The 70,069-nt window shown below is 50.2% G+C and overlaps 2 protein-coding genes across 4 annotated transcripts in view; both read right to left on the bottom strand.

Annotated features, from left to right (window-relative positions):
• SASH3 (SAM and SH3 domain containing 3) overlaps positions 1-12,928 on the bottom strand; it is a 16,041-nt gene extending 3,113 nt beyond the window's left edge. Inside the window, exons 1-4 of the mRNA XM_082446134.1 lie at positions 10,591-12,928; positions 3,023-3,118; positions 2,470-2,616; positions 907-1,048 (exon numbers count right to left, since the gene is read on the bottom strand). Of these exons, the coding sequence (XP_082302260.1) occupies positions 907-1,048; positions 2,470-2,616; positions 3,023-3,118; positions 10,591-10,647 (442 nt within the window). The 5' untranslated portion in view covers positions 10,648-12,928. The remainder of the gene's footprint in view (positions 1-906; positions 1,049-2,469; positions 2,617-3,022; positions 3,119-10,590) is intronic.
• Positions 12,929-18,624: 5,696 nt separating this feature from the next.
• XPNPEP2 (X-prolyl aminopeptidase 2) lies at positions 18,625-48,206 on the bottom strand. Of its 3 annotated transcripts, XR_014258689.1 has the most exons (22): positions 44,641-48,205; positions 42,296-42,366; positions 40,704-40,814; positions 39,702-39,765; positions 38,593-38,697; positions 38,264-38,350; positions 37,105-37,251; positions 33,918-34,019; positions 33,162-33,243; positions 32,683-32,878; positions 31,836-31,925; positions 30,588-30,697; positions 29,843-29,920; positions 28,648-28,719; positions 26,636-26,696; positions 25,258-25,327; positions 24,659-24,763; positions 24,180-24,239; positions 23,621-23,697; positions 21,099-21,188; positions 19,948-20,784; positions 18,625-18,817 (listed from the first exon to the last, which is right to left on the bottom strand). XR_014258689.1 is itself a non-coding variant. In XM_082446114.1 (21 exons), exons 1-21 carry the CDS (start codon positions 44,687-44,689, stop codon positions 20,590-20,592), a joined length of 2,022 nt encoding a protein of 673 aa, XP_082302240.1. In that variant the 5' UTR covers positions 44,690-48,205; the 3' UTR covers positions 18,625-20,589. The 3 variants fall into 3 exon arrangements, 2 of the variants coding, with proteins under 2 accessions (XP_082302240.1, XP_082302241.1); XM_082446114.1 differs by having other exon boundaries at positions 18,625-20,784; XM_082446115.1 differs by lacking the exon at positions 40,704-40,814 and having other exon boundaries at positions 18,625-20,784; positions 44,641-48,206.
• Positions 48,207-70,069: the final 21,863 nt, after the last annotated feature.

The raw sequence follows: 70,069 nt of genomic DNA, 5'->3' as shown, positions 1-70,069 counted from the left end.
CTGAGGCCAGACAGGCCAAGTGACCTGCCCAAGGCCTCTCACCTTATAATTGGCAGCACTGACTCCAGGCTTCCTGACTCCCACTCCAGTGCTCCTGGAAGCCACCTTCCACCCAGGAAGCCACATCGTGCATCAATATTTTACTTTCTCTACTTAATAAGACTCTGTGTCGGGTTACAACATCACACGGAAACTCAAGACTTTCTCTCTGGGAAGGGCAGGATGAGGGCCTAAGAGGCTTTCAGTGGGGGTAGGGAGGTGTCTTTGGAGCCAGAGAAAGATCAGAGAACTTGGAACTAATCCGAAGGGCGAGGAAGGCAGTGCCTCTGTAGGTCCGCAGCGCAAAGCCTGCAGCCCCTTGTCCAGGCAGGGCTGCTGGAAGCTCCTGTCCAGCCCCACGGACATCTAGAAGATGCCAAGTGGCGTCCTGAGCCCAGCAAACCGAAGACTGGTGTCCATGAGGCTGAGTCTTCACAGCTGGAGACCCTATACCCCCACCCGAGCCTCGGATGTCAGAGGCCCAGGGAGCCGTAGCCTCTAGCTCCCCTTGGAAGGTGGGGGAGGGCTGGTGCAAGAGGGCAATGGGGCTCTTCCTGTGCCCTTGGGCCCCTCCAGCAAGTGGAGGCTCCTCTAGGGCAGAACTAAGTTCAAGCCTGGGTCACCTTGGGCAAGTCACTTAACCTCCCTGAGCCTCAGTTTTCACATCAATAAAGTGGGGATAATAATAGTACTGGCCCCATGAGATTGTTGTGAAGATTTAATGTTTAGAGGGCTGGGAAAGGTCCCAGCAGGCTAACAGTAAAGGTTCATTTCTCTGTACCACCCTCTCCCAGACAGCCACGTGTATGGCCTTAACCCCGTCCTTTCCTCCAGACTCAGCAGGTGTGCCCCTCCTCCCCTACTCACCTGTGGATGCCTGGCGGCTGAGTGCTGGGAGCTCCCGCTCCTCCTGCTCAGAAAAGGCCAGCGCCATCTTCTCAGGGCCGGGGCTGTCCAGGCTGCAGTCTGGAGACGTCGGGGAGGCTGAGCCCTCCTCCAGAGTATCTCCCTGGAGGGCAGGAGAGGCAGCAAGCCCTGAGCAGCCTCGGCTGAGGTGCACATGGGGCAGCCCCGGGTGCAGAGGAAATGGGCCTGGGCTCCAGGGAGAACTGGGGCCTGGCTGGAGCCCCAGCTGTGCCTCTCGCGGGCTGCATGGCGCCCTCTGGGCCCTAGTTTCCTCTTCCGTGAAGTGGGACTGACAGTCCTTGCCCTGCCCACGTCATGGAATGAGGCTCAACGGGGGTGCCGTGTGAATGCACTTTGTCAGCTCAAAGTGCCAACTTACACACAGAAAAGGCCCCAGTGCCAGAATTGAAACTCAGAGCTGTTACTAGGGTGTAGCCAGGCAGGCCACAGCGCTGGAGAGTCCCTACTTTTGACTGTGCTCCTATGTGCCAGACAGAGGATTTCATTTAATCCTCACTTGAGGATATGTGCTCGATCGTCCCAAGTTTACAGATGAGAAGTAATGGAGAAACGTTCCCGAGGCCACGCGGGAGCCCACAGACAAGTCGGTCTGACTCTAGAGCTCCTGGGCCTCCCCACATCTCTGTGCGGTGGTAACTTTCACAAATGACTCAATGGCAATAAAGGCCTTGATTTGTAGAAGTTGCCAACTCCTGTATTGTAAATACTCCCCACCGTGGGCAACAGAGAAATACCACTCTGGTGTCACTGAATGAGTACCCTCATCGGCTATTTCCCCCCGCAAAGACTGTGGATGCCAGTAACCTCAAGGGCACAGAGAACAGCGAAAGGTAGTACAAGAATTAGGAAATGAGTTTTGAAGACTGACTTTAGTCTTTTTATTTTTAAAATAATAGATTTAATTCTAAGTTGGCAGAAGCTAATTTTCAGTAATGGTTGTATCTTACACCTGGCTCACAAAATCCCTGAAAATTTGACCAACTGCTATCCAGAGCTGGCATGAGCCAGTTAGCACACTGCTGCCAGGGCACCTCCTCCAAGAACCAGGAGCAAACCGGACTCGCTGTGTGACTTTAGCTACTTGGATGTGCCTGCCCCACAGCTGTGTGTTCTGCCCTCCCTCCCTGGGCCAAAGCCAGCCTTGTCGATTTTCTTTCATAGGGCCTCTTGGAATCAAGCCTTCCCAATCACAGGGGCTAGTTCCAAGCAAAAGTTTGCGGTGGATGAATTTGCCCTGTGTGATCTCATCTCCTCAGACCCGCCTGCCCAGGAAGCTTCTGCTACCCACAACTTCATCTCTCCTCAGACCCCACTCCTGCTCCCTCAGGACCACGCCTTCCTGCCATGTCCATGGCCGAGGGAGCTCCCTTCCCAAGGTGCCCCTTCCTGCTTGTATGGGGCCAGGCATCGTTACCTGAGCGTGGCTGTCACAGTGGCCATGCTCAAACCCTACCAGAGCGGTGCCTGTCCTCCCTGCCCCCCCCCATGGGTCCCAGGCCTCACCATCTCCTCCGACAGTGCCTTCACCATCATCTTGCCCATCTTCCTGTTCATGGTTCGGGAAATCACGGCCCTCCACTTCTTCCCCAGCTTTTTGCTGCTCTTTCCAGCATCCTCTGGGGTCGGAACACCTGAGTCATCTTCTGGAATCTGTGACAATAAATGTGGAGGTCCAGGAACCCTGGTGACCATGTCTGGGTCCAGGACTTGGGAGCTGAAGGTGGCTTTTGGGTCCTGGCAGATGCTGGAAGGGTGCGAAGCAGAGTTCCCCATCCCTTCCCTTTCAGCCCCAGACCTGTCCTAGGCCCTATTCATTTGTATTTAAATTGGCCCTATTCATTTGTATTTAAATCGACAATTAATTTGCAATCGAAAAGAATGCAGGTGAGGTTTTAGGGCCCAGAATTTTAGTGGGTGAGAGACTTGGACCCATTGTATTTAAAAAGACTTTGCCTCAACAATCCTAAAAGGGTCTTTCCCCCACCCCCACCCCCACCCCGCCATTCCCCCGCCCAGGGCCGGCAGCCAGATCCCCCAAGGAGGCTCTGAAACTCACATTATCATCCAGATTAAATTCCTTCTCGCTCACCACTGGGGAGCTGGGTTTGGACTTGGCAAAATCTTTGAAGCTGCTGGATCGCTGAAGCGAGAGCTGGAAGAAGCAGAGGTGTTGCCATCAGTGGCACTAAAAATGGTGGCCGAGTAAGGAGCAAAAAGCTGTCCCCGCTCCCAACACACCGCATGCACCCCAGGGCTGGACAGGGCCACGGGGCTAAGGAGGTGAAGCTACAAGACGTCCTTCTGGCTACCGGGCTTCGTCCTGTTCTTTAGCTGTGAGCGGCCCCTAAAGCAGGCCGCAGAGTAAGCTCCTCGCCTCAGGATCCTCCGCCCGGGTCAGGCCTCAGACTAAGCCCAGCTTTCCACCACTACCTGAAGTCTGGTCCCCAGAACCCTGTAGTGAAAGACTAAATGAGTCTGAGTAAACGCGTATCTCCTACTGGAGACATATCTCAGCACGAACCGCCGCGTCACCTTTATTTATATAACAGGGCAAACCCTCCCAAACCCCGCAGCCCGGCCTCCAGGCTCTGTCTTCCCCAAGCACGGTTTCCTGTGACGGTGATCGCGGCAAACACACTGGGGCCTCCAGGCTGATGCATCTGTGTCCCAAGAAGAGGAAGGCAATCCCCCCAGGGGCCAGTAAGACCTGGCATTATGCGTTCTGGAAAGCCACAGTAGAGACTGATTCAGAGAAGGTGCCCACAGATTTGAGACACAAATGATTGGGTTGAATATGGTAAAAGAAAGCTGCCATTTTGTCTGTCTTCATCTCTGCTTTTAACTTAACTTAGCTGCTAATGCGACGAGCTGTCTACACTAGACGTGTGCCAGTGTTCAGACTTGCAGGCCCGACCTATTGTTTGTGCTGTGAATGAAAAACGTTGCCGGCCGTATCAGCAAACAAAGGATGCTGCGGCCAGCAAGCCATCGGCCACTACCGCTGCCCCGATGGTGAGCCCCGAGGGAACTCAGGATGGAGACAAACAGGCTGCCCACTGCCAAGCCCTCTGCCGGTGCAGCCACCCCCAGCGGTGCCCCCTGAGGGGACACAGGATGGGAAAGGACAGGATACTAGCCCTTATCTTTGCATAGCAAAGGAATGATTTCAATAAGCCCCGACTCTTGCATCTTCCCATACACAGAAAAGCGCTAAATTCAACTACTTGGGATATCTGGTTTCCTTTAACTAACAGTGATCTTTTGATGTTCCCACTACCTGGCCTTTGCTGCAAAAACCCCTGTATAGCCTGGCTTCTCCCTTACCTCTTGGGAGCAGTCCCTCAGAGTTCTCTGAGAGGCTGCCTCCCGGGCTTGAAGTCCTCAGAAAGTCTGCCGAATAAACCATAATTCTCAACTTTTAGGTTATGCATTTTTTTTCAGTCGACAGTGCTGATAAGCCTGTTTTCAGGAAATGAGCTTTCTTAACTGTACATGCAACGCACGTGGCAAGATAGCAGGAGAAACCCGGGCCAGGTAAGGAGGGCCGACTTTAGACACAAGAGGTGTAGGCTGAGCCCGAATCAAGATCAACAGTCAAGACCAGAGATACACACAGGAACCAGAGTTCACAGATGGCCAGACAGATAGAGCGGGGTCGGCGGCAGACACCAGAGATAAGGGCTTGAGGAACCGAAGCCCCAAACCCGCTCAAAGCTGAAAGTTTCACATCCTCTTTCCTACAAAAGGGGGGTCCAGTGACAATCCCCCAGGGCAGGGGCAGTATCACCTGCCCCCTCAGCATACACACAACTGGCCCCAGCTCCTGGGGACTGCAGTGGAACACTTCAGTTCTCTTGGTGGGTCTTGACCAAAAGCAAGTCAGCAGTCAGGGACAGCGGCCACACCTTCCTAGAGGGCATGGCAAGCTAGCTGACCAGAAACTAGGTCAGTGGTCAGGCCAAGCAGACACCACCGCCATGAAGGCCTCCTGGGTGAGGCACCTGCAGCCTCAGGGAGAAAGCCTCTTCCGCAGGATGCCGGGGAGCTGGGAAAGGGGGCTGAGGGGTTACAGGGAGGGGAACGCATGGCTGTGGGGTGACCGCTCCTGTTCCCATGCATCTCCTCCATCCTCCTTCCCTGGTTTTCCCTGCCCGCTATTCTTTCCGCTTTTTCTTCCTTGCTTTCCCCTTCTCTCCTCCACCTTCCATTCATTTCCTCCTCTTGTATGGCTAAGATGCAGCTGCCTGGATAACTTCCTCCTTTTATTGCCTGGAAAAGAGGGAACAGAGAGAGGATGGGCACCAGGCTGGCCTGGGCCCAAGAAGGGCAGGCTGGGGTGCTGTTTTTAGGCCGATGGGGCCTATTGTGGCCTCCCCTCCATCAATCCCAATCCCAAGAGTCGCCCCTGAAGCCCCAGGGACCAGTGATCCTGGAAAGCCAGCAGGAGGGCAGGCGTGGGGCTGGAAGTGGGCTTTGCTGAGGAAGAGTAAACTCACTGCCAGGCTGCCCTCTAATTGCAGTTCTTTCCTTTTTCTGTCATTAAGCTGCAGTCGGGGTTGGGGGGTGGCTGGGAAGGTGCCTTTTGGCTCCTGAGACCTTGTGTCAGGGCCCCTCTGTCCCAGCTTTAGCTCAAAATGGGAGAAAACAATCTAAAAGGGCCACGTGGGTGGCGCTGGGACGTGGGCCTGGCCGGCCACTCCTTAGCCCAGGGACGTGGAAAGAACTAGGCAAGTTCTTTGGGTGACTAAGGGTGAGGGCCGTTTGCCCTGGGGGCCTCTTGCCCCGCCCACCTCTAAACTCAGGAGCGGCTCCAAATACCCTGAATGCCTTTCGGTGAGCCTGAAGTGACCCCCCCTCACCCAGGTGTGAGTGGACATCCTTGGGCCCTTTTGGATTTTCTGCCTGGCCTCCCTTTAGGGTGAGACCTTCCTGGGGGTCCTGGGTGGGAGGTAGTACCGTACACTGTCGGCCACTTTTTCACGTCTAAGGGGAGTATATGGGCCTCTTGGAAAGAACTACTTTTTTGGCATCACACATTGCTGAGCTCAACTCTGGGATGTGTGACCTTCGGTGAGTTATTTAACCTCCCCAAACCTCAGTCTCTTTACTTGGTGTTGGCTAGCGAGAGTTCACATCTTGGTTCTGCCATTGACCAGCTGTGTAAAGCTGGATCAATTCCTCAACTTCTCTGGGCTTCCGTTTCCTCATGGGTGAAATGAAGACCGGAGCACACACCTCGCTGGGTTGTTGTGCGGATGAGAGGGGTGACCGTGTGACACAGCAGCCCCTCGAGGCATGTTCGGGGAGGCTTACTTAGCCTTTCCAACAACCCACCTCCAGGCTCTTACCCCTTGCGTTCCCCACCTGGAACACTCTGCCCTTCTCTCTGTCAACCATAGTTTCTCCCGTCCTTCAGAATCCAGTTTAACTGGAAGCAACTCAAATGCTCATCAGCTGTAGAGGGATTCGTGAATTGTGGCCGAGTCACATGAGGCAAGAGCACATGGCAATGAGCTTCGTGCAACTCTCCCCAACAATACGGTGACTCTCAGGGCTACACCGTTGGGCAGGAGGGACCCACCACCAGAGTATATTATATGGTTCCCCGTACAGAAAGTTCAAAACCCGGCAAAACTAATCCATGGAAGTCAGAAGAGTGGTGACCTTTAGGGAAGGGGGTCATGTAGTGACTGGCAGGGGCATGAGGGAAGCTTCTGGAGCATTGGAAGTGTTCTGTTTAATTTGGGTACTGCCTACATGGGAATGTTCACTTAATGGAACTCCATTGAGTGCTACATTTATGATTTATGCACTTTTTCTACGGATATTATACTTCAATAAAAAGGTTTTTCAAATTCAGTTTTAAAGGCACTGCCCCCTGCAGGAAGTCTTCCCTGATCACCCCCTCAGAGCCTCACCCTGCCCTCACTGGCATCTTCTTCCCCTGCTGCCTAAGACCGAGTGCCCTCTGGGCTCTGGGCACAGGCCTGTGCATGTGTGGGAATCCAGTAACGAGGGGTCAAACACCACCCCTGTGCCCGGTGCCCTGCCAAGCACTTTGTGTGTGTCCGCTCACTTCAGCTTCGCTGTAGCCCTGTCTTTACATAGCACTTCCCATCTGGGGACACTGAGAGTCGGAGAAATGAAGCATCCTAGGTGGAGTGGCACAGCTGACAGTGGGAGGAGCAGGGCTTTGAACCCATGTCTGTGACTCTGGAAGCCTGTGCTTGTTCCTGTGCTCAGAGCTCAAGAAGTTGCCCCCTAGTATAGAAGTGGATTAAGGGCAATGGCGACTGCAGGCGCTGTTTGGAGGAAGCTGCCAGGAGAGCAGGTGGGAGCATGGAGGAAGAAGGGCTCCGGAGGGCTTCGTGGAGAAGGAGGCGCATTTGAGCTGGGCTGTAGCAGGGGAGCCAGGATTTCTCCAGGTGGAGTTGGGAAGGGTTTGTCAGGAGCAAGAGTTAGGGATGTTCCAAGCGTGGCGAAGGCCACAGAAGGCCCTTGCCAGCCATGGCATTAGCCTGTGGGCAATGAGGAGCCACTGGCAATATGAATTGCATGCTGGTGTGGAGGGGGATGCCAGATGTGTGCTGTAGGAAGGGAGCCTGGGGGAAGCAGTGTGCTGGGATTGGGGAAGAGAGGAGCAGGGAGAGACTGGAAGGAGGGGACGGCTGCACACTCGAATGGGAGCCTTGATTCCTCTCCATTTCTCCTGGCGAGAGGTCTGGGATGTAGCAAAAAGTAGGGTGTGATGGGGTAGGACCATCCTTAGGGGAGGTAGGTCCCAGGACAAACCCCCGTCGACTACCTACACTCCAACAGACCAAAGAGAGTGCAGAGAGACACTTGATGGAGGCAAAAGTCTCCAAAAGGCAGCCAAGGGGTATTGCTCCCCCCAGCCCGGGCGTCTCCCCGATCCTTCATGATGCATAGCAGGTGACACATCCTGACCCCACCATCCTGGAGGGCCTGTTCCCAACTCTGCTCTGCTGCTTTGAAGGTCACTCATTCCATGGCCACCTGGGCCTGCCCTGCAGAGCTCTCCTGCTGATAGGCTGAGTCTTTTATGCTCATCAGACTCTTCCAGTGCTTTTGAGATCAGTAGGGAGACAAGAGAGTAGAGGGAGAAGGGGTCAAGACCCTGGACACTGACAAATCTTGGCTTAGATCCCTGCTCTGCAGTTTACTAGCTGTGTGACCTCAGGTAAGTCACTTCGCCTCCCTGAGCCTCGGGCATAAAATGAAGACAATGCCTGCCCCTACTTCACAAGGTTGTCGTGAAGAGCCAGCGGGCTAAGGGATGGGTGGAGCGCACAGCACAGCACCTGGCACCTGCTGAGCTGCTAGGTGTTGTTTTCTCCGCTTCAGGGCTGGGACCAAAGCTCGGTCCTTGCAGTGGGTTCCCCGCCCCCACCCACGCCTGTGGCGTGCACCCTCTCGTGGACACATGTACACATGTGACACAGTGCACTCACACGTATTGTTCCAGGCGATCCACACACCCTCCTGAGGTGGGCAGATCAGGAACGATCCCCCTTTTCCGAGGTGAGGAAACTTAGGCCCAAGGAAGGTGAGTGAACTGTCCAGGGTCCTACAGCTGGAACCCGGTAGGATTCCAACTCTGCTTTCTTGTCCCCTGCCTAGCACATTCTCCACTTGGTAGGCCCGAAAGGAGGAGAGGGACAGGAAAGGGAGGCCTCTCTTGCCTTTGTGCTTTCCCCTCCACCACGTCACCTTGGCCTCTGAGGGAAAGGGACTTGCCCAAGTCACAGTGCTGGAGCCGCGCCGCTGCCTCCGGGCCTGGGGAAGATGCTGTCTCCACCTTCTGGAAAGTTGGCTTTTCTAAGGGCACTTCCATGGGCTGGGGCTTGGAGAGTGGCTCTGGAGGCTGGCCCAGGCTCTGCAGGGGTGAGGTAGGCTTTGCCTGGACGATGCTGCCCTAGAGGACATGGTCCTCAGAGTGCCACAATGGCCTTGACTCTCCTGGGAGAGGCCTGTGGGAAATCCCAGAGGCCCAGGCACCAAACACAGAATCTGGATAATGGAAGTGGGGAAAGAAGACGGGATTTCTGGCTTCTGTGAGCCTTCGGGCACCTCCACCTGAGGCGGCACAGGGTGCCAGCGTTGAAGTGTTAGCTCTTTCTCAGACTCTTTCCTCCAGTTCAGCTCCCCTGTGGTTTGGGGCCCAGCAGTGTGTAGGGCGGTCTCTGCTTCCCACCCGCATCAGCCGGACAGCAAGGGGAAGTGGACCCACTCGCTGAGGAGAGACAGCCAGTGGTAAGTCTGCCAGGGGCTGGCGCCGTGCGGGACTTGGACAGGGGTGACAGAGCCTGTGTGAAGAATCATGAATCTCTTTCCCACCCGCCCACCTCCACTGCAACCTTAGAGAAGCAGCTGGAGTGGGGAGAGTACAGCCGGAAGTGGCAGCCACCCCAGGACCTGAGATGGGGCAGGATGTACACCCCAGTGCCCTGAGGCTCGGCTTCTCAGCTGGTTCAGTCTCCGTCTGGAAGCTACTCCCCTGACAAAGGGGCTTCCCCACGGAGCACCTGATCTGGGCTCCAGGGGAAACCAGCGGGGCGCCATGAGGGCCTGGAGGCCCTGGACCTTGGCCTGTGGCTACGCCTGGCCTCTTGGACCTGGTTCAGGCCTGCTTTGGGATGGTCCTAGGCTCCTGCTGGATGTGCGGGATGTATTTGCTGATTGCCTGGGAGGATCTGACACTCGAGTCAAAAAATTAAGTCTAGAAGTCCTCAGATCCAAATAGAGAAACCTAAATGTGGCAGAGCCTTCAAGGAATCTTCTAGTCTGGCCTCAAGACTCCAGGAAGATGAGCACCTCAGTTGCCCGTGGCAGCTGCTTTTCTTCCTGGCCTTTAAAATCCCCCCTCACAGAAATTTTTCCTCCTCAGCCCTCACTCCTACTCATCATCTCAGCACCTTCATTTCTCATTCTTCACAAATAATTCCTCTCCACCTGGGAAGAAACTGTATGCCCCCAGCATCCCACTGCAGGTTTGGAGGCCCTTTCTTTAAATCTGGAAATCACGCTGGGCCCCATCTTCAGGTGGGCCCCCTCTCCTGTGGGCCCCGGGATCTACAACAGAGCTGAACCAAGTGGGCAGAGCCTGGGCTCTGGCCAAAGGGCGGGGGCCCTGGGAGCATCGTGGCTCCTGGCTGGGTGGCCCAGCGGAGCCCTTTGAGTGAGACGGCTCCTGAGACGCAGGCTCAGGAAGAAGCGGTGGCGGGCCCGGTGTAGGGCAGAGAGAATTAAGTACGGTCTTAGGGTTCAACTTGAGAACTGTATTTTATAATTCTCGAATTCTAGTCTAGGATTCTAGTCCCCAATTTTAAGTCTTTATCTTATCATCGTAGGGTTGAATCTTACAACTTTTAGACTTCTAAGAATGTATTCGGTAACTCTGTTTCTCTAGAATTTGGAAAGTCTCTTCTGTACTTCTGTTACTCTAGTTACCTTTGGGCCCATGTCCCGTGCCCTTGGGAGAATGGCCCTCACCTACAGACTCAACAGAAGGCCTTTGGCTCTTCCCACTTCCGTGAGTCCCGGAGAGGATGGGCTGAGAGAGCAGAGGGAAGGAAGCAGTGAGTTCCCAAAGATGCTCCTCACCTTTTTCTTCTGAGTGGGCTCCTTCTCGCTGGCGTTGGAGGGCTTACGGCGCAACATGGTCCTCTACCCTGGTGATACTCCGTCCCTGCTCTCCTAGCTATCGAGATGCGGAGGCCTCTCGCTCAGCCTCGCCAGCACCGTCCAGGGGGCACGGCATGGACTGAGCCTCTGGCTGCCACTCTGACTGCTGCACTGGCAGCTTGGGGGTGCGGGCCATGGACACCCGGCGGCAGCGGCATACAGGAAGCCCCGTCACGTGACCTGCTCTTACAGCAATCGCAGCCCCTGCCGGCCCCTAGGGAGGAAGGAAGTCCCAGCTTCAGTCTCCAGAGATTCTGATGCAGACGGCTCTTGGGTTGAACAAGCAGAGAAAAGTCCCTACCTTGCCATCTCATGGCAACCATTGCCAGTCCTTCGGCCAGTCAACCTGACATTATACGGCCTACTCAAGCCCTTTATCTCACTGACCAGAGTCCCGAAACCGGAAGTGGGACCATCTCTCTGCCTGTGGGGCCAATGCTCCCAGTCACCTTGCCTCGCCAAGGTCACCACTGCTATCAGTACCTCTCCCATCACCCCATAGCCATCACTCCTATCTACAGCCATCAGCCCTGAAGTCATCTCCACTGCTACTGGCACACCTACAGCCAGCACCGCTAGAACAACCATCCCTGCAGCCATCACCCCTACGGCTATCATCACTGCTGCTATCACTGTCACAACCGTCATCCTCTCAGCTGTTATCCTTACGGACATTACAGCCAGTCACTCCCATGACACTCTTACCCCACGACCATCATCCCTACAGCCATCACTCCTGCAACCATCACCACACTCCTGCAGCCAACACCTTTCACCTATCACCCCTGCAGTCTTTCCCACTGCCATGAGCACCACTACAGCCATCACTGCTAAAACAACCACCCCTACAGTCAACACCCCTCGGCCATCTGTCTCTATCTGCCTCACCACTGCCACTATCACCGGTACCGTGATCATCCTCCTAGCTATCACCCTTACAGACACTATCACTATAGCCAGTCATGCCCACTGATGCCCTCACCCCTACAACCAGAACTCCTAGAGCCATCTCCCCTCCGCCATCACCCTGCAGCTGTCATCCCCACTGTCACCGGCACACCTACAGCCATTCTCACCAGAGCAGTCACACCTACAGTCAACATCCCTTGGCCACCACCACTTATATTTATCACCACCACAGCCATCAACATGAAAAAAAAAAGCAATTGCAAGCAACTCCACACCACCAGCAAATGTCCCTTTCAGCAGGCATTTCTCGAATGTCTATGTGCTAAGTTTAGAATGTTCGCTATGTGGATTATCTGTGGCAGATATTTTAATAACCTTAATTACTTATTGCAAAAGCAATTCATATACATCATATACAATTTAGAAAACAAGGATAAACAAAAAGAAAATTCAAAAATTCTCCGAAATTATCTTCCATACTATTTGCATGAATATCCTTTTCTGTTTTTGAGCATTTAACCTCTCTCTCTCTCCGTGTCTCTCTCTCTCTCTCTCTGTCTCTCTCTCTGCAGCATGATTTGCACAGAAAGCAGATCAGTGGTTTGGGGGGATGGGGAGGGGAGGGAGAAATCAGGAGGGGCACAAGGACCCTTTTGGGGGTGATGGATAGTTCACAGTCTTGGTTGTGGTGATGGTTTCATCAGTGTATACATATGTAAAAACTCAACAAATCGTATACTTTTAAAATGTGCAGCTTATTGTAGTTAAATTATACCTAAATAAACCTGTTTTAAAATTTTTAAAAATTAAAGTCCCACTTCACACACTGCATCTGCTTGTCAAACTGAACACAGGATCAAGATTTTCTCCTGCCATGAAATGTTCTTCTACGACGTGATTTGTAATGGCCGCCGAGCAGCCCATTGTACGAATGCACCACGATTATTTCACCAGGCCCCTACAGATGAACTTACGTTGCCTTGATATTTTCACTCTTAATTGTACATCCTTAAGATAAATATTCGTGTACAGCCACGAATTTTTTCTTAGGATAGATTTCCAGAAGGGGAATCCTTGGGTGAAAAGAAAGGTGTGCATCTTTTTAAGGCTTTCCATTCTGGGACACTTGTGAAATCCGAGGCTGTTCCCAAGATGTTCTGGTGACTTCCTCGCCCCTACTCTCCAGCCTGCCCTACGCCCTCCCAGCACCCATCCGTGGGGATGAGCTCAGGAAAGACGAGGTCCTTCTCCCCCAAGCTGAAACCATACTTCTTTGGCTCCGTCCTACTCAGCCTGCCGGGTAGACTCGAGAAAAGACCGGCGCCCCCAGCTCCCCTCCCCGTCCCCTCCCCCCACGCCGGGCCTGCGCTTTCCAGACTGAAAGTCCCTCCCCTGCCGCCCCAGGCGCGGGCGCGGGAACGGCCGAGGCTGCGCGGCGCGGTGTCGGGGACCCGGCGGGCCTTTGGTGGCGGGCGCGATCGGGGGCGCCGGGTGGGGGACGCGGCTGCAGGGCTCGGGGCTCCTGGGGGTCCGGCGGCCGCAGCGCCCGGGGAGGGAGCCGCCGGGCAGAACCTTCCCGGCCTGCGCCGCGACGGCGCGTCCCGGCCCCGCGGCAGGATGTGCCGGCTTCCTGTTTGCTCAGTCCCGGCAGCGAGCCGAGCTCACACACTAACCGCAGAGCCTTCAAAGGCAGCCACCTAACCCCAGCGCTGGGCGGCCCCGACCGCCTCGCCGAGGCCTGGGAAAAGGCGGCGGGGTGAGGGGCACCTCGAGAGAAGTACAGAGAGGCGACCAGCCCCCGGGACAGAAGGGAGCGGGTGTTTTCAGCCTTTCCCTTCTGGCTTCTTTTCGGATCTGTCGCTTCTGGTCAGATGTCTCCACTCCGAGGGTCCTGGGCTCCCTCATCCGGACTTGCCTTCCCGGAATTTTCTCTCCCAGCAGATTGCCCTGGCCCCAGTCCCGTTAGGTCAGGCCCCAGCTGGCTAATGGGCCCTAAACACTTTTTTAATAGGTTTCCCTTCCAGGCAACACATTTGCATTTTATAGGTTCTGATCCAGGTGCATAAAGCCCTCAACTAAAGAAGCTATGCGGGTCAGTAGTTCAGTGAACAAGGCCACCTCAAACTTGATAATGGGCTGGCAAACAGGAACTAGGAGCTAGCTCTGGGTCCTTGTGCCGGGCACTCGCAGGAGATGCAAGATAAATAGCTGTCAAGGTCCCTTGCACCTGGGAGCTTACATCCTAGGTGGGGCGGCAAGCTTACATTGCCCAGCACTTGCTCTTTGACAAGCACTGCATCAGGCACTTCAAAAACGTTATTTAATCCCGGCACAGGCTCCCCACCCGACCCGGGTAAGTAGTTTAAATTGGGATTATTATGGCAAAGATGTGTCCAGTATAAACGTGGGGCAGGAGAGCCTTGAGTTAACGGCAATATTGCGGGGTGTGTGTGTGCGTGTGTGTGTGTGTGTGTGTGTATGTGTGTGTGTGGTGGGGTAGGGAGGTGTTCCACCGATAGTGAGACCCGTCTGAACCTTCAGAGGGTGGATATCGGGCTTCCAGAGATACAAAGGTCATTGTAGGCATTCACATAGAGCAGCCCCCCACCTGCACCTCCCTGCAAGAGATTCTAATTTGGTAGACGATCATGAGTGGAATATTTGGGCAGATGGGACCCAGACATGTATGAAAGCATCCCTCACTCTGCGAATGGGTACAATCCTGCGTTGAGAGAGTAAGAGTTCGGATAAGCGATATCTACATTTGGAAAACTTCCTGAATAATTCTTATTCTCACCTCCCCCTGCCACCCACACATATCCAGTCGAAAGTAAGAACACTACGTGGCAGGCGGTGGGCTTTACAACAACCCTATGAAGCAGGCACTGCTGTCATCCTCATTTTCCAGGGAGGAAGCCGAGAATCAGAGGGGTTCAGCAAACTGTGTAAGACCACACAGCTAGGAAGTGACGGGAGCTGAGTTTTGAGCACAGGCTTGGTCTGGGTTCAGGGCCCGTGCTATTAACCACTAGGCTCAAGTGCCTCTGATGCAGAGTTCCTGAGCAGGGACGTGAGAGAATCGACACCCTACGCTGATTGGGGTGCCACAGGGCCACCTTGAAGCAGAGGGGAGTGAAGAGGATGGGGAGGGCATCTGGAAGCGGCATCATATACACAACAGCTGGAGAGTTACGGTTGATCAAGTGGGGGCGATCTGTAGGGGAGCCCTTGTCAACCTGGGAAGTACTCAACATCTGTAATATCTGGCTTAGAGGGTTGGCGTTGGGAAGCAAGTTGACTTCAAACAGCTGTCGTGTAGAGGAGGGGGATGTATTCTGGGTGGCCAGGAATGATGGGGAAGAGGTAAATGGAAGGTTTGGGTTCATTTCAAGGAAGACATTTTTGATATTCAGATGGTGCTAGCTCAGCCCTGGTAAGTAGTGATCTCCCCGTCTCTAGAAATGTTCAAACAGAGACCACATAGTCCCTTGGAAATACCTGGGCATTTCCAAGGTGAAGTCCATCGTGGTAGCCTGAGCCCTTATCAGACTTCATGGTGGTCATTTTAGGCAGGGAGGGCAAGGAGAGCAGAAGTGCAGGTGGGAGGAGGGCAGAGGAGAGCAAGGGGCCTGGGCAGGAGGCAGCCATTCCCACGCACACAGACAGTACACACGAGCTTGCAGCTCTGGGAACGCTGGGGAGCCCCTGGCAGCAGGGGCTGATGGGAGGGAAAGACAGTCATCTCTGAATCTCTGAATTCATGATAAGGTCTTGGTTTAAAAACAAATGAAAACAAACACCTGCAGGCAGCTGTGGCAATTACCATCAGAAGAGGAGGCTGGGCTTTGGTGCTTGATTAAAAACACACTTGGGACTCACTGGAGGGCCTTTCTATGGGAGACTGGGAGGGACTGGGGGTAGCTGCCTAGGGCTCTAGGAGAGGAGGAGCAGGATAACATCTCCAAGAAATGGAGTCAGGCAGAACTGGATTCAAATTCATCGCCACACATCACCTACTGACTGCATGACCTTGGGCAAGTGACTTCGGGCAATGAGCTCTAGATAATGAGGATGATAATGTGGGCCTTGCTTGGGGGGGGAGGGGGGAGGAGTGCGGTGTGGTGTGCGTGTGCGTGTGTGTGTGTGTGTGTGTGTGTGTGTGTGTAAGTGTAACCAGCATTACCCAGATGGCACGTATGGAGAGAGTGCTCTTGGCCCGGTGCCCAGTGCGTGGAAAGTTTGGTCCCTGGTGGGGGACTCCACTGATTTTCACTCCAGCCTCCACTCCTGCCTTGGCACCTGCTTCTACATCTCATCTGGGCCCCAGCTGAATCTTTACTCTGTGACCTGGTGGCCCATATCCTGTGTGTCTCCACCTCGTCAAGGGCAGGGTCCCTCAGCCCAAGCTATTCTAGAACACAGGAGGTGTGACAAGCAAGAGGGCCTAGGACTACTCAGGACCACTGGGAGGGAAATTAGCTTCAGGGCCTTGCCATGGACCACTGGGGCTTTCTCAACCTCCCAGCCTACCTCACTTGAGCTGCTTGCTCAGTTCCTGTTTCACAAAGAAACTAGGAAGTGAGGAGATGGGCCAGCCTCAGGGCAAGGGTTGGCTGGGCAGGGCTGGCGCTGGGGAGCACCTCCCACTCCCAGCTGAGAGAACCCTGGAGGACAGAGATGGACAGAGAGGAAACAGTTGCTCCTGACTCTTTCATATTTCTATTTTTTGGCACCAAGAGTGCCCAACCACTGAGGAAGTGCCCAGCGAGTTGGTAAAATTCACTGCTGACGTGGTTTAGCTGGTGAAGAGTAGCGAGCCCCGCCCCTTCTGTGGTCCTAGCCCATGAACAGCTGGAGCAGCTGGCGGGCAAATGAGAGAGAACTGACAGTTATCATTTTGAAAATGAACCATTTAGACTCTTTGTGTACGTATGCAGGTATGTATGTACGTGTCATCTTACCCACGCTCTTTCCTATTCCAAAAAGGATTTAAAGGGTCAAAAGTGTAGCTCAATCCCATCGTCACCACTGCTGTCACAGCTGTGTGACATCAAACAGGTCTCCATGGGCCTCAGTTTGCTCATCAGCTCCAGTAAAGGTGTGACAGAGGCACACACTGAGAGGCACAGGGGAGCCAGTACAAAGCTGAGTCAGGAATGCTGGGGACTTCATCCCAGCTCCTGCCCTAAAGGGCAGTGTCACCTTGGGCAAGTCCCTTCCTTTCTCTGGGCTGCTGTTGCAGTTTCCCCGTCTGGACACTGAAGTGACCAAACCTGGTTTTTGTTTGTTTATTTGGTCCTGGAGCTCCTAGTCAGGACGGCCTATGGCATTTGTGGGGCCTGGTGCAAAATGAAAGTGCGGGACCCCTTGTTAAAAAGTTCTTGGGACTTCCCTGGTGGCGCAGTGGTTGGGAATCCGCCTGCCAATGCAGGGGACCCGGATTCGGGCCCTGGTCCGGGAGGATCCCGCGTGCCGCGGAGCAGCTAGGCCTGTGTGCTGCGGCTGCTGAGCCTGCGCTCCGGAGCCCGAGAGCCACAACTACTGAGCCCGCGCGCAGCAACAAAGACCCAACGCAGCCAAAAATAAATAAATAAATTTATTAAAAAAAACACAAAAATTCTTAAAGATTTCAAGATGGTGACAGCAGAACATCACATCAAGAGTGGGGCCCTTCTAAGCACAAGGCCTTGCGCGACTGCACAGGTCAATCACCCAGGAGGTGGCCCTGCAATTGCTTCCAGTACAACTTTATGGGAAGCCCATCCAGCTGCTTATTTTTTTTTTAATTGAAGTAGAGTTGATTGACAACATTGCATCATTTTCAGGTGTACTGGGGCTCTGCTTTGCCTTGTGGCATTTGTGAGGAGCCTTTGGCTCTGGGAAGCATAGCTGGGAAAACAGATTAGATACTTGCTCAAAAGCCTGTCTGGTTTTGACAATTTGTATGTAAAATTTTGGTCCCAAACGTTTTCCTTACCTCCGTCCAAAGGTGGGCAGATAATAGCATTTTCGTCTCTTGTCTGTGCAGCTTCCTGGCTTACAGAGCACTGTCACATCTGGATCTTACAGGCCTCTCACCTCATGAGGAAGGAGGTCCAGGTAGTTTACAGAAGGGATAACTGAAGACCAGAGAGGTGCAGTGACTTGAGCAAGGCCACACAGCTGGTACAAGGACCCCAGAATCCTAAGGCCTAGGAGAAGGGAGTTTTCCACATGGCCTGCTCCACAGCGGCTATCAGCAGGCGAGGAGGGGTTTGGTAAGCTCTATCCTCCAGCATAAAAACCAAGGACCAGAGCCCAGAGGGACATTTATTTATCTTCGGTTCCGAATGATGTCTCAAGTGCCCTGCACGTGTTAGGAGCCCTGCTGTGTGTGCCCTGAACGTTTCCCTGCCTGATCCGGAGGGAAGCCCTTGAAGCAGGATGCTGCGTGTGCCGGGCATCTGAGGCCCTGGAGGGGAGGCGCTCGGGTGGCTGTGGCCCCCTCTGCAGCCAGGCTTCTGAATCCAAAAATGGCGGATTAGAAGAGGCAGTTAAACTGTGGGGAGGAGATGAGGTGCAGCCCTGGGTCTTGCACTAAAGGGAGGAAAGGGGGGCATGTGAGCTGCCCTGGGCTGAAAGGCCTGCGAGTGGGTCTTGGCCAGGCACCCAGGCCCTCCTGCTGCCCAGGAACCCCAGGATCAAGTGTCAGGGGTCAAAGGTAAAGGCCTGGGTGGGAAGGCCCTGGGGAAGCAGGATCGTGTGGAGAACATGAGCTAAGTCCTACTCACCAGCCATGTGATCCTGGTTGAGTCTGTTTTCTCATCTGTAAAACAGTGAAAGCCGGATCCCTTGCCCTTTTTTGAGAGAATGGGTCCTGGAGTCATTTGCCTGGTTTGATTCCTGCTTTTTTCATATCCTTGACGAGTGACCTTGAGCGACTTGGTTAATCTCTATGAGCCTCGCTCTGTTCTCTCACTTGTAAAATGGGAACAATAAAAGTACTTTCTCAGAGGTTGTGGGGATGAATTGGGAAAATGCAATAACGTATGGTACGCTTAAAAATTTCAGAGGGTAGATCTCATGTTTAATGTTCTTACCACAATAAAATTTTTAAAAATGTAAAAGAATGCATGTAAAGCACAGTGCCTGGAACATAGTAAACACTCAGTGGATGGTAGCTCTGATGATGATGATGATGATGGCGGCAATGATGGCGACTAATTTTATTATGAGCAGCTGTCTTTGTGGGGCGAGCCTGTGGGGGAACAAATGACTCAGCAAACAGAGGCCCACTGTTGGGTGTTACAGGCTCTCAGTGAGGATGGCTCAGAGCTGGCCTTTGGGTGCAAGTATCGGTGGTGATAACTGTCACAGGTCACCCTCACACTCGGCAAGCTAGGCCTGGTGGGCCCGTCTCTGCCCCAGAGACTTGCTTCTCTCCTCCCCAGACCCTGCTCCCCTTCTGCTGGCCCCAACTTTCCGTGACCACCTTTGCCAAGTCCTCCAGCATGGGGCTCCCCTCATCCGGTCCACAAGGCTACCCGTCCTTTAGCACAGGAGGTGGTTGGCTGGGCATGGCATTCATGCGAATCCACGTACGCACACGCATGCTCACTTGCACGTTCTCAAACACATGTGCTCCCCAACTGAGCTTCTGGGAGCCTCACATCCCCGCCGCCACCTCAACTCCTCCCCTTCCTCTCCCACCACAAAAGCCACAGGTAACAGCAGTCCCCGGCTGCACAGCAGACAATGCAAAACCCAGAGGCAGGCTTCCTTGCCAGGCTGTTTTAAGCATTCAGCAGGATGTGAGCCCAGGTGGCTAACGGCTGGGCTGGCCAGAGACAGCTGTCCCCCACCCTCCCCCTGCCCCAGCTTGGCGAACTTGGAAGGGGCTGGGAGGTAGGCTAAGGGATTCTGCACGGTGCCAAAGGGCAAAAGAGCTGGACTGCTGACCCATTCTGGCCCCGCCACGTTCCCACCAAACACGGTGTTTCCCTGGGCAAGTCCTGGGGAGTTGAACTGAACTGGAGTTCAGTTCTCTTATCTGTAAAATGGGGAAACCAGATTCTGCCCACACAGGTTAAAGGTCATCCAAGAATGCGGAGGATTTAACAGCCTTGTCCCAGTGGCTGCACTTTGGAAAGCTCAAAGGGTGACACATGTGCCGGAAGTCTGGGATAGTGATTGCGCAGTGTGCCTCAGGTTGTTCCCAACTTCGGGTAGGGCCATATTCCCGAGTGCTCCCCGCGTCCTCTCCTACCCCATGGCCAGATTGCTACGGCTTAACTCCCCATGCTGTCAGCTGGCATGGAGTCTGCCTAGCGTTTAGGAGTGATGGGCTCACACATGGGTGGGTGGGGCGCTGGTGTATGTGCCCCTCACCTGGCTGGTCTCCCTGACCCTGGGGTGGCAGTAACACAGCCAGAGGACTCAGCCACCATCCCTTCCTCTCCCTCTACAGGCACAGCAGGGAGCCCGGAGGCAGCAATTGTTCCTTCAGCCTGTGGGCTGCAGCCAGGAGGCCACTGCAGGGCCAGGGACAGTGGGGGTGGCCAGAGGTGGCCTCAAGGATGCGGGAAGACCAACAAGTCAGGAGCCAGTGTGGGTCTGGCTCTCTCCAGCAGGTGCTGACAAGGTGGGGCTCTCCCAGGGCCATGGAGCCCCCGGGGGGTAGGGCAGTGTCCTATATTGGTCTTGTGGGGGTGGAGAAGACAACAGCCTCTGCCAGGTTACAGGCTAGGCCTACCGGGCTCATGGGAGGAAAGGGACCGGCTGGCTCCTGTATCCTGGGGCTAGGGGTTTGGGGGTGGGGAGCTGAGGGTGAAATGTCACAGCCCAGGTGTCGGGGGGAGCTGGGGGGGTGGGGAAGGTGTGACCCAGAAGCCCTGCACCCCTAGGGCTTGGCCCTGCAGAAGGAGGCTAAGGGCAGTGGTTTCCAAGCAATGGGTCAGCAGGGGCTCTTGGGGCACGGGTCGCGGGGTGAGGGGAGCTGAGCGAGAGGGTCAGGAGGGGAGTCTCGAGCTGCTAGACACTCCAGCTGAGGATGGTGAGAGCAGAGACTGTCATCAGAGGGGCCAAGGAGGCGGTGGGTGCTGCCCTGGCGGCCAGGGGCTCCGTGTGCCGCTGCAGCCAGGAGAACTCCTCCAGCAGCTGGCGCCGCTGGAGCTCGGGGCCCACCTTCTCGCGGATGGTCTGGTAGTAGCGGTTCAGGTACTGGAGCTGCAAAAGGTAGAAGGGGTAAGGGCCTCCCCAGGCCAAGCTGTCAAGGTGTGGGAGCTTGGTGCCATCCAGTGTCACTTAGGCCCAGGTCCCCACAGGTCCCCATAGGTCCCCAGCCATCATCAGGTGAGCATGGGAGGGATGCCCCAGTGTGTGCCTATAGGTGCCATCAGTGTGGACCCTCCCAAGGGAGGGGAAGGGGCAGAGGGTCTTGGCATAGGGGGAGCAGAGGTGAGAGAGGCCCAGGGCTTGGGAGAAGGCAGTTAGTGGCTCGAGGGCTGAAGGGTAAACAGCCCCGAGGGGCGCTCGCTCACCTGCTCGGGGGACAGCAGGCGGATATCGATGAGGTTCCGGTCATAGGGCACCAACGACACCACTTCAAATGTCAGGTAGGTCCCTGGGTACTGGGGCGGGGGCACAGGAAAGGTAGGAAGGCAGGAAGTGAGCGAGGGGGAGGAGCTAGGCTGAAGGGGCGGAGGGAACACTCCACCCAGAAGCCCTGGGCATGGGGAACTGACCTTGTCAAGCCTGAACCCTCCACAGTGCCCTTGGCCACCCCCGTGTCTACCAGTTAGGCACCCGCCTTTGGTGCTTCCCTCATGATTCCTGAAGTTTAGACTTAGGCCTGTGTTTTTCAAAGTGTGTGCCTCCAGAGCGCCAAGGGAGCCTGTTAAACATGTAGATAGATTCTGGGTTCCACACCCCAGATCACTGGAGTGAGAATCTCTAGAGCAGGGCTGGGAACCTACATTTAAATAATTTTAAGGTAAGTATTAGGTTTTTATATCTTTCTATCTGATTTCCATCTCTATCTACATCTCTCTCTCTATCCACGTCTCTATGTTTCTATCCATTGATGTATCTATGGAGATAAATATAAAGAAGAAGAAATAGCCCATAATTCCCATCTCCCAGAGAGCTCTTGCATGTATGTGCTTAGAAAATTCAAACTACAAAAAGATACTCAATAAAAATGGAAAGTCTCCTCCCTGCCCGGTTTCCTTCCTGAAAACATTTTTGGCACATATAGTATATATATGTGTATGTTTTAAAAATTCACGCAAAATGGCTCCTACTACACACTTTTCTGCACCCCCCCGCCCCCCTGCCGTAGTAAACCTAGCAGAGTGCTCCATATTAGCACAGGGAGGTCTACCTCGCTCTTTTTAAGGGTCCATAGTGTGCAGATGATAATTTATTTAACCAATGATGGATATTTAGTCTGCTTCCATTTTTTTAAACTATTACCATCACTGCTACGATCAACATCATCGTATAAACATCTTTACACGAAGTGACATTTTGGGACTATATCCAGAAGGAATATATCTGGCAGTGGGAATGCTGAGACAAAAGGTATAGGCATTTTCGATATGTATTTTGATAGATATTATCAAACTGCCCCCCCAAAGGTTGTACCAATTTGTACTCCCCCAGCAATGTATGAGGGTGTTCTTTCCCCCACAAGCTCACAAGCACTGGGTGTCATCAAAGTCTTTCGCTTTTGTCAATCAAATGGTATTCTATTGTCACTTTGATCTGTATTTCTTTAAGAATGAAGTTGAGCATCTTTTCACATTTATGGACCATTTGTGTTGATCTTAGTGAATTGTCTCTTTACGTCTTTTGCCCATTTTCCCCCCGTTTTCCTTATTTTTGTCTTACTAGATTTTTAAAAGCTTGTGGTAAAAGAAGAACAGTCCCCCTTTCTCTGACATACGTGCTATACTCACCATACATCTTTTGAGTTTGTATATGGTATTGTTCCCATATGGATTTTTTTATTTAATTGAGTCAGAGTTATCAATCTTTTTCTTCATGACTTCTGAGTCTTACATTGAAAGGCCCCTTTCCTCCCTGGGATTATAAATGAATTCAGATAGGTTTCCTTCTAGATCTTTTATGGTTTCACCTTTAAACCTTGATCCATTTGGAATTTTATTTTAGTGTAACAGTGAGGTTCTTCAGTTTAATTCCCCCCACCAAATGATTAGCCATTTGTCCCCCCTGCCCATTTATTAAACAATCTTCCTCTTCTTTACTGTTTTGAAGCACCAGCTTTATAGTAAGCTAAATTCCCATCTTGTTTATGGAAATTAGAGGGTCTATTTCTGGACTATTCTGTTCCACTGTTCCGTCTTTCCCATCTCTGGTGTCTTACTGTTTTAGTGATGGCTGCTTCGTAGTGTGGGCTAATATCTGCAAAGGCTAGTTTCCCTATTGTTCTTTTCCAGAATCTTCCTAGCTATCTAGCTATCTTTGCATGTTTATTTTTACAAATAAACTCTACTATCGTTTTGTGAAGTTACAAAAGCATCCAGTTAGTGTTGAAATTGAGGTTGCCTTGAATTTATAGATTAACTTAGGGAGAAATGACATCTTCATAATATTGAGGCTTATTTCCAGAGACCACCATTTACTTAAATCTTTTTTATGTCCCTCAGTAGAGATTTTCTCTGTGTAAGTCTTTTTAAGTTTATATCTAGGTATTTTATCTTCTTGGTTGTTATTATACAGAATCTTTATACCTAACAGGCTCCCCTGGTGATTATTATGTGCATTGAGAACCAATGATTTAGGGCAGGGATACTGATTCATTTGGTTTGGAGTGGGACCTGGGCGTTAGCATTAAAAAAAAATCTCCAGATGATTCTAATATTCTAATGTGCAAACAGGTTTGAGAAACTGATTTATGGAATTATTCTGGCGCTAAGGAAGACTCCAAATAAATTCATGACCCTACATTAAATTCTCCTTTGACCTTCCTTACCCCCCATGCAGCCCAGAGTCACTGCCACACTGTCCACACCTCCAGCCTGCCTCAGTGGCACTTTACCTTGGTCTTTGCTTCTACCACGAGGGCCACATCTTCAAGACGGATCCCAAATTCTCCATCCTGATAGTAACCAGGTTCTGGGAGACACAAGGGATGCTGGTGACATTAAGTAGGGGAGGGGACCCAAGCCCAGGTTTCCTACGCTGACTGAGGAGTGGCCGGAGGGCCCAGCTGCCCCCGGCTGTTGGCTTGGGCAGACCCAGCACCTGTTAGATGCTCCGTGGCTACTCGGAGGCCACTGCCAGACTTCAGATTCTGCACCCTCCCTTGTAAGGGTCCTGGAGGCACTCCCCTCTCCCTGTGTGCCACTGTCCTATTACCCTGGCACTTGACTGGAGACTCTGGAGTTTGGATGTACAGCTGGAAACCAACTCCCATGGGCAAAGTGAAGGTACGGGCTGAAGGGGCTTGGGGTTAGAGTGGGACAGCCCATTCGGGGCTGGGAGTGGGGAGGTGAGGGAGTGCAGCGGTGGAGCCGGGGCGGGCCTGTGTGGGGTTGTCCTCCTTGAAGGCTGGCGTTCCCTAGACTGCAGTCCTGGAGGAGCCCCGAGAGCCATACCGATGGAAGTGAACATGCCCTTGGCCATGGCAATGTTGCCAGACTGGAATCCCACTGGCCCTGGAAAGGGAGAGTCAGGGACAGTGTCAGCTCTCCTGCACTCACCAGCTTGGAAACTAGCAGGTTCCGGGGAAGAGCAGGTAACTTGGATCCCTAGCAGCGTGTGTCCACCGCATCACCGGCTACCTGCGACTGGTACAGACCAGATTGGCTCTGGCTTTTATTTCTCTGGGGTCTATGCCAGTCAGCCACTGGGCCTTGACCTGCCTCTCCTCTCTCTGGGGCCATCCTAAATGCCAGCAGAGTGGCCAGATGCCAGCATTTCTCACTTACCCTGTGGAGCACCAACTCCCCACCAGCTGGGAAACCTTGCATGGGTCACTGCACCTCTGTGGGTCCTGGTCATTTCCACACCTGTGAAACGCTCCACCTCTTTCATAAGAGGGGGGACTCCAGGGGAGTGCTGAGGAGATACCTACATTCGTGCACACACAGGAAGTTGCCAATGCCGTGGCCTGTCCCATGACCATAATTGAGGCCAACATCCCACAGGGCTCTGCGGGCAAAGGCCTCCACCATTCGCCCTGGAAGAGAGATGACCTCTGGTCAGCTGGCTGGACCCCAGACTATTGGCTTTGCCCCTTCCTGCTCTCTTTTTCTAGACCAGCCACCAGGATGGTGCCTGAGGAGAGGGCCCCCTGAGAGGCAGGTAACCATGCCCTATCTCCAGTATACTGTACGTTGTACCCACTACCTGGACCTCCCCATCTGTGAAGACACCCGCTTCCTCCAGGAATCCTCCCGTGACCGCTGCAGCCCACACTGACCGCCCCCACCTCTGAGCTCCGGCTCCAGCTCCTGAGTTGGACTAGGAGACAGGAGGCCTGGGCTCAAGGCCTGGCTCTCCCACTAACCCTCTGTGTGACCTTGGGCAAGTCATTTTCTCTCTCTGGGCTGTATTTTATCTATACAGTGGATGGGATGATGATATAATCCCTGCCCCACTAGCCTCCCAGGGTCTGAGTGCAGTGAAATCAGGGCCTGAGGTTCTGGGTCCAGCCTGGTTTGCAAAACCCACCTGATGTAGCAGCTGGGAAGACGAGTCTGGAGAGATCAATGTTTCCTATCAACACGCGGGTGTACGCCTCCTGATGGGGAGAGGGCGAGGGAATGCGATGTGTGGGCCCAGGCCTGGGTGGGGGGATGTTCGGGGGGAGTGCATGCTCATGTGTGGTCACCCAGGTTCTGGAGGATGGCCGGAGGAGACCGAGGGGGACCTGCCCAGAGCTGGGGCTTGGTCCATGCGGTTCTCTTTGGCTGGTCCACAGGGACGCTTGTAGGTGGGGGTGAGCTGAGGCCACAACAGTAGGGATTGGGGAGGCAAGCTCCCTGGGCTGGAATCCTGACATGGCCACTCACAAATCTGACCTTGGGCAAGTGATTTTAACCGCTCTGTGCCTCAGTTTCCTGGTCTGTAATGGGACGGTCATAGTACCAGCTCATAAGGTTGTTGGGAGGACAAGGTAGACTCGTGCATGTCGGGTGTTCCCGACAGACTAAATGCTCAAATAGAGGTCAGCACCCTTCATTGCCATTATCATGATCACCCTTTAGTTTTCTTAAGGCCTTATGGTTGGGTTGAGGCCTGATCATTGGCAGGTTGGCCTTGCTCTGTCGGGGCTGTTACCTTGTGGTAAGAGGGAGGGAGGTGGGCTGACAGTGGCCTCTTCTCCTGGTCACTCCCTGTGGCGATGTGGTGAGTCCCCTTCACCACACACACACACACACACACACACACACACACACACACACACACACCACACACACAAAGGCTTGTCAGCTTGAGCATGATAGCCTGGGGCCTTGGATCTAACAGCTAAACTGAGCTCCTTGAGGCCTGACCAGTGTTTGTTTTCTCTCTCTCTCTCTGCCTCTGGCACAATGTCTGAGCCACAGTGCACTTGCTGAATGCACAAATGTGGCCCCCTGCTTTCCAGCCCCCCAGAGGCCCCCAGAGGCACACAGACCATGTCCTTGCCTCGACCCCAAGTGGACCAGCCCTCGCTGCTTCCTGAAAACCGCCAGCTCCTTTCCACCTCTGAGACTTTGCCGGTGCCTTTCTCTCCCCCTGGAATGGAATGCCTGTCTTCCTCTTTTCTGTTCAGCACAGTGCTAGGCTCACAGACAGCACTAAAAAAATATTTGTTCATTGAGTTACTGAAATGGGATGATGATAAGCTTGGGCTGAGGCCCTGTTGGGGGCCTGAAATATCTCTGGGGAAGTAGTTGGGGGCACTGGGTTTTCTGTTACTAATTTGCTGTGTGACCTTGGGCAAACTACTTAACCTCCCTGGGCTTCAGTTTCAGCCTCTGTACAATCAAATGGCTCTTGGCGGAGTGGTTGCTTGGGTGTCCGTTGGGTGAGTGTGGGTAGGGAAATGTGGTCCAATGCCTACCTTTTGGAAAGCAGAGGGGGTGCCCCAGTGGACTGTTCTGGTGATGTCTGTTGTCCCGTCCCTGTGGAGAAGGACAATCAACATGTCCAGCTCTTCTGAACACCTCGGGGCAGGGATCGTGGCCACGTGCTTCCCGAGTGCTTTCCACTGGGGTTTGAGTGGCAGGGCTGGGATGGGGGTGGGGAGGGAGGTGAAAGGAAGAAGATGGCTGCCATCATGCAATTCCCAAACTCAGCATCTGTGAATGAAGGGGCTCTGCAAAGCTATCACGTTCAAAATCACTATGTTTTCTGAGAGTCCCAATTCCCCACATACATCTTCTACCCCCATACCAGCCATTTTGGTTGTTTTGTAAATCTGGGTTTCCTTGGGCCAGGCTGGCTCTAAAAGCAAGGCTTCCTCCAGGCTTCCTAGGAGGTAGGAAGGGATGGTTCCATTCTTACAGATGGGGAAACTGAGGTCCGGAGAGATCATAACACTCTCACACATTCATATACTTATTTGCTATTTATAGAAGGGAGGGAGGCAGAGCAGACGTCATTATCCCCATTTCACAGGTGAGGCAATTAAGGCCATGAGGCCATCTCCCTCTCTGAGCCTCAGTGAGGCCAGGTCTGGCACAAGCACTGACTCCGCACAGTTCTCTCCATTGTAAACATGGATCTGCCCCAGGGATTTGCTCAGAGTCCCAGTGAACCGAAGCTGCCAGAAGCCAAAGAGTCTGACTCCCAACCACCAGCTGCAGCTGTTCCCTCAGGATGCCCGCTGTGGCCACCCCCGGGGGTGGGGGCAGTGAGGAATGATCCCAGGGCCCTAGGGACTCCTCCTTGGGAGCAAGCCACAGGGTGTGGCCGACTTCTTCAGAAGGAGAGAAGAGGAAGTGAGATGGCCATTTCCCCGGCCTCACCCTGCTGAAGCACGCCCCAATCCAGCAACGCCCCAAGAATTCACTTCCCCTTCGCACACTGGCCATCTCAAGTATACACAGCGCCACGCCGGTGACTGCGAAGGCTGCTAGGCTGAGCGCCTGCCAGGCTGGCTCCCAGAGCCCCGTTAAGGCTAAGTGTAGGGCCTTTATCATTAGCACATTCACCGCAGGATAGAGGATGGGAAACTATTCCTTGCTCCTCCATCAGTTCAGCGCACCCCTTTCTATCCCCTACTCTAAGTTTCCCACAGTCCACCTGCTTCCTAGATGAGAAGGGAAAATCTTCCAGCCCATCTCAGCTCAGCTCCCATGTGAATGAATGGGCTTAGTCTATTCTGCATGGCTGTCATGTCCAGGTGTTCAGGTTGTGCACTGCACAAAGGTAACACATCTAAAGAAATGCCATTCACCAAATGGGTATATACTAATTTCAATGAGAGCACACAAGTGGACACACAGATTGTGGGGTCCTGGAGCACGGGACAGTGCCCCCCCGCATAACCCTATCTGTGGTTGTGCACACACTCAGAAGAACACGCACATGTCTACTCGCAGACACATCTCCATGCTGATGGGTGTCCCCTGAGGTTGCTTCACTCACTGCCTACTGCTCTTGAAGGCCTGATCCTGCCCCCGCTCCCCATGACATGGTCACCTCACCGTACAATGAGGGAAGAGGTTGTGAGGATGATGCATCATGCTGGTGGCGTGCGGGACATGTCCAGGGTGTGCATGAGTGGGTGAGAATATGGGCGCTATGTTTGTGCAGCCAGGCGGGGTTGCTGAGCGTGGCTGTTCGGACTGTGTAATAATGTTCGGGCTTAAAAAACATTTTACTTGCACAAGGGGAGTCTTTTCCTGATTCTCACAGGGCAGCACCTGTGGGCAGCCCCACTGTTTTGGCCTCTGTCTGCTGCCCACCGGGCAGGGACCCCCACGTGTGAAAATGGGAAGGATACTCAGGCACATTCAGTCCAGGCCTCTCCTTTCTCAGATGAAGCATCCATGCCCAGGAAGGGAAAGCTTTGGCTGGCTCTTGGCTGAGCTGAGACAGCTGGGCCAGGGCTGGGTGGGGAGTACATACCAGTATTGTCCCCCGGAATCCAGCAGGTACATCTCATCTGAGGACAGCTTGCGGTGCAGCTCCTTGGTGGGGCTGGGAAGGGGAGAGACGCTGAGCAAGGAGCAGCCTAACCCTGAGCTGGGTGAGGTGGGGGTCCTGAGTGAAAGCAGAGGAACCTCCTCCCCCCTGGGGGCCGGCCTTCTAGCTAACTCCTTTGCGGAAGTCATCATCTCCCAAAGGGCCCTGGGAGCCTACTGAGCTTCTGCTGCTAATGTCCTCAGCGCACATCTGTTCATCCTGCACATCTGTTCATCCTGCACCTCCCCAAGCAAGGCCCTGGTCCCCAGGGAGGGGAGAAAGGAAAGAGCCCCGAATGTGGGAGACGGGAGAACTTCAATGAACACCTAGCCGAGCTATCTCTTTTTACATCAGGAGAAACAGTTCTGCAGAGAAAGGGCTCACAGAAGGCCCCGAGGGGAAGCCGTGAGGGAGCTGGACCTGGACCCAGATGCTGAGTCTGGGGCTTTCTCTAACTTCTTGCCACCTCTGGGAGCAGAGGGCCCCAAGAAGCCAGGGCACAGGAAGGGAGGGTACCCGAGGGTGGAGCTGGAGAGCAGGAGTTGATAGGGCTGAGGAGTTCCTACCCTGTTACTCTCTAGCAGGGAGAAGGGGCTGGGCTAAGGCAGCCGAAGGCTTGGGGACACTGGAGGAGGGAATTCTGGGATGGGTCAGGCCAGCCACTGGAGGGTGTCTGCCCTCTCCCTGCTTTGCCCTTGCCAGGCTGAGGCCTCTGGTTGGCTCGACCCCCCACCCCCAAGTTGCATCAGGCGGGCCTGCAGGTGTTTGTTTTGTACGGAGCCAAACATCTGGCCAGCCTACATCTTGGGCCCACCTTGGTTGGTTCAGGCAGAGTGAATGGGTCCTTCTCCCCATGTGTTTGTGAGCTTTAAGAATTAAATAACTCACAGGAAGCCAAGGAAGAACATCCAGCAGCAGCCCCACCATCTCCCTTCCAGATCCTTCTGCCCAGAGTGCTCACAAAGTCCCAGCCTCTCGAGCAGAGAAATTACTCAAGTCTTTTAATTCAAAGGAGACTCCCAGCGCCCGACTGGGCTCCGTTCCCCATCTCCAGCCTCCACAATGCTAAAGGCCTCAGAGCTTAAATGTGGACTCAGGTCCTCCACAGAGCCCCAGAAAATTCTTTCTTCTGAAGTACCTGTAGTGGGCCAGGGCAGCATTCAGGCCACTAGCAGAGATGGTTTCAAAACTGGATCCAGAGAAGAACTCTTCTTCTCTGGAAAGGACAAGGCAGGGATGGTCAATGAATGGGCCCAGGATATCCAACAAGGGCAAGTGAAGGTGACGGCTGCCTCTACCTCAGCCAGGCTCCACTTGGCCTTCCCAGTCCCACCTCCTGCCGCTTCCCAAGCCCTGACCTGTCACTCATAGACCACTCAAGGTCAGAGAAGCAGAGATTGTAGAGGCCAATTTTTCCTCCTCTACCTCCATTTTATAGATGGGGAAACCAAGGCCTTGTGTCCCAAAGTGAGTTCCTAGTAAAGCAAGAGTGAAGAAACCTAGCTCCCTGTATCTGAAAACTCCCTCAACTCCGGAGCAGCATCCTGGGCTAAGTGTGCCCTCAGGGAACCTCCCTCCCCAACCTGATATTCTCAAGCGGTCCAAGGTCCTACCTGGCCTGAGCTGGCCTGAAGCAGACACTAGGGGGCGCTGTTGGGTTGTGGCCCTTCAAGTTGTCCCACTTTCCGCAGAGCTGGGGAATGTCATCCAACACCGCTGCCCAGCTTCCCGACCACGACCACCCAAGAACCTGTCACTCCTTGTTCCAGAGGGGCCCTCAGATACAAGGAGGGTCTTCCTTCCCCCATGAGACCAATCCCCCCTCCCTGCCCCCACCCCCACGCTAAGACAGTCAGCCGAAAAGGATGGCTGTGGTCCTTCACCCTCGGAACTTCTCCAGCAGCTCTGCCCCTGAGAACTCATCCACGGTGCCTTTGGGCACGTTCTCCTCCAGCCAGACCAAGTATCGGATCACAGCCACAGCGTCCCGCACCTGGAGCAGGGCAGGCAGAGAGGCGGGCCGAGGAATGGTCTCAGCCGGGGCTCAGGGATGAAGGAGATGGGGGGACTGCTCTGGGAGCTGAACTTTAAAAACATGAGGGTCTTACTGGCTGTTCGATGATATTAAGGGATTCTTATTAATGTTTATATATATGATCAGAGTGTGGTCATGTTTTGAAAAGAGTTCTTGTCAGAGATACTGAGATGTTGATAGAAGAAACGATATGATAGATGGGATTTGCTTTAAAATCGTCCAGCAGCCGAGGACGGGGAGTGGAGATAATGAATGTAGGGTTGTAGAGGAAATGAGATTGGCCTTGAGTTGATGATTATTGAAGCTGGGTGATGGTGACGGGGATCATTATGCTATTTCCTCTACTTTTGTATATGCTTAAAATTTTCCGCAAGAAAAGTTTTCAAAAATGAGGCAGCGTATCCTAATTTTAACAGGAATATCCAAAGGGGCAAGCCATCCTCTCCCTGGGGTGAAGGAATTATTATAGCTAACACTTATTTAAGACTTGGAATGTGCCAGGCAGTGCTCAAAGCAATATATTAAAAATATATAATTACATAATTATACATATAGAACTATATAATCATTATATAAGTATCATATATTTATGTAATTATTATATATTTATATGTACATATTAGATATATAAATGCATATATGTACACTATATATATTTATATTAATTATGTATTACAATGAATATATTTAAACATACATTATTTATTATATATTATTTATAGTATACAATGTAGATATATGTCTTTAATCCTCACAACAACCCTCTGCTGTGGGTTATGGTTATGATCCTCATTTTACAGAGGAGGTAACCGAGGCCCAGAGAGGGGAAGTGACTTACCTAAGGTCACCCAGCTAGGAGATGGGTAGAGGAACTAGGATTTGAACTCAGATACCATAGCTCCGGGGCCCAGGCTCTAAACCACTGAACCACGCTGGGAACAACAGAGTGGAGCACAAGTGGGTGCCCAGGAGTTTGGCGTCCACGTCTCTGTTTCACTGAGGGCCTTCTTCAGGCTCCTCCGGCAGGGTCTCCTTTCTAACGCATCAGACCGGGAGCTCCCCAGAGGCTCGTGTGTCTGCCTGCCCATGGACTTACATGGCTGGCCCTGAGGAGGGTCTGCTCCTTGCTGTTTTTCACCGCCTTGGTTACCATCACTGGGGAGTAGGTGTCTGCTATGAGTTTCTCCTGTGAGGGGCAGAGAGGAAGCGGTCTGGGAGCCCTCTCTAAGGCACGGTGGTGTTTGAAAAGGATTGGCAGGAAATTCCAGCTCAGATGAGACTTGCTGTCTCCTGGAGTGGCAATGCCCTTCCCGCGTGTGCTTTCTGACTATGCAGGGCTTTCCTAGTTTTCCCTTCCAGCCTAACCTTCCCTCTCTCCCTCCCTCCCTCCCTTCCTTCTCCCTCCCTGGTCCTGGATCCCAGCAGCACTCTGGAATGGATCCGAGCCTGGCCCCTGCCAGCCACGGGTTGTTCTGACAGTGTATTTCCTGCACATCTCATATCATGACAACTACCACTTGTTGAGTGCCTGCCGTGCGTTAGGCACTGGGCTTTACATGCACTGTCTCCTTTAAATCTCCTCAGAGTGACTCTTTTGAGGTTGTGACTCTTAGTGCCATTTTACAGGTGAGGAAACGGAGGCCGGATTGACTAAATCACTTGTCCAGGGTCATGGCACAACCAGTTCTCAGTCTCAGGTTTGGTGACCCCAAAGCCTCTGCTCTACCAGCCTGTACTCCCCCAGCCTCCTTGACAATCTCTGAGCTCTCTGTGGACAGATGTTCTGTCTCTTGCCGGGGAGCCCTAGAAGGGGATTCAGTGTACCACTGCTGACTGACCAACTGCCAGAACGGCCCAGGGGCTGTCCCCCCCGCAACCCCGCGTTAGGTTGAGACTTATCAGGGCTGTTGGGGGGTGGGGAGGACGGTGCCTGGCAAACCCACCTTGGGTATCACTTCATAGAGCCCATACGAGGTGTAGCTGGTCCCGATCCAGATCTTCACGACTCCTGAGGTGTAAGCCTGGACGCTGTCACGGACTTGGCTGTAATCTTCGAGTTGCACACACATGGAACCCGTGCAGCCAGAGTTCAGGTACTGCAGGGTCTCGGAGCTAAAGCGACTCTTGTTTGCAAATAACCTAGGTGGAGAGGGAAGACCAGGAGGGTCCAGAGAGAATCTAAGGACAGTGCAAGAGACCAGCGGCCCTTTGTTCCTGGAGGTCAGAGGAGGCCTGCGCCAGGCAGCTGAGCAGACCAGATTTGGAGTACGTGGGAACAGAGGTCAAGGGGGTCAGGAGAAGCTGATCGGAGGCTTCCTCGAGGGTCCTGCTGGGGCAGGCACCCCGCTTCTGGGAAGGCTGCATGTTGGGGCAGTGAGGAGTTAGAGGAAGTCCGTGACCGCAAGCCAAGGACAAGCCCTACCTGATGGAGGAGTCAGTGAGCAGCGTGTAGGAATAGAAGAAGGGGTTATAAGGGATGTCACTGCTGCGAAGGTTGAAGAGCCCTGGGGAAGAGAATTGATGGGGACTATTTGAGGCTGACCCGCCTGACGCAAGTACACATGACACCTTTGCCCTACTGTTGGCTTTGGCCTCCAAGGATCCCCAGCCGCACGCCCACATCCTCTGCCCCTGAATGTTTCTCAGTCTTTCCGGAGTGGGGGAGGGTCTTTGAAGCACTAACGAGCGCTAGGGGCACTTTCTCCCAGAAAAAGGCAGATACCCAGCCAGTAGTCTGCACACGGTGTCGGTGGGTTCCCAGAATACCTGAAGCCCAGAGCTGGGGTCAGGTGAGAAGCGCTGAGCCACGATGGGATAGAATAGGGCTGCACGGGGTGCTAAAGCCGGGAAGCTGAGTGCCCTGGGCTCGTGGCCAGCAGGTTGGGAGGTGTTTGCTGGGCCTCCTCCCCTTCATGAGACAGAAGCCTTTGCTGCTGGGGTTTCCTGGTCCTCTGATGGCCCGGGGGCTGGCCCCAGATTGCACAGGGCTTCCTGGTTTCCTTAGCGAGCAGACGTGAGCTCCTGCCCTCACCTTAGTTCCCACAGGCCATGACCACGGAGCTCTCAGAACCCATGGGTCAGTGGTCGCTGGGGGAGGAGTCCTGTGCTGCAGGGCCCAGGAGGCTTGGGGGTTGGGGGGAACCCAGGCACCCCCCTGCATCCACAAATCTATACTCACAGGCCGTCTCATCAAGTGCGGACAGAAGCACGGCAGTTGGGGCCTCACGATGCTTCCGCATCTGGCTGCGGATGCCAGATACTTTCTCCTGCCAGCTGCTTCCTAGAAGCAAAAGAGCCAAAAGAAAGCATAAGTGATCTACCTTCTCTTTGGCACTCTGTTCCTGAGAGGGCTCCCTTAGGGCAATAGTTTTCCATTCCTTTAGAAGCAGTAGAACCCTTTCTTTAACCAAACTCTTGCTTGTGTAATCATTAAGGACATGGGCTCTTGACCCAGACTGTCTGTGTTTAAATCCTACCTCTGTCATTACTTGCTGGGTGACCTTGGGAAAATTAGCCCCTCTGTGTCCTATTTTGCACATCTGTAAAATGGGGATGGATTATAATAATAGTGTCTACCTCAATAGAGTTGTTATGAGATCCGAATTAACTAATATTTGTAATGTATGTAGAATTGTGTCTGGATGTATAGAAAATCTGGTATAACTTTCTGATTAATAAATAAGCATGCAAAACAGAGATCAGGAGAGCAGCCCTAGTTGAAGGGCAAAGGGATAGGGCTGGGCCGTGTTTAATCCTCTTCCCCGCAGTAACCCCAGCGCTTACTAAAGCCACTTGGGTCTGGGCTAAGCACTTTGTGTACATTGTTTTAATCCTTACTTGGCCCATTTTACAGATAAGGAAATTGAGGCTTCAGAGAGGTAAAGTGACTTATCTATGGTTTTTATAGCTGGCAAGGGGCGGAACTGAGAGTTGAACACAGGTCTGTTTGACTACATGGCTCACACTCTTAATCGGTATAGACATTGGACTATCTTGCTAACCTTGTTAGTCTCCAAACTTGTCCTTAAACTCTGTGTCACAGAGCTGTCCCTTCTGGGATGCTTGTATCCTGGTTCTAGGACTTTGGTTTTCATCTTTTTTTCCTGCTCCCTGTAATCCCTCTAAAGAGTCTGCCGCTAGGCAGGGCTAGGAATTTGCTGGCAGAAGATCATAAGCATTAAGGGTCCTAGTTGGGCTGAGAGATTAGCATAAGCAACATAATTCAATTTAAAAAATCTTTATGCAAACAGGTAAAACTGTTCATCAAGAACCAAAGCTTTGGGTGCGATACTTCTTCCAGGTTTATTTTATTTTATTGTGGTAAAATACACATACCATAAAGTGTTATCATTTTAACCATTTTAAAGTGCACAATTCAGTGCCTTTAAGAACATTCACAGGGCTTCCCTGGTGGCGCAGTGGTTAAGAATCCGCCCACCAATGCAGGGGACATGGGTTCGAGCCCTGGTCCCGGAAGATCCCGCATGCCGCGGAGCAACTAAGGCCGTGCGCCACAACTACTGAGCCTGTGCTCTAGAGCCCGTGAGCCACAACTACTGAGCGTGTGCCACAACTACTGAAGCCTGCGCGGCTAGAGCCTGTGCTCTGCAACAAGAGAAGTCACCGCAACGAGAAGCCTGTGCACCACAATGAAGAGTAGCCCCTGCTCGCCGCATCCAGAGAAAAGCCCGCATGTAGCAACGAAGACACAACACAGCCAAAAATAAAATAAACAAAATAAAATAAATAAATTTATATAAAAAAAAGAGGATTCACAAAATTGTGCAACTACCACCACTATCTAATTCCAGAACATTTCCATCATCCCAAAAGGAAACTCTGTAGCCATTAGGCAGTCTCTCCCCATTTGCCTCTCCCCCTGGCCCTCGGGCCCCCGGCCACCACTAATCCGCTTTCTGTCTCCATGGATTTGCCTACACTGGATGTTTCACACAAATGGAATTCTACAATATGGGGCCTTCACTGACTTCTTTCACTTAGAATTATGTTTTCAAGGTTCATGGATGTGATACGTTTTTGAGACAACAAATGAAAGCCAATTTAAATTGTTTGATACACACAGGTATCTTTGAGTAACTACTTTTCATGTTCTTCCCTTTGCTCTTTGCCCCCTTTAAAACCTGTGAGTGGCTGGAGAGAAAGTCTCTCTTGTCTCTGTGAGCTTAGAGACTCTGTTCTTGGGCTTCCAGGCCCAGTTCTGGCTCTGGATGGCTTTTCCTTGAAGACTAGCAGCCCGTGATGGCTTGGCTTCCTCTCACTCGTGGGAAGTGATAAAACCCATGTGAATTCTCTCCCAGTCCCTGGAAGATTTTCCCCTTTATCCACTCCTCTTCCTGACATAACCGCACCCTTCTTTATCCGAATGGGATGAGTTTTATTTTTGATGGAACTGTCTTGGATAGCAAGTTTCTTTAAAAACTGCGTCAAGATGCAGAAAGTTTCTGCAAGTTACATCAGAATGGATAAAGAAAATTGGACACAATTTTGACTTGTTTCATCAGACTCGCTATTTTGAAATTTCTCTCCTGTTTCTGGGATTCCTTTCCAAACAAGAAGTGTGCATAGACCTGTGTGTGGAAAGGGACCTCTCAGATTGCCCAATGTTTCTAGGAATCCAAGTCTATGGGCTTGTTCAGAATTCCTAGGGAGGTAGGGGCTGGTGGTGGCCAAGACATTGATTCATACTCAGTAGTCTGGGTTCGGTCAGTTTAGTTACTACTTATAAGAATTATAGAGCCTATTGTTCTTTTATGACATATTTAGATGGTGTCAACACGGTCAAGATTATCAATGTTAGAATTTTGGGGGTCAGTTAATTTTCCTTTGCGGTCCGGCCAAAACTTGAACCCTAATCTGTGCCACAGACTGAGCTTGAGCTTAGTTTTTGCTTCCTTTGTCCATGCCAGCCCATCTGACCCCGGCCATCTTACATCTAAATTCCCTATCACAGGAGGACCAGAAGTCAAGATCTGAATGATTCAATACAAACCAGTCTTCACTACCAGACAAGAAGCTCATAACATGTTTGTTTCTATCTTTAGAGGGGTAGGTGTTTTTTCATCTTTCTCCGACTCCCTTGTTTCCCCCGTTCCTGTTCCCTCTTGCTTCAAATCCTGACACTCTTTATTCCAGCATTTTCTAAATATGCTTCGAGGAACTTCTGATTCAGACTCTCTGAGGGGATGGGGCGTAGAAATCTGCGTTTTAAGAAAGCATCCCAAGCTATTCAGGCGCACATGAAACCATTGCTTTGGGACCTCTTAGGATGAATTTTTCAGCCAAAGGAGCAGCAGCGGGGGCTTGTGTTGCTCCAAGGTGGGAAAGAGAACGGGCGTAGGAATCACCTGTGAATGCCTCCTGCAGGGCATAGATGGGCTCACTTGGCACCGGAGGCCTCTCTGACCCCCACAGCAGGTCCACAAGGTTGACGGTGATGGACACCAGCTCTCTGCCAGAGTCTCGGAGGGCCACGTTATATCTCTCCCAGGAATCTGCAGAGGCAGGAAGGAGTCACTTGTCCCTTGTCTGTGTATGCCTCCGGGAAAATTGTGACTCAGGCAAAGCTCCTTCTTGTCCCCTCTGCCTCCTGTTCCGCTCAAGCAGCCTGGGCTGTGCCCTCTTGCCTTCCTCCTTCAGCTTGCCCTGAGCCCGCCCCAGTGCTGCCCACGGTCAATTAGCTAAGCTCGCCCTTTTAAGTGCCAAGGGCTGCGGGGCCCTCTTTTCGGTCCTGTCTGTTTGACTGAACTTCAGTGCCACAGCCCAAAGGAATGGTGAGGTTCAGGCCACTGGAAGGGCTGGCAAAGAAGCCAGATCTGAAGTGGGAGCCTTTCCGTGCATATTCATGAGGACGGCACCCTGGGGGCAGGCTGGCCAGCTGGCGGGGGCAATGGAGCTCAGGGAGCTGTGTTCCTGGACGGGAGGGGAGGGGACTGTGCTTCCTTTTGTAAAAAAATTGTTTGGCCACGCCATGTGTGCCATGAGGGATCTTAGTTCCCCGGCCAGGGATCAAACCCACGCCCCCTGCAGTGGGAGCGCAGAGTCTCAACCACTGGACGGCCAGGGAAGTCCCAGGGACTGTGCTTCTTTACTCAGAAACCCTCTCAACTCCTTTGACCCTTCCAAGCTGCCTTCCAGAAGAGGGCTACCAAGTGGTTCTAGTGCCCTGATTGTTAGAGTTCCAGGGCACAGAGGATGGTTCTAGGTTTAAGAACATCCCGGCCTACCCACTGGCTAGGTCTTAACGATTCCCTGAGTCTTCTAGGTTGGGTCTCTGCACTCCGGACTTAAAAAAAAAAAAACTATGTTTATTCTTTTAAATGTATCTTCATTACACAATCCAGGAATACACCCTTTTTGCAAAATATTCTGCAACTACAAGTTCAAACACTCTATCTTTAGAGTCACCCTGCACCTCCTTCTACCAAGATGTGCTTCTCTACATCCTGAGGGTCTGAGTCTCCCTCGCTGGTGTGGACAAGCGCAGGGACTGAGGGAAGAACATACTGATGGAGAAGAGGAAGGGGTCGAAGCCCACACGCCCTCCAACAGGAATCTCGGTGAGGAGCCAGGTGACAACAGGAGTGGTGCCAACTGCGAGAAAGACAAGAAGGGACACTGAGGTTACCCCAGGCCCTCCAGCCGGGCTTCTGTCTGTGACAGTCCTTCCACGTCTGTCTTCCTTGATATCCACCTCAAAGATTAGGGACGGCTGCAAATTTCTTGTGCTTCCCACAGGGGCCCAGCATGGTCTTCCACGGACCCCCTCACCCGTACCTTCCCGAACCCAGTCTGGGCTCCAGGGCTTGGGGAACAAATCCGTGCCGTCCTCTTACCTTCCTTATGGAGCTCCCAGATGCAGTCCATCTGCCGCTCAGCCTGGGTCCAGTAGCGGCTGTCGGTCCAGAGAGCGGCTTTCCCCATGGTCACCACGGCGATTCCTGGGGCAGAACAGAGAAACTTGGAGGGGAGGGTGAAGGTGCGGAGCGTGGCTTTAGTTAGCGCTTTAGCAATGCGGTGCTGGCTCTGACAGTGTCACGAGACGTCTCTGGAAAGAGCTGCTCTCCTCCCTTGGAAGGGAGTGAGGCAGGAGATGTTAAAGAGAGTGTTGGGGGGAAAGTAGCCGGAAGTGTGTCCTGAGCTGGGCATCTCTGCTTTGCCTTGAGGCCCTTTCCTAAGCGGGCATTTAGCAGGACAAGTGGGGTCTGCTTTTGGCCATCCCCAAAAGTCGATGCTACATGTAGGTGCTCTCAGCAAAGATGGTGTGGCAGTCAGCATGAAGATGCGGTGGCTGATGGGAACACTAAGCCAGGGGCCTAGCTGAGGACAGGCAGAGAGGCCAAACCCAGCGACTTCTGCAAAGAGAAGAAGGGCCTGTGATGGGCAAGCCAGGCAGCTTGAAGCCCAGGGGAGGGATGTTTAAGGATCAGCAAGGGAAGCTTAGGTTTCATTCAAGGGGCCAGGATCAAGGTGGGAGGCCGATTCCAAAACTGGGACCCCATAAAGGGCCTCTATGTTTGCGTCTCATTTGGCCACGTGAGGTGATGTTATCCATAAAAGGACCAGCAAAGTAAAACTTTGTCCCCAAACGAGCCATTGTGTGAAGGGAATCAGCGGGCTCCTAGTGGCTAGATATAGAGGTAGCAACTGTCCCAGAAATGGAGCCCAGGGAGTGCCGGCTGGGCCTGGCTGTGGCCGAGGCAGCGAGCACAGGAAAGAAGTCAGGAGGGCCATCTGCCTCATGCAGAAGCGTGGCTGCTGGGCTATGAGATGTGTGCCCTGGTGACCCCTTTTGGAGTGGTGAAGGGGGAGGCAGAGAGAGGAGCAGGGGCCTCTGGACACTCGCTCCTGGGCTCCTGGCTGCTGAGAACTAGCCACACCAGGGCCTCTCTGACCACTCTGGGTCTCCCACCAGAAACAATGAGGGCCGGGTAATGGCTGTCACCTGCAGACCCCGTAAAGCCTGTAATCCACGCACGCCTCTTGTCATAGTCGCTGATGTACTCGCTCTAGGAAATCAACAACACCGTCATTAGCTTTCTTCATGGAGTCACACCCCGCATGGAAGGCCCCCAACCACATCCCGGTTCTTTCTGTCTAGTCAGTTTCAACCAGTCCTACAAGCCCAATGGGTACATCATAAATAACTTGTGCAGAGAGCTTTACACATTATTGTGTTTGGGTTCTCATAAACCTTGGAGACAGATCTCATTATTCCCATTTCGCAGTAGAGGAAACTGAGGCTCAGAGAAGTTCAGACACTTACCCAAGCTTCTTAGCCCTTTTCGGCAGGTGGGAAAATGAATTCAAGTAATCATATTGACACTGAAAATGCCTTCTCTTCCAACTGGGTTGTTGCTGGGAAGGTGGATGGGGTGGAGGTGGAGCCAGGGTGGGAAAGGGTGGGATGGGTGGGTAGGGGCGCTGCTTTGGGAAAAGCAGTTCTGGCTCAGACCATCTTCTTTCCTGTCTGCTCCCCTCTCCCGGCCTACACCCCAAACTTGTGGAATCTTGGACGCTGGATCATTTCAGCGCTCCATCCATCAGCTGATGGGAAGGGCTGAGCCAGAAGGGAGCTCAGGGTTCTTCTAATTCAGTTCCCAGCCCACATTCTAACCTCCTAGGGCAGGGGTATCCTAAACATTCATTCTGGATCCGCCATCTAGGAATTAATCAAAATCGTTCTGAAGTTGTTTATAGTTTCATTGCCTGAGGTCAAGGAGATTTGGCAATGTCTTCTCTCCTATGTAAAGGAATACATTCTTTCAGTTGCCCTAAAACGCCCGTGTCCAAGCTCCCCACTTCCTTCCCTTTGCCTGTCAAATCCTTTTTCTGTCTTCCATCTTCCGATTCTTAACAGCGTCCTGTTTGTGGCCTGTTCTCTTAGGCCAGACCCGGCACGGGGCGGGGAGGGGGTGGGGGGTTGGTGGGAGGAGCCATCCCTCACCATGTGGGCATCCGTGTCGGGGACGATGTAGGCAGAGAGATTCTGGGTGTGCATCTGCTGGCGGAGGGCTGTGAGCTGCGCTGTGGTATTGACCACAGTAACTGGAAGGTACTGACAGGTGACAGGAAGACACCAAGACACACACACACACAGACACACATTGCTTAGAGAAAATGTCGCCGGGGCCCCCATCCTCTCCTTAGGCAGGGATTGGGGTTGGGTAGGCTGGGCCAGCCTGGAGAGGGATGGGGCAGAAGCTGATGTTATGGATTAGTCTAGATTAAGGTGCCTGGGCTGAGTGGAGATGGAGGTGTTTAAGAGCTTGGAGAGAGACTTTTTGTGACAGTAATGGGACCTGAGTCTGGGATGGGGCAGGGGGTGGGTAAGAACTGCAGGGTCCTGAGCCCTGGCACTGGGCCAGGCCAGGGGATGGCCCCTCTTTGGATACCTTGGGGTAGAGTTGCCAGTTTAGCAAATCAAAATACAGGATGCTCACCCAGTCACATTTGAATTTCAGGTAAACAATGAATAATGTTTTAGTATAAGTGCGTCCCAAGTACTATTTGGGGCATACTTATATTAAACACATTATTCATTATCTGAAATTCAGATGTAACTGAGCGTCCTGTGTTTCACCTGGCAGCCCTACCTTGGGGACTTGTTTCAAGTTTCCACTCACTGGTCCCAAATGGCAGAGGAGAGTGAATGAGTACCCCCAGCAGTTTGGGACATTGTCCAGAAAGATCGTCTCCAAGCCAGACATTTTGTTAAAGGTTATTTTATCTTAAAAATAAAAAGTGTGGGCTTTTTGTTTTGTTTTGCCTTCTACTCCAGGATACATCCATGTTTATTTTAACATAAAAATAATGTGGTTTGCCCACCTACCTGCCTGCCCCAGTGGTCTCATAAAGTGGATGAGGCAAGCAGATGTATCCCATTTGTCCTGAGACTTTAGTGACCTGCTGGCAGGCCCATGAGCCCTCACCTTCCCATGAGCCCTCACCTTCTGGCCTGCTCCTGTCTGGAGACGCTCTTTCACACTCTCATCTAGTTGTGGAAAGAATCCCTCTGGTCTCCAGCTAGGGAGCTGACGACCTTTCAGCTCCAATATGCTGGGCCTTCTCACAGTCTTCACACCCGAGGCCTCCCTCTCTTGACCTTCCGCTGGCTCTTCTAGCCCTCTGTCTTCCGCCCTCCTCCCCGTTCCTCTAGAATCGTTGTTTTCTTTCCTCCCATCCTCTTCCTGGTCTCTGCCTAGCTAGCCTCAGCTAAAGGCTGGCTAGGGGCCTCCTCCCTCCTTGCTGCCCCTCCTCCCTCCCTCTCGCAGGGGCTGCCTGGGCTCAGGCCTGGAGGGAAGGAGATGACCTGCCGTGGGAATGGCTGGGAGGGAGGGATAGGGGCGGATGTCAGACACCTGAGAATGCGCCGCCCGCCCCGAGGGAGGTTAATCAGAAACAGTGGCCCCAGAGTCCGGAAATCAGGAGGAAGGCTGGTAGAGGGTGAGGCTTGCAGCTGGGCCCATGGGGGATGGGGAGGAAGGTGGGAGCTGTGGGTCCGGGCGGGGCGGGGGCGGGGCGGAGGCAGGGCCTCACCGGAGGGCTGATTGAACAGTTTCTCACATCCTCTCTCAGGTCCAGTGACTTTGGGCGGCCCCAGGCACAAGCTAGAAACCGGAGAAAAGTCCAGGGTCACTTGGAGACTGGATAGGTCCTAGAGAGCACGGGGACATGTTCCCCCAACCCCGCTCCTGGTCCCCACAGGGCCTGCATCCTTTGAAGCAGGAGATGCTGTCCAACTCTACTTGAGGATAAAAATAATTACATTTCATAGGAAATCAGGCTGAATTGGATGGCACCCTGGGTCACAATCAAAGAAACCTGTTTCATCGACAAGTGATTGCCACTTTTGGATGGGTTTTAGTGCTCATTAAATCAATTTTTTCCTTCTAATCTAATTGGGTCTTTTCAGGATCTACCGAACTGGAAAAGTTGTGTGTAAATTAAATTTTTGTAATCAGATTTTCTCTTAAATGCTCTAGAGGATCTCGCTAAATAATCACCCCACCTTTGTTTTACCCTTCTATAAATCTAATTATATATATATTGGGTTTACTTAAATTCAAGGCCCACTTCTACCATTTCTTACAGTCCAAATATCTGCCTCTCATTCCAGGCTACAGAGGCCAGGCAATCCCAGGCTGACATCGTCCCCTGGTGGGGAAAGGCGGGTTAACATTTAAAGAGCTCCTACTGTGTGCTAGACACCGAACTCAGCAATTTACCTATAGTTTCTCTTTTGATACTTGCAACAACCCTGGGAAGTGGGTATTATTGTCTGCTTTCTACAGAAGAGGAAGCTGAGGCCCAGGTACGTTTAGTTACTCGCCCAAGTTTTGCCACAATGAGTCCGTGGCAGAGCAGGAATTTGAACCTAGGCCATCTGAGTACAAAAAAGCCAACCATGGAAGGGTGGTGCCCCAGAAGGGAGAGAATGTATAGAGACTTAGTTTCCAGTTGGGGCTCTGCCCCAAATTTGGTGTGTCCCAAGAAGAGTCGCCCAGTATTCGTTGAGCAAACATTTCCTAAGCCCCTGCTGTGTGCCAGGCACTGGGCTAAGTCCTGCAGGCTCTGGGCCTTCACACCCTGAAAGTCCAGGGGTCTCTGATAGGCCTTCCCTCCAGCCCTCCATCTTTTCGGGGGGAACCTCTCCAGAGGTAATGGGGGTCTGAGTTTGGGGAGACACTCTACTTTTCCTTTCTGAGTAGGTTGAGCTACAGATGGAAGGAGTACAGCTGGGTTCTAACACCACGAATGCCCTGCCTCACTCTCTCTCCTGGTCCGGTCGCATAAACTCAAGGGAGAGATGAGACCCACCCTGCTGATTTAAGAGAATGAACACTCATTTCTGTAGGAACAGATTTCTGGCAAAATGGTGGCGCTAAAACACCAACATAAGAAGCAAGACACAGCCAGCCCATGTCCCTCTAGACACCCCAGCTGCTGTTCTCTGAGGTCAGGGCTGTGGCTCCCAAGGGCAGGCTCTGCAGCCGAACCACTCTGTGGTCCCTGGCACGGGGTCTGACACTGGGGAGGTGTCAGGAACTGGGTACTGAATGAATGAGTAAGGTCCTGCCGCCACAGAGCAAAGGGAAGGAGGCCTCCCTAGGGCCAGGGTGGAGAGGATGTGGAGGGTGCTGAGCTGGGCACTTAGCTGTGACTAAAGAGTACAAACAGGACACCATAGGATGACAAAGACCAAACTTTAGCTAGGCTCCTCCAAGCCCTCTTCTCCATTAGGCCTTGACTTCCAAGTCCATCCCGTCCTTACTGGGCCTGCATCGCCCAGACTTAGCAAGAATCCTGCTAAGTCAGCTTAGAGAGAATTCCCCACCCTTAGTATCTCATCAACCTTGATATCTGATCAAATTCCTCATCATCCATCCTTGATATTTGATCACCCTGCCTTCAGCATGGATCCTATTGTCAGTTTAGCAAGAATCTCCTCACCCTTGAGGTCTCCTCTTGGCAATTTTCCATCCACTGACCCCCTCACTCTGCTCATTTGACAAGAAGTCCTCAGCCATCTTTGCTGTATTCGGAGTTGAGCCTGATCTTTCTCCCCTGCTGCAGCGCCCCTATTGCAATAGTCTTGAATAAAATCTTCCTTACTCTTTTAACAAGTGCCAGAATCATTTTTTCTTTAACAGGTGGGAATGGAAAGAGGCCAAACCAGACTTGAGGTGAGTCTTGAGGGTCCCCAGGACTGGCCCTGGGGTTCCTCTTCCTCAAGACAGAGAGAGGGACCAAGAAAAAAAAGAGACAACCTAGGCCCAGCCTTCACTCCAACCCTTTCTGAGCCCACAGGGGAGAGGCCAGAACTGCTCTCCAGCTGGACCTGCCCTCCCAGCGTGGGAGGGAGAGACGGGGGATGCACATACCACAGAGGAGGACAAGCCAGGGGTAGCAGCCCCAGGGAGCCCAGGCCATGGGGTCTTCAGATGCCGGTGCTGGGTGGATGGAGGGTCAAGGGAGAGTGGGCAGGGCTGTTTCCTTGGTCTCTTCTTCCAGGCCTTTCCGGGGCAGGAGCAGCCAGGGGGTGGGGGCTGGCAATGGGGAGGAGGTGTCCAGCTGGTGGATGGAGAGTCCTCTGGTCTTTGGTTTCTGAGGGTTCCAGGAGTCAGGCTGGGTGGAAAAGACTCGACTGCCCCAGGCAGCCTCTGCTGGCTCCCTGTCACCCAGAATAGGGTGTGAGCCTGCCCCGGGCAGAGTCCAAAGATCTCTGAGACAGAGGAGCAGCAGCTGGTCTCAATCAGCCTGCTTCTCCCAGCCCCCTCTTCAGCAGCCAGCCTCGGCCATTCCCGAATTCTGTCCCCCTCCCTCCAGCAAGCTGTTTCCTATTAGCTCCCTCACCCCAGGCCTGGCTACAGCCTCACTTTTGCTTTGAGATGGATGTTTATCCTTCCGCCTCTTCTGAGCTGGCCTGACTCAGAAAAAGCCAGTGTCCTCTCTGCCCAGTGCCTGTGAAGCCCCACTGCACCCCTCGGAGAAGTTAGTTACAGCCGGAGACTGACTTTCCTGAACTGAGGGCTGGGTCCCCTCAGGAGAGTCCCCTCTGTAAAAGTGGCAGCAGTCACTGGCAGAGGGGAAGACTGCCCCTCTCTTGGGATGGTGGGGACGGCAGAGTCCATTCAGCTGTTAGTGCCATTCGCACCTGAGGGAATGAAAGCCCAAAGGCCCATCTGGAGGGGTCGGGGGATGACACTGAAGAGGGAAGAAGACCCAGAAAGGGGAGTTTGGGGGCTCCCAGAAGACAGATTTGGTTAACTGGACATGCCCTTTCTACCACAGCTTCTAGAACAGGTCTTTGTGCCCCTGCGGTGTGGGTCACTCCCAACGGGCATGACTCCCTCTGAGGGAAGTGGGCAAACTGAAGCCAGCCCTATGTCCACCCACTACATCAGAGGGCAGCTCACTGCACCAGCGCCAAAGCAGCCCCCAGTCAGAGCCATCTACACCCCTAGACCAGAAAGGAATACTTCCCAGAGACAAACAGACCCAATGGACAGGCTCTCCTCCTAGCCTGGAGGGCCCCAGAGGCAAACTACCCATTCCTTTTGATCTTATTTTTAACGTATTTACACTGGGCTTACATCCATAGCAAGTTTAAGGCAGCTTTCAAGTAATCCATCCAAGATCATAAAATAGATCATTTCGAAGAGGGAAGGGGGGCCTTCGTGGAACTCCCTGAAGGAAGGGTGTCTAAATGAGTGAGGAGGTTCAGGGAACTCCACCTCCAGGGATAAAAGTAGAGGCAGAGCCCAGAGCCTCAGAGGACAGCCCAGGACTGGGGATGAAGTTATGCCCAGAGACCAAAGGACTGGGGAAATGTCCCCTCAAAGGCCTTTCCCTCCCCTGTGCACTGTATTAGCCATCCCCAACCGCAAGCAGGTAGACTTGATGGGGTCACGCAGGGGAGGGACCCGGAAGACAGTTTTCTAGGACAAACAGCCCTGCCTTGACCAGTGACCTGGGAGCCAGACCGCCAGGGCTTCAATCCCAGCTCCATCACCCACTAACCTCACGATCTTGGGCAAATTGAAACAGGAGGGAAGGGGGCATGACACAACCTTTAAAAGAATGACATAGCCATAGGACATGACAAAAACTGGTTAGAACCAGCTAGGTTCAAGATGGCAGAAGATTTGACTTCCAGTGGACCTTGAGCCTCATTATAAGCTCATTGTTACACATTAGCATAAGCTAAGTGACACACGCACAGGTGCCATGACAGTTCCGAGGCTGACCATCAAAGATCAAAAAGTGGGCGGTAGGGCTTCCCTGGTGGCGCAGTGGTTGAGAGTCTGCCTGCCAATGCAGGGGACACGGGTTCGAGCCCTGGTCTGGGAAGATCCCACATGCCGCGGAGCAACTGGGCCTGTGAGCCACAACTACTGAGCCTGCGCGTCTGGAGCCTGTGCTCCGCAACAAGAGAGGCTGCGATAGTGAGAGGCCCGCGCACCACGATGAAGAGTGGCCCCCGCTTGCCGCAACTGGAGAAAGCCCTTGCACAGAAACGAAGACCCAACACAGCCAAAAATAAATAAATAAATAAATAAATTAAAAAAAAAAGTGGGCGGTAGCCCAGTTCCTGGAAATCTCTGCCCCTTCCCCAAAATACTTGGAATAATCCTCTCGCTCATTAGTCTATGAAATTACCCAGCTGGTAAAAACTAACCACGCCATATTTCGAGGCCTCTTGCCTTCTGAGATGGCCCACACTCTGTCTGTGGAGTGTGTTTCTCTCTAAATAAACCCACTTCTTCCCTATCACTTTGTCTCTCAGTGAATTCTTTCTGCGATGAGACATCAAGAACCTGAGCTTCATTAAGTCCTGAGACCGGGTGTGTGATCTCAATTAAAAGACTATGGGTTCAAGTCCCAATCTGAGTTGCACAGTTTCAAAATGATGTCACTTCTTTGAGCCCACAGTTTCCTCACCTGTGAAATGGGTAATAATTGTAGTAACTTCTTACGAATGTGATGAGGGTTAAATGCATTCATGTTTGTGAAGCTCTCAGAACGTGCTTGCCACAAGGAGTAAAGGCTGTATGAGTTTGTTAAATCAAATGCATAACTAGAACTCAAACCATTCTCATCTGTACCTGGTTCTTTCTGCCCTGGCATCCAACACTGCTGAAATGGCAGTTAATGTTTTAGCAAAGATCAGCTGGGCTGAAGTGCCAACCCTGGAAAAAAATAACCTGAGCAGACATCCCTCCCCCATCTGCTGGACTCTGCCCTGGGATGGTCTCGGAGGCTGCGCAGAGGACTCAGCCCTCTGGTTCTTTCCCCAGGTTCCCTGTCTTGGCCCTGGTGGCAATGCTGACCTCACCTCCCTTCACCCTCAGCTCCTCTCTTACCTCAAAACCAATGTCTTTACTCATCACTCTGGGGGACTTGAACCCAGGTTGGCAACAGGCCTGATGTGGAAAGGAGTGATTCAGTGCAGGAAGGGTGGATGGCCAAGAGTCCTTGTGTCAACGTTGTTTCGATGAACTGTCACTCGCTGAAGCCTGGCCGTGGTGGTGCAGGCAGCCCATCTCTCCAAGGCCAGCCGAAAGGCCAAATTCTGAAACTGGAGAATTTGTTCTTAAGGGCCACTCCTGTCCCTGCCTCTTTTTTGGCACCCTGATCCCATCTTAGGCTTGCCATCCTGCCTTCTGACCTAGGTCTGCCCACTCTGGGTACCCAGGACTGCCTGACTTCATCAGAATGCACCTACCTAACTTGCGTTTTCTCCCACTTGGTGAAAACGGATGTCCTGAGTCACCGTGCCAATCACAATCACAGCCCATCTCATGTGTACGACAGAAAATGCATGTAAAGCGACCAGCATGCCAGGAGCTCTAGCACCAGGGCCACAGGCAGCCCTGCTGTGGGACCCTCTGGAAGAGTAGAAGCCAAGGACGGCCTGAGAGCGAAGTGGAAGCCAGCAGGCCAGAGCCGCAGAGGGCATCCTGACAGCCTCGGGTAGTAGCATTGGGGCGAACATTGGCAGGAGAGGCGCAGAAGTGGCACTGCAGGCAGTGGTCATGGGGTGGGTTGGGGGCAGATTGGTGGCGTTGACATAAACAGCAGCCCGAGAGAGCATGGGCAGGTGGCACTGTGGCCTGGAGCAGCCTGTGGCAGCAGGAAAGTTGGAGACCCAAGCGTGCTCCGAGCATTGTGAAATACCCCACTGGGGATGTCCCAAGATATTGAGGATGAAACCTCAAAAGGGAGCCTGTGGTCCTGCTGTTCTGCAGGTGGGAGGGGACTTTGGATCTAGCTGTTGACGTGACCTCAAAGGCTGAGAGACCAGCCCCCCCTTGCCATGTGGGCAGAGCACATGTCTGCTGCTTCCAAAGCCCCTTTCTACCCTTCCATCAGGTTAGTCAACCATCCTGGGAGACAGGCAGTCCTCACCTGCAGAAGAGGAGGCAGGCTGGAGAAGAATAGTGGTGTGGCCCAGGTCCAAGCTGATCAGGGGCAGAACTGGGACTCAAACCTGGTTTTGGGGGCTTCAAAGCCCCTGCTCCCTTCATTGGGCCTCACTGTCGCCCCCACCTGAAGTTCCTCCACGGCTCCCATTGTCCTCAGGATAGAATTCAATCTCTAGCTCAGCGGTCAAGGCCTTCCTCCCTGATATGTCCCATCACCCATCTCTTCCTGCCCACATTCTCTCCAACCATCAGAATCTAGTTCAAAAGTCACCTTGTCCACCAAGCCCTGACCCCCATCTCAAATTCATCCCTCCACTTTGGAGGCTTCCATAGCATTTTGTTTGAGCTTCTATATTAAAAGCTTGCCTTGACCCTTTGCTTTCCTGACTCTCCCCTCCTAGGTCACCCATCCCTGAGAGAAGGAGCTTGCTATTATAAATGGCTGTATGCACCACAAAATCCAAGACAGAGCCCAGCAAAGAGTGGGCTCAATACAAGCTTGGTGAATTGACACTAAACCCCAACAATGTGTGGACTAGCCCCCCATCCCTAACCTGGAAGGAATGCCCTTTATTGGGTGTCAATTGTCCAGTCCCCAGAAGGCTGCTGTGGTGCTCCTTCTATCACATCTGCCCCACTTTGACAAAAAGCCAGCCCTGCCTGGGTTGTGTGTGTGTGCGTGCACATGCATGCATGTGTAGGGGTGGCCACAGGGCTGGAGGTAAGAGTTTGTTTCATAGAAGCTGGCCTTTGGGGCTTCCCTGGTGGCGCAGTGGTTGAGAATCCACCTGCCAGTGCAGGGAACACAGGTTCAATCCTTGGTCCGGGAAGATCCCACATGCCATGGAGCAACTAAGCCCGTGCGCCACAACTACTGAGCCTGTGCTCTAAAGCCCGCGAGCCACACCTACTGAGTGTTTATTCCTAGGTATTTTATTTTTTGTTGCAGTGGTAAATGGGAATGTTTCCTTAATTTCTCTTTCAGATTTTTCATCATTAGTGTATAGGAATGCAAGAGATTTCTGTGCATTAATTTTGTATCCTGCAACTTTACCAAATTCATTGATTAGCTCTAGCAGTTTTCTGGTAGCATCTTTAAGATTCTCTATGTATAGTATCATGTCACTTGCAAACAGTGACAGTTTTACTTCTTTTCAGATTTGGATTCCTTTTATCTCTTTTTCTTCTCTGATTGCTGTGGCTAAAACTTCCAAAACTATGTTGAATAATAGTGGTGAGAGCGGGCAACCTTGTCTTGTTCCTGATCTTAGTGGAAATGGTTTCCGTTTTTCACCATTGAAAAAGATGTTGGGACTTCCCTGGTGGCCCAGTGGTTAAGAATCCACCTGCCAATGCAGGGGACACGGGTTCGAGTCCTGGTCTGGGAAGATCCCACATGCTGTGGAGCAACTAAGCTCATGCGTCACAACTACTGAGCCTTCGCTCTAGAGCCTGCAAGCCACAACTACTGAAGCCCGTGCACCTAGAGCCCATGCTCTGCAACAAGAGAAGCCACCACAATAAGAAGCCCGTGCGCCACAATGAAGAGTAGCCCCCGCTCAGTGCAACTAGAGAAAGCCTGTGTGCAGCAATGAAGACCCAATGCAGCCATAAATAAATAAATAAATAAAACGATGTTGGCTGTGGGTTTGTCATATATGGCCTTTATTATGTTGAGGTAAGTTCCCTCTATGCCTACTTCGTGGAGAGTTTTTATCATAAATGGATGTTGAATTTTGTCAAAAGCTGTTTCTGCATCTATTGAGATGATCATATGGTTTTTCTCCTTCAATTTGTTAATATGGTGTATCATATTGATTGATTTGCATATATTGAAGAATCCTTGCATTCCTGGGATAAACCCCACTTGATCATGGTGTATGATCCTTTTAATGTGCTGTTGGATTCTGTTTGCTAGTATTTTGTTGAGGATTTTTGCATCTTTGTTCATCAGTGATATGGGCCTGTAGTTTTCTTTCTTTCTGACATCTTTGTCTGGTTTTGGTATCAGGGTGATGGTGGCCTTGTAGAATGAGTTTGGGAGTGTTCGTCCCTCTGCTATATTTTGGAAGAGTTTGAGAAGGATGGGTGTTAGCTCTTCTCTAAATTTTTGATAGAATTCGCCTGTGAAGCCATCTGGTCCTGGGCTTTTGTTTGTTGGAAGATACTTAATCACAGTTTCAATTTCAGTGCTTGTGATTGGTCTGTTTATATTTTCTATTTCTTCCTGGTTCAGTCTCAGAAGGTTGTGCTTTTCTAAGAATTTGTCCATTTCTTCCAGGTTGTCCATTTTATCGGCATACAGTTGCTTGTAGTAATCTCTCATGATCCTTTGTATTTCTGCAGTGTGAGTTGTTACTTCTCCTTTTTCATTTCTATTCTATTGATTTGAGTCTTCTCCCTTCTTTTCTTGATGAGTCTGGCTAATGGTTTATCAATTTTGTTTACCTTCTCAAAGAACCAGCTGTTAGTTTTACTGATCTTTGCTATCGTTTCCTTCATTTCTTTTTATTTATTTCTGATCTGATCTTTATGATTTCTTTCCTTCTGCTAACTTTGGGGTTTTTCATTCATCTTTCTCTAATTGCTTTAGGTGTAAAGTTAGGTTGTTTATTTGAGATGTTTCTTGTTTCTTGAGGTAGGATTGTATTGCTATAAACTTCCCTCTTAGTACTGCTTTTGCTGCATCCCATAGGTTTTGGGTCATCATGTTTTTATTGTCATTTGTCTCTACGTATTTTTTAATTTCCTCTTTGATTTCTTCAGTGATCTCTTGGTTATTTAGTAGTGTATTGTTTAGCCTCCATGTGTTTGTATTTTTTACAGACTTTTTCCTGTAATTGATATGTAGTCTCATAGCATTGCGGTCAGAAAAGGTACTTGATACAATTTCAATTTTCTTAAATTTACCATGGCTTGATTTGTGACCAGAGTGACTTTTTTTTAACATAGCAATAGATAACCAGAACAGCCTTCTAATGACAAAATTTAAAGGACCATTTTAAGGGTAGTGACCTCTCTGTGGTAGTTGATCTAGTAGAACGGTTCCCTCCTCTTGAAACTTTCCCTTTCTTTGACATCCTTGACAATTTTTCCTGGTTTTCCATGGTTGCTTCTTAGTCCTCTACCTACACTCCTTTATATTCTTCACCTTAAATTTTGATGCTCTGGCCTCAGCCTTCTTCTTTTTCTCTTGCACCTCACTCTCCCTGGAATATCTCACCCATCTACCAAGTTGATGCTAGTCCAAACTTCTTTCCTGAGCTCGAGACTCATACAACAAATTGCTCACTGACTATCTCCACCTGGATCTCTCACACTCACCATTTCCAAAATGGATCTCTTCATTTCTCCTGTACCCCAACATGTTCCTCATCCAATGATCTCCAAAGTTCCCAACTCCATGATTGGCATCCCTAGCCACCCAGTTGCCCCAGCCAGAATACTGACAGTCATTTCAGACCGTTCCCTCCTCACTGCCCTCACATTCAATAGGTCACCATATTTCGTCAAACCCACCTCCTAAATACATCTAAAGATGTTTGTGGTTGTCTTCTGCAACATCTCCACTCTCCCTTAATCAACACCGGTGCTCATACAGTCTTCCGTATTCAGACCTGACATATCCAAGCTACAGCTGCTGTGGTCCATGAGCTTGGAGCTGTTTCCTTCAGTGAGGAAGGTGAGCTGCTAGAGCAGCTCCAAAGTCTGTGTTCTCAACCACTGGCCGTGGTGTGGAGGCTAGTTTGGAGGGAAAAGAGTAGAGGCAGACACACCAGTTAGGGTCTATGGCAATTTTCATGTCTCTGCCACTCCCTGGCTCTGTGACCTTAGGCAAGACATTCACTTCTCTGAGTCTCAGTTTCTTCATCTATAAAATGGAGACAATAATAATTTTACCTACTTACAAGGTCGTTGCCAGGATTCATTAAGATAATGCATGTGCAACATTTAGCACAGTGCCCTGCACACAGCAAATGCTCATGCTCAATAAATGATTGTGGAGTGTTCAAGAAGGAGGAGTAGATGGGAACATGGCTGGCTCTAGCAGCTCACCTTCTTTGCTGAAGACAACAGCTCCAAACTCATGGACCACACCAGCTGTGGCTTGGGAACATCGTTGGGTCTGAATAGGAAAGACTATGTGTGCATTTGTGTTGATTAGGGTTGAGTGCAAATGTTGCAGAGTACATCCGCGTTGTGTTCCTGCAGTCAGGGTGGCAGCTAGGGGCTGGAGAAACTGACTTAACCTGCCCAACTGGAGCCAGCATGTCTGGAGCCAGACAGCAGAGGGCAGCAGAGGTTGATTCTATTGCAGTTCCCTGGGTTGGAGTGGGGGTGGGGAAGAGAAACCTAAAGGAAGGACTTGTGGTCCTAATTCCAAATTCTGGTGGACTGGGGAAGCTGTTCAGAGAAGAGACATGCTCTTGGGATCACTCACCCTTAGGGTCTGGGGTGAAGATGATTAAGGAAGTAAGACAGCTTGCGAGGGGCCAAAAGGGCTAGAATTTAGGGGTGGGATCTGAGTGAGTGAGTTGGGATGTTTACAAAGTATATTAAAGAAATGTATATATCCTAGTCGTGTCTCTATTTGGGCCTTCTCACTTTTCTTGGAGTCCCAGTGGTCCTTCTAAGGGCAGAATTATCAACTGGGGACCCTAGAGAGTGGAGATACCCTTATGTGTGTTCAGTGATGAATTCGTAGTACAGGTAGGGACCCCATTCCTAAAGTATGGATGAAAAGAAGCCTCAGACTCACAAGAGGGAAAACCAAAGCCCAGAGAGGGGAAATGACTTGCCTAAGGTCATATAGCTAAGATTCAATGTCAGAGTCAACACTCACTGAGACCCTACAGGTACTGCTGAACACACTACACACATTACCTCACTTCACCCTCACAGCAACCTTATGAGGCAGAATCAGATGTTTTATTATCACATTTTACAGATCAAGAAACTGAAGCTCAGACAGGCTAAGCCATTTGCCCAAGGTACAGCCGGGATGTAAACCCAGGCAGCCTGATTCTAGGGCCTGTGCTATTAACCACCTCATTCTACTACTTGCCTAGACCAAGGGTTAGGTCTCCAGACTCCCAAATCAGGGCTTTTACCATTATTCGACATTGTCTTGGATGGAAATCCAATTTTAGTAAGTCAAATCCTGGTCTTAAATTAAGTATAATAACAAGGCAGTTTGCTTCTTTAAGTGGATTTTCAGTTAATTCTTTTGTAAGGTAAATACCCCCATTAAAAAAAAAATCTCCTCTCATCTATAATTTACCTGCTCTGTGATGTTCCTATATTGTGCGAACTGTTTGGGGAATGTGCTATTTGGTATGCTTCCTGCGGAGCATTAACGCCAATATGTGTTCTGCTTTAAGTGGCTTCTTTCTCAGCCTGCTCTGGCTCTCTCCTGGGATACCTTCCTACATCAGACTGTCAGTGTAGGTCCAGGGACAGTGAAAGTTAGTTAAAGCAATGGGATTTTTTGGATGATCATCTATTTTGTTTTCCTTGTAGTATTGCTTATTGTTGGCCAAGCAAACATTCTTATGCTTATTCAGTATTTGCATGGAGGCATGCATGAATGCATTCATTCATTCATTCATTCAATACTTGCTGAGCACCTACTATGTGCCAAACACTATGCTAGATCCTGGGGGTACAGTGATGAGCAAGGTGAGCACGGTCCCCGCCCTCATGGAATTTTGAGTCTAGATGGGCAGCACGTGCCCCTCACTGAATTTGGGCAGCGCCCGTCTTCTCCACCCTCACTGCCTCAGCTTGAGCTCTCGCCATCTGTCTCTTCCTTGGGTCACTGCATCTGGTCTGCCATCTCTGCTTCCTCCCAACCCCCACCCCCCCCACCACCCCAGCCTGCACAGAGCAGACAGCAGCAGACAGACTCCACCTTGGAAAACATCCCTTTCAACATGTCACATCCTTCCCCTGCTCAACCTGCTCAAAATCTTTCAATGACTCCCCATTTCCTGTCAAATGGGATCCAAATTCCTTCACCATCTGGCCAGAGTCAAGCAATTCCATGAGCCCATCCTGCCCTATCCCCCACCCCTTATTTTCTACCTGCTCTGTGAGTAGGGAGGGTCTTCCTACCATCCCTATACACTGCCATCTCATTCCACATCCGTACTGCACTTCCATCTCTGAGAATCCCACTCGTCCTTCAGAGGTACCACTGCCCGCAGGAAGCTTTCCCTAAAGCACCCCCCCCCATTTTCTGCTCTCCCTTCTCTGTGATTCCTGGGTCCAAGTCCTGGCTGGTGTGAGAGTCAGATGAGAGCCATTGTGGACAAATGCTTTGTATTGCCTAATGTTAGGCAGTCTTCATATTGATTCCCATAGCTAGCATTTACTGAGCATGTGTTCTCTGCCAGATAGTGGGGCTCAGTGGTTTACAGACTTCATCTCACTGAATTCTCTATGAAATAGATAATATTTATTAAACCCGTCATTTAGATGAGGAAACTGAGGCTCAGAGAAGTTAGAGATCTGGCCCAAGATCGCACTTAGAGATTGGTCCATCTGGGGATCCTGTGCTCTTTCAGGAGATGGTCCATTGGACTGAGCTGGGTTGAATCTCAACTTTGCTCTTTTCAGCTCCCTTAGTTGAACACCATATGGCCTTGAGGGTTTTTTACACTTGGTTTTTAAAAAATTCTATTGATATTTCCCCTGGTCCTGACTCTCTGTTTCTATTTTATCATTATTTTATTGTTGTAAGCCACCTAAAGTCTTTGGGAAACAAGGCATAAGTAATTGAATTCGATGCAAATAAAATGCATCCCTTCTGTGTCCGTGCCCAGGAGAGAAGTGGGTGCCGGTGTTACGGGTGAGCATTCTCTCGCTCTGTGCTCTGTGGGCCCTTGAGGAAAAGGCAATACAAGTCAGAAGCCAAAGGTCAGTTCCTTCTGTGAAATAAAAGGGCACAGAGTCTGTGCCAGGTCCTCTAGCAAAATGCCAAACTGTGGCATGAACTCTACTTCCTTCCATGGTTTTATTTTTAAGGAGCCATCAGGTGGTGATGGATGATTCATGCTTTACTTACTCTTCTTGTTTATTTCCCTTCCTCGACCTTCACATTTTTTTCCCCTTAATGTTTGTTCCGGGTTTTGACAAAGCACTGAGGTACTTGACTTGCGTTGGTAACTTTTTTTCCCTAATGTCTTCTCAGGAAAAAAGAAATGAAAGGAAGTGACAGTATTCCAAAACCATCTTTTATTCCATCAGTGGATGGATTGCACCTGCTACTCCTAAGGTCACTCTCCTCTTGTTTCCTTTTACAGTAAAACCTCATTAGAAGACACTCCATGAGTACCAGATGGCGATGGCTTGGGCCCTACCTGACCTTACTTTGCCCACTCTCAGCAGAAAGAGTCATCTGAATAAATGGGCTTCATGCACTGAGCTTCCCTACTTCAAGGCAGCAAACTTTGTCACTCCTTTGGCAGCACTGTTTGCGTACAAATGATTGATGCTGGGGAATCTTTTCATTCAGGCAAGCCTCCTAAGACCTCGATTAGGCTACAATTTGTTAGCCTACTTGGAGTTACTGTGAATTATTCAAAGCAATAAAGCTTCGTTTCTTTACGAGTAACCTACAATACAAATGGTTCACTAATTTGAAGGGCTACCTCCAATTAGTGTAAGCGAAGTTGGACTGAATTCAGTAGCAATTTATTGATTTCTCTCATCATAGAAATCACCCTCTCTAGGCAAGAACACTTTCTAACAGCCCCAGCACCGTGGAAAGACTGGAAGAGTGGGTTCCCCCTCAGAGACAAAAATGTGCTGGCCACTCACCTGTCCTTGAGTTGGAACCTTAGTAATAGGGATCCCTTTGAACTGATACATCCATATACTTGTAATCTTATACTTTATGGCTAAAAACATGGTCTGAAATTCATGGTCAGTATATGGCTGGGATGGAGAACTGGTTCTGTGTGATACTGGCCAAGTTCCTTTACTTCTTTAGGTTCGAGTTACCTCATTCTGCGATTGTATACTTAGCCTGTGAGAATGATTAAGGACCGTCAGTGGCCAAGGTTAGGGCTCAGCCTGTGGATGAAGAATTAAGCAAAGGGGCCTTCCTCTCCCAATTCTTACTGGCTGCTCATAGGTAGCCCGATGCTCTACCCCACTGAGCTAAGATACAAGATACTAGACAGCTAGAGGAGACTGGAATTGCAGGACAAAGACATTTAAGAAGGTGGGGAAAGATAGTGGATAATTTATATTCCCTGTAAAGAAGGCAAGAAGAAGAGAGTCACTTCTGCAGTCACTGGTGTAGCAAGGCATTCTCAGATTCCAAATAAGTACTTGAAATGGGTGACTTTGCTGTGAATTTCTCCCTGGGAGACTCTGGCCATGGGATGCTGCTGGAGTATGTTTCAGCGAAGCTGTCTTTTCTCTGTCTGTAGTAAGCGTGGGGAGGAAAGGAGATGGGCTGGGCCACCTTGGCCATATTTGAGTTACAAGATGACAATAGAATTCCTGCTCAGAATGCTAGGGAAATGGGTTTCTCTGATCTCCTGGGAGGAATTGTAATTACCAAGTGTTGAAAAGCCTAGGGAATCTGTAACTGAAGGCTGCCTTTCATTTGGGACAGGAAGAGACAGACACGGAGGGTGAGACTGATAAGTGCAAGGGCGTGAAGCACCGTTTCCCTGGCAGGATGCTGGGGCTGGCCTGGAGAAGAGGAGGTGGTGGTGGTGATGGGGGAACTTACCCTCTTTGACCTAAATGCTCACAACCACCCTATGAGATCATTACCATTATTATCCCCACTTTACAGATCAGGAAACTGAGGCACAGAGAGAAACAGAGGTCACACAGCTGGTGAGTTACAGAGCTGTAACTTGAATGGAGGACTGACTCCAGAGCCTCCAGTTGTGGTTATTGGGAAGAGCAAGTCCTCCTGGAACAACAGGGTGACATGGAGAAGAAAGGATGGAGAGGGCTATGGTAACATGGCACCTCAAAGGCCCTGAGGTGGCCTCCATGCCAAGAGGTAGTATAGTGTAGCGGGGAAGAGCGTACATCAGTGATCCAACAGTCTCCGTCAACAGTCTGGGTTCAAAGCCCAGATCTACTGCTTCCTGGCTTGTGACCTTGGGCAAGTTTACTTGACCTCTCCATACCTCAGCTGCTTCATCTGTGAGATAGGGATGTAGGGGTAATCATAGTACCCGCTTCCTGGGATTGAATGAATCAATACAGGATTGAATGAATCAATGCCTGACACCCAGTGAGGACCACCTAGCTATTTAGCATCTTGTGCGGCAACGAAGTGCACAAGGGCTAGGGCTGTGGTTGGCTGGGAGCCCTTTGAGCCCCAGTTCCTCCCTGCAGCCCACTTTAGGGTTCCTGTGAGAGGCAAATGAGGCAACGCAGAAAGAGAACTGCACACGGTGATCCCCGCAGCTGTTTTGCATGATTACATCAGCCTCTTGCAACTAACGCTAGAATCCACATTCTCCTGTTGGCCTGGATCTGGGAGTTCACATATTAAATGAGTGGGTCATTGGCAAGGCATGGGGAACAGCTTTTGCTATGCAAAGGATTTCATTTTTTAAAATTAATTTTTATTGGGATATAGTTGATTTACAGTGTTGTGTGAGTTTCAGGGGTACAGCAAAGTGAATCAGTTATACATATACATATACCCACTCTTTTTTAGATCCTTTTCCCATATAGGCCATGACAGAGTATTGAGTAGAGTTCCCTGTGCTATACAGTAGGTCCTTATTAGTTATCTATTTTATGTATAGTACTGTGTATATGTCAGTCCCAATCTCCCAATTTATCCCTCCTCCCCCCTTTACCCCCTGGTAACTATAAGTTTAAGAATTTCGTTTTTAATGCAAGCGACTTTAGGTCCTGCTGACAGACAGTGAAGAGGGAAAGAGGCCATGGCCTCAGGTACCTCTGGGCTCAGATCCAGAGCCCCAAGAATCCAAAGCCTGCAAGGCGGTAGAAGAAGAACTCAGCTTCCAGAGCCAGAACCTCCTGGTCCAGTCCTCACTCTAGCACAGACTGAGTGGCCTGGGGCAAGTAACTTCACCTCTCTGCCTCAGTTTCCCCGTCTGGAAAATGGAGATACGATTTATACCTCACAGGGCTGTTGTAAGGGTTAACTGCATGAACACGTGTAGAGAGCTTAGAGCAGTGCCTGGCACGTAGTATGATTATTGTTGATTTATTTCCCGAGAAACCAGGGAGATGAGTGAGAAATGAAGGAAGACGGGCACTCCCTCCCACCCTTTCCCCTTCCCCCCTGGCTGGAAGGTGCTCCTGTCCAAGTTCGACATTGACGCCAAAATAGCACAATAAAGGAAAGGAAGCCTCTCAGGGAGCAGATGGGCTCCCACTGCCGCCTCCCAAGGAATGTGCTGACTCTTCAGGAACAGGCCTTTGGCTGTCACTTAACACAATCACGGAGCAAAGGGAAATGATCAAGTTTGTCACCAGGGTCAGTGCCAATTTATTTAAGAAAGTGGTGAGCCTGAAAAGGAGGATGTGGGTAATGGGAGGTCCCATACATTCCTGGAGCCAGTTTGCAAAACCTTCGGGGCAGCAATCCCAGGTGAATGGGGAACCACCCCTCCACACATGCCCTTCCAAAGTTCCCAAGTGAGCAACGTTGACCAGAGGCTGGGATTGGAGGCTCTGAGCCAAGCCTGAGAGGGGGGTTGGTGGCCTGTATGGGCTGCGTCCAGTTGAGGCTCTCATGCTTTCTTTATTCTATTCAGCAAACTTGTATCAAGTGTCCAGTCTGTGCCAGGCACTGGGCCAGGAGCCACGGGAGATGCTGGGAAGAATGATACAGGTAAGGTCCTTGCCCTGGAAGAACTCACAGAGGGTAGAGCCTATGCTCATTACACCCCAGGAAAGCGTCTGAGAAACACTGAGGGGTCAGGGGCGAAATGGCCACCCCTTTTCCAGGGAGTTTACCTGGAAAAAAGAGAATGTCTGGCAAGGATAATGCTTAACACGGAATAACCTCTCTTGGTGGAATTAGCGGGGGAGTTATTTACCGGGGGGTGATGGGGCTACAGCAGACTGTAAACTCATTCAAGGAAAGGCTTATGCCTTTGTCACTCCCTTCACCAGTGACTAGCATGGCTTTAAACCTGAAGAGACTCATAGGCAGACCATCTAGAATTCGATGCCACCAGCTTTGATTGAGTGCCTACTATGTGCCAGGCACAAGGCCAGGTGCTCTCCCATGCTTGGATATTGTACAAAATCTGAGTTGGATTAATGTAAATACTGAATGATTGGGCATGGATCATAGACAAGAGCATGGGTATAATATAGCCCAGTGGTTCTCAAAGTGTGGCCCCTGGGCCAGTAACATCAGCATCATCTGAGAACTTGTTAGAAAGGCAAATTCTCGGCCCCACCCCATAGGTACTGAATCAGAAACTCAGGTGTCGGGCCCAGCAAGCTGTATTTTAACAAGCCTCCCAGGGGGTGCTGACACATGCTCCAGTCTGGAGACCACTGCTCTAACCCAGTGATCTTTAAAAGGGCATCTCGGCTGCCATGGAGGTTCTGGGGGAAACTCTGGGGAGGGGAGGGGGGCTGGAGCAGCCCTATTTTCTTCTTCTTCTTTTTTTTTGACCGCACCACGCGGCTTGTGGGATCTTAGTTCCCTGACCAGGGATCAAACTCATGCCACTGCAGTGGAAGTGCGGAGTCTTAACCACTGGACCGCCAGGGAAGTCCTGGAGCAGCCCTATTTTCATCTGCTTTACATGTTGAGCTGCTACATCAGACTTTGTTTAAAGAAAGTGTTTTAAACTGAAGAAGTTTGAAAGCTGTGACCCTATCTATCCTGCCTCATCATCTGCACAGATGGAAACACTGAGGCCCAGAAAGGGAAGGCTCTGGGAAGCAGGGATGGACCAGCAGCCAGGCCGCCCAACTTTCAGCCCAGGGTGCTTACCAGCAGCTCAGGCAACCCCCTCATGAGAGAGGAAAGAGGAAGACTAGCCTTTGGGGCCGTCTGTTAGTAAGATCCTGGGGCCTGTCTGCTTCTCTTTCTAGTTATGCCAGGAAAGGCCAGGGGCTTCCGGGGTTCTTGCAGGAAGCCCTCTGGTTTCGTCTTTCCTCCTGTGGCCCAGGGCCTGTAGCCCCGGTCTCCCTCCCAGCCAGCCTGACTCTCCCGCCCCCCCCCCACCCCAACATTCACCTCAAGGCAGAACATCACGGAGGTCTGCCTGCGCTTCCAGCCTCTCCCTCTATTCCCCATCCCGCCCTCTTAGGCCCACCTGATGTCTGAGACCCTGCCCAAGTCTGCCTTTCCCTGCCCTCCATTCCTTGCCCACCCCAGTCCAGGCAATGCTCCATCATTGGCATCATACTATGAACTGGGGTCACTGCGAGCTCCTCCTGAGAGCTCCTCCTGGGAGGTCACTGCATTCTGTACCATGGCTCCTCCCTTCCCAGCCCCCAACACTGCCAGGCCTATGGTCCCAGCCGGCAGCTCTCAGGGCTTGGTAAATGGGCAGGGGAGATGCTGGTGGGGTGGGGGTCTGCACCACCAGCTGCTGGCTCCTCCCCAGGCCCAAAGACCCAGCTGGCAGGACCTCCCCACCGCTGCCTGTGCCCTTTCAGGGCATCCCCTTTGACTTAGGACTTGAGCTTTTGCCAAGCTCTCTGGCTTTCTCCAGGGCCAGAGCACTGAGTGCAGCCAGGTCCACAGCGCAGCGGAGTACGCAGCGGCTCCTCTGGGCGCCAGCTGAGGACAGCGCCCAGGCTGCGGCAGGAGTCTCGAGCCACTGAGCCTACGTGAACAAAGTCAAGGCCACTTCAGTGTGGTGTGTGAGTCAGCTGCTTGGCTCTTCCCTTCTGGATGTGTGGGTATGTGTGGGGGGTGGATTCTGGGGGAGGGAGAGAATGAAGAGAAATTGGAAACATGACCACCGAAAGGCTAACATTCATAGACCAAACCAGCTCATGCCCCCTGCCAAAGGGTGTTTGAAACCCTAGCCAGGCCCGCCCCTGTCCGAACTCTTGCCTTCTGTGGACTGGCTTATAGCAGGAATTTCACAGCTGATGGAAGCTGGGCAGTGTGAGGGAAATAGCCTGGGCTCCGGAGTCAGATGGATGGACATTCAAATCTGGGCTCAGCCCCTCACTGGATGATCAGACTTATGTGAGGGACTCCACCTCCTTGAGCTTTGGTTTCCTCAGCTCCCAAAAAAGGATGGTAATATTAGGTTGAACCATATGAAAATGATATTTTGTAGGTTAAGAAATGTTGAATAGTGCCAATTTCATATTGGTCCAACCCAATAGCACCTTCCTCCCGGGTTATTGTGCAGATTAAATAAGGCAAGATACAAAATTGTTTATACCAGCACCTGACACATAATAAGTGCCCACTAAAGGATAGTGGTGAGGACGGTGGGTATCTAACCCTTCATGTTGGCCACAGACTGAAGCCCAGGCCTGCCCATCTCACAAATGCGGGTCCTGGATAAACTGAAATACATCAGTGACATAATCTGAGGGGTTAAAATGGAACTTTGGCCACACACTCCTCCTCTCTGGGCTGGGTCAGCTCTTAAAATTTCTTGCTTTTTGCTTCATGCCTTACGCTGAAGCTCTGGGACTATAGCAAAGGCAAGTGCCTGAAAACATACACGGGCCACAAGAATGAGAAGTACTGCATTTTTTTTTCACTTGAAAAGCCAATATCTTTATTAAACAAAGGTGACAATGTTCATTTTCCAAAGAAAACTACAAGCAAAAAAAAAAAACCAAACCAAAACAAAACTAAGAAGAAATGGGATTTTCCAGATTTACCTTGATGGTTTATGCACATTTTCTCAGTGAACCATACCAGACGTTTACTAAAGGTAAAATATATGAACCTCGTAGTGGAGGAATCTTGCAGAAAACACCTGAACCAGTGAACCTCAGGTGTAATGGGACAAATGATTATCAGGTGGCTGAAGCTCACAAGACACATTATCACTACTGTGGTATTCCTGGTGAAAATACATAAGAAAATCATAATCTGAAACTATCATGAAAAAAATGTCAGTTTTTTGCAAATTTCAGTCCACATATACCTCCCATGTTCCCTGACTGTTACGCTGTATTTAAATAGTCTTTCTTATCAATATACAGAGCAAATCTCTCCTAATTACTTTTTCTCCCAGAACCTTGAGTTATCTGGGCCACTAATGCCATCCCACTTAAAAGAGCATTTTCTTTTTTTTTTTTGTTCTAGAGGGGGACTGATGATTTTATATATACACTTCTCCTATGTTCTTTTTTTTAAAAAATTAATTAATTTATTTTTTATTTTTAGCTGTGTTGGGTCTTCGTTTCTGTGCGAGGGCTTTCTCCAGTTGCAGCAAGTGGGGGCCACTCTTTATCACGGTGCGCGGGCCTCTCACTATCACGGCCTCTCTTGTTGCAGAGCACAGGCTCCAGACGTGCAGGCTCCGTAGTTGTGGCTCACGGGCCCAGTTGCTCCGCAGCACGTGGGATCCTCCCAGACCAGGGCTCGAACCCGTGTCCCCTGCATTGGCAGACAGATTCTCAACCACTGCGCCACCAGGGAAGCCTAAAGAGCATTTTCTTAATGACGCTGTGATAAGCTGGTCACTCTGTGGTAAAGCCACTCTCCAATGAAGGCTCCCATTTAAGAGTCACAAAAGGGGAACAGATTCAATCATTGACTCATCAATTTATTCATTCTTTCAACAGTTGGATCGAGAGACTATTATGTGCCAGGTACTGTGCTGAGTGCTGGGTTGAAGAAGCTATGGTCCCTGCCCAGGAGGAATTTGCAGTTTGGTATGGGAGAAAACCCCAGGAGAGGTACTGACAGTCCACTGTTGACAAGCGTGCTAGTCATAAAAAGTCTGTCCCAAGACTCGCGGGAATACTGAGGAGGGATCATCAAACTCTGTTTGGAGGTCTGGGAAGGCTACACAGAAACAAGTGACATGCCAGATGGACCTGGAAAGATAGGAATTCCTTGGATGGAGAAGGCACGGCGCTAGAAGGACATTTCAAGCAGGGGAAACCTAACATGTAGAGAAACAAAATTAAAAAGGGGAGTGATTGGTCTGAAGTTCAGTGATAGGGATTGATTCAAAGTTCAGCGTGTCTGGAGCATGGGGTAGGGAACGGAGTATCAGGGGCCGAGGCTGAAGGGGTAGGTTAGGGCTGAGTTAGGAAATGTATCATATGCCAACCTAAAGGGCTTGGATGTGATTCTGTGGGCAATTGAGAACCAACAGATAAGGGTTCCCCAGAGTGTGCAGACAGAAAACAATCTGATTTTGTCTGGAGTAGGTCCTGGGAATCTGAGATAGAAGAGTTTTTTAATTGTTAGTAATTATTCTCAACTTTATTGAGGCATAATTTATATACAATAAAATGCACCCATTTTTTTAAGTGTACAGTTCAGTGAGTTTTGACAAATATATATACCCATGTAACCAGTACCACCTTAGTCCTGGGCAAATGGGGTCCTGCTCCATGCCCTGCATCTCAAGGGTGGGGAACTGTGTTCTGCAACACCTTCCTTGCAATTTTCAAAGGTCCCCTTTAGTGCCTGGGAATGGCCAAGGTCAGCAGTATCATCAGGGTGGGCTGCCCATAGTACAGAATAAGTTGCAGGTTGGCGGGAGACCAGATCCATGTTTTTCCCCTTCAAGAGACACTTTGAACCTCTAGACCCTTACCACCCCTTCATGCTTGGGGCCCACCAGATACCCCAAGGAATTTCAGGATTCTTACCTATGGGATCATCTATGGGACTCTCATGCTTGGGACCTGGTTCCAGGAGGGCAGCATGGCAAGTGGATTGATCCACTAGCCAATGCAGTATTTCTTTGACACAACTGCATGAAACTGGGCAATCAGAATGGTACCGACACACTGGTTTTGGATGATTTAATTAGTGTCTATAGACAGGGGCCATGCAAAATGTATTTACCTAGGCTCTGAGCACCCTAGGAGTGGCCACTGTAAAACCACCACTGCAATCAGGATTTACAACATTTTCCTCCTGGTACAAAAATTGTCTTGAAGACCTTTGCAATCAATCTCACTCCCACTCTCCATCCCTGACTACCACTGTCTTGCTTTCTGTCACTACAGGTTAGTTTTTCCTATTCTAGGATTTCAAATAAATGGAATCATACACTATTTAGCCTTTTGTGTCTGGCTTCCTTCAGTTAGCATAATACTTTTGAGGTTTTCCATGTTGTAGCACATATCAGTAGTTTGTTCCTTTTTATTGCTGACTATCCATTGTATTAATATACCATTGTATCGATATACCATTGGTCCATTGTATAGATATACCACAATTTACCTATTTACCCGTTGCTGGGCACCTGGGCTGTTTCTAGTTCAGGTTTTGTTTTTGTTTTTTTTTTTTTTTGATAAATAAAGCTACTTTGAACAAGGCTTTTTGTGGGCATATGTTTTAATTTCTCTTGGACAAATACCTAGGAATGGAATTACTGGGCCAAAGTATTGGCTTATGTTTAATTTTATGAGAGACTACTGAATTGATTTCCACCATGGTTGTACCATTTTATACTCAATCAGCAACGTAAGAGAGTTCCCATTGTTTCCACTTGCTATTGTTATTTTTTTTTTAAATTTCAGCCATTCTAATGGGTGTGTACTAGTATCTCATGGTGGCTTTAATTTGCATGTCACTGATAACTAATGATGTTGAGCATCTTTTCATGTGTTTATTGGTCATTTGTATATCATCCTTTGTGAAGTGTCTGTTCTTTAGGTATAATGCACAGACAATAAAATTCACCCATTAAAAGTGTGCAATTCAATGAGTTTTGACAAATGAATACAACCACATAACTAGTACTACCTATCTAGAAGTTTATCAGTAGTACTGATCTTTTCAAAGCACCAGCTTTTGGTTTCATTGATTTTCTCTGGTTTTTTTGGCTATTTCATTGATTTCTTTTTTTTTTTTTTTTTTTATAATTACACATTTTTTCTTGTGATAACAACTTTTTTAATTAATTTATTTATGGTTGTGTTGGGTCTTGGTTTCTGTGCGAGGGCTTTCTCTAGTTGCGGCAAGTGGGGGCCACTCTTCATCGCGGTGCGCGGGCCTCTCATTATCGCGGCCTCTCGTTGTGGAGCACAGGCTCCAGACGCGCAGGCTCAGTAATTGTGGCTCACGGGCCTAGTTGCTCTGCGGCATGTGGGATCTTCCCAGACCAGGGCTCGAACCCATGTCCCCTGCATTGGCAGGCAGATTCTCAACCACTGCGCCGCCAGGGAAGCCCTATTTCATTGATTTCTGCACTTACCTTTATTATTTCCTTCCTTCTACTTACTTTGGGCTTAATTTTCTCTTCTTTTTCTAGCTTCTTAAATTTGAAGCTGAGGTCATTGATATGAGGCTTTTTTCTTTTCTAATATAGGTATTGAGTACTATAAACATCCCCCTAAGTACTGCTTTAGCCGCATCTCACAAATTTTTATATGTTATTTTCATTTTCTTTCATTTAAAAATACCTTCCAATTCCCTTTTGATTTATACTTTGACCCATGGATTATTTAGAAGTGTGTCATCTAATTGCCAAATAGTTAAGGATTTTCTGACATCTTTTTGTTATTGATTTCTAATTTAATTATGTTGAGGTCAGAGAAGATATTCTCTTTGATTTCAATCCTTTAAAATTTATTGAGACTCATTTCATGGCCCAGCATGTGGTCTATTCTATATAATGTTCCATGTGTGCTTGGAGAAGAATGTGGGTGAAGAATGCAGATGTTGGGTGTAGTGTTCCATTCATGTCCATTAGGTCAAGTTGATTGATAGATAGTGTTGTTCAAGTCTTTTACATCGTCATTGGTTTTCTGTTCACTTGTTTTATCAGTTACTGAGAGAGAACTGTTGAACTCTCCAGCTATAATTATGATTTTATATATTGTTTCAGTTCTGCAGTTTTGGATTCATGTATTTTGAAGCTTGTTATTAGGTACTTACACATTTAAGATTGTTATATTGTCCTGATGAGGTGACCCTTTTATCATTATAAATGTCTTTATTCTTGGTAATATTCTGTGTCTTGAAGCTTACTTTGAAATTAATATAGCCATCATTGATACATCTTTATTCATCATTTTAGGTTTTTTTAAAAAATAAATTTATTTATTTATTTATTTATTTATGGCTCCATTGGGTCTTCATTGTTGGGTCTTCATTGCTGCGTGTGGGCTTTCTCTAGTTGTGGTGAGCGGGAGCTACTCTTCGTTGTGGTGCGCGAGCTTCTCATTGCGGTGGCTTCTCTTGTTGCAGAGCTTGGGCTCTAGGTGTGTGGGCTTCAGTAGTTGTGGCACACGGGCTCAGTAGTTGTGGCTCACAGGCTTAGTTGCTCTGTGGCATGTGGGATCTTCCTGGACCAGGGCTCAAACCCGTGTCCCCTGCATTGGCAGGCAGATTCTCAACCACTGTGCCACCAGGGGAGTCCCCATCATTTTAGTTTTAACCTGTGTCTTTATACTTAAAAGATGTTTCTTATAGACAGCAAGAAAAAATTGAGGCCAATTTTATTTTTAATACAGTAGGATGATCTCTGACTTTTAATTGTCTTGCTTAGAGTACATTTACATTTAATGTAGTTGTTGATATGGCTGGGTTTAGGTCATCCATTTCTCTAATTGTTTTCTATTCTTCCCGACAACTTCATCAACTTTTCCCTCTTTTTCTGCCCTGTTTTGGATTGAGTATTTTCTTTATTTTCAAGTAATTTTAGATTTACAGAAGAGTTGCAAAGATAGTACAGAGTGTTCCTGAATAATTTTTATCCAACCTTCTTTACTGTTAACATCTTGCATGAACATGGTAGTGTATTTATCAAAACTAAGAAATTCACATTGGTACAGTATGATAAACTAGACTACAGACTTCATTTGGATTTTTCCATTAATGCTTTTTCTGTTCCAGGATCCCATCCAGATACCACATTTCAGTTAGTCATCATGTCTCCGTAGGTTCCTCCTAGCTGTGGCAGTTTCTCAGACTTTTCTGGGGTTTGATGACCTGGACAATTTTTTTTAAAATTTTATTTATTTATTTATTTATTTATTTATTTATTTATTTATTTATTTTTGGCTCTGTTGGGTCTTCGTTTCTGTGCGAGGGCTTTCTCTAGGTGTGGCAAGCGGGGGCCACTCTTCATCGCGGTGTGCGGGCCTCTCACTATCACGGCCTCTCTTGTTGCAGAGCACAGGCTCCAGATGCACAGGCTCAGTAGTTGTGGCTCATGGACCTAGTTGCTCTGCGGCATGTGGGATCTTCCCAGACCAGGGCTTGAACCCGTGTCCCCTGCATAGGCAGGCAGATTCTCAACCATTGCGCCACCAGGGAAGCCCCCTGGACAATTTTTTTTTTTTCCCCTGGACAATTTTTAAGAGTACTGGTCAGGTATTTTGTAGACTGTCCCTCAGTTTGGGTTTGTCTGATGTTTTCTCTTGATTAGTCTGTGGTTATGGATCTTGGGGAAGAATACCACTGAGGTGATGTGCCCTTGTCATTCCATTATATCAGGGGGTATGTGACATCAACATGACTTACTGGTGGTGTTAACTTTGATTACTTGGTTTAGGTGGTGTTTGTCAGATTTCTCAACTATAAAGCTACTTTTTTCCCTTTTCAAATTTTATTCATTATATGCAAGTCACTAATTTCAGCCTACACCCAAGGGGAGGGGAGTTAAGCTCCACCTCCTGGAGGGACAAGTATCTAGGAATAATTGAAATCTTTTATATTCTGTGTTATCTACACCATGGGCTGCTTAGCTATAGCTGTTTTTTTGCTTTGTTTTTGTTTTGTTTTGTTTGAAGTTGCTCTAGGGTTTAAAACAAACATTTTTATCTGAAAAAAACCCCAAAAATAATAATTTAAAAAGACACATGCACCCCAATGTTCATAGTAGCATTATTTACAATTGCTAAGATATGGAAGCAACCTAAGTGTCCATCAAGAAATGAATGGATAAAGAAGATGTGGTGTATATATATACAATGGAATACTACTCAGCCATAAAAAATGAAATTTTGCCATTTGCAGCAACATGGGTGGACTTGGAGGGCATCATGCTAAGTGAAATGAGTCAAAGACAAACACTGTATGTGGAATCTAAAAAATACAACTAAAAAAAAATACAACTAACTAGTGAATATAACAAAAAAGAAGCAGACTCACAGATATAGAGAACAAACTAGTGGTTACCAGAGGGGAAAGAGAAGGAGGCAGGGGCAATACAGGGGTAGGGGAGTAAGAGGTACAAATTATTGTGTAGAATAAGCTACAAGGATATATTGTATAACCTGGGGAATATAGCTAATATTTCATAATAACTATAAGTGGAACATAACCTTTAAAAATTGTGAATCACTATATTGTACACCTGTAACTTATATAATATTGTACAACTATACTTCAACCAAAAAATAAAGTAAAATAAAACAAGCATTTTTTTGCTGGAGAGGGTGTGGAGAAAAGGGAACCCTCTTGCACTGTTGGTGGGAATGTAAATTGATACAGCCACTATGGAGAGCAGTATGGAGGTTCCTTAAAAAACTAATAGAACTACCATACGACCCAGCAATCCCACTACTGGGCATATACCCTGAGAAAACCATAATTCAAAAAGGGTCATATACCAAAATGTTCATTGCAGCTCTTTTTACTATAGCCAGGACATGGAAACAACCCTAGTGTCCATCAACAGATGAATGGATAAAGAAGATGTGGCACATATATACAATGGAATATTACTCAGCCATAAAAAGGAACGAAACTGAGTTGTTTGTAGTGAGGTGGATGGACCTAGAGACTGTCATACAGAGTGAAGTAAGTCAGAAAGAGAAAAACAAATACCATATACTAACACATATATATGGAATCTAAAAAAAAAAGAAAAAAAGAAAAAAAAAAGATCACAAGAACCTAGGGGCAAGACGGGAATAAAGATGCAGACCTACTAGAGAATGGACTTGATGATACGGGGAGGGGGAAGGGTAAGCTGGGACAAAGTGAGACAGTGGCATGGACATATATACACTACCAAACGTAAAATAGATAGCTAGTGGGAAGCAGCCGCATAGCACAGGGAGATCAGCTCAGTGCTTTGTGACCACCTAGAGGGGTGGGATAGGGAGGGTGGGAGGGAGGGAGATGCAAGAGGGAAGCGATATGGGGATATATGTATATGTATAGCTGATTCACTTTGTTGCAGAGCAGAAACTAACACATCATTGTGAAGCAATTATACTCCAATAAAGATGTTAAAAAAAAAACAAAACAAAAAAAACAAGCATTTTTAGCTTATCACAATCTATC

The sequence above is a fragment of the Balaenoptera physalus genome (assembly GCF_965194825.1).
Source record: "Balaenoptera physalus genome assembly, chromosome: X".
Classification (NCBI taxonomy): domain Eukaryota; kingdom Metazoa; phylum Chordata; class Mammalia; order Artiodactyla; family Balaenopteridae; genus Balaenoptera; species Balaenoptera physalus.
Note: the sequence above shows the minus strand (reverse complement) of the source record. Positions and strands in the feature narration are given on the sequence as shown.

Bases quoted from the DNA above. Each gene is read 5' to 3' on its own strand.
- XPNPEP2 (XM_082446114.1), bottom strand. From the start codon at position 44,689: ATGGCCTGGGCTCCCTGGGGCTGCTACCCCTGGCTTGTCCTCCTCTGT. The intron at 32,879-33,161 runs GTAGGGCTTGTC...CTCTCCACCTAG, and splicing joins CTCACTGACTCCTCCATCAG to GTTATTTGCAAACAAGAGTC. The intron at 29,921-30,587 runs GTGAAGGACCAC...TGTCCTTTCCAG, and splicing joins CTGCTGGAGAAGTTCCGAGG to AGAAGAAGAGTTCTTCTCTG.